The sequence below is a fragment of the Diabrotica undecimpunctata genome, chromosome 1 (genome assembly GCF_040954645.1).
Source record: "Diabrotica undecimpunctata isolate CICGRU chromosome 1, icDiaUnde3, whole genome shotgun sequence".
NCBI classification, from domain to species: Eukaryota; Metazoa; Arthropoda; class Insecta; order Coleoptera; family Chrysomelidae; genus Diabrotica; species Diabrotica undecimpunctata.
In genome coordinates this window covers 133406972-133479060 of record NC_092803.1, presented here as the reverse complement: position 1 = coordinate 133479060, position 72089 = coordinate 133406972, and the positions used below count along the sequence as shown (strand labels likewise).

At 33.6% G+C, this 72089-nt stretch overlaps 1 long non-coding RNA gene across 1 annotated transcript; it reads right to left on the bottom strand.

Moving 5' to 3' along the window:
• Nucleotides 1–32110: 32110 nt before the first annotated feature.
• On the bottom strand, nucleotides 32111–61542 carry LOC140440289 (uncharacterized). The gene is made up of 2 exons (XR_011950806.1): nucleotides 61172–61542; nucleotides 32111–32321 (listed from the first exon to the last, which is right to left on the bottom strand). It is a non-coding gene; the product is annotated as an uncharacterized lncRNA (long non-coding RNA).
• Between the last annotated feature and the right edge of the window lie 10547 nt (nucleotides 61543–72089).

Sequence of the window (72089 nt, the reverse complement as noted above, 5' to 3'; positions counted from 1 at the left end):
TTTTTATTCCATAATAGTCCGTGTAGCTGTCTGGTGGCTGATCTTGCTTGGCCAATCCTGGAGTGTATTTCTTCGCTACTTCCTGATTTTGATGTTATTTGGACTCACAAGTATTTGAAATTGTCTGTTGGTTTTATAGTTCCGATTTCGATTTGTAGGCTTTCTGGTTTTTCTCCTACAACTAAGTACTCAGTTTTTTGTATTTTAATTGTGAGGCCCCATTTAGTATACTCATCTTCCAGTTTTCTAAGCATGTAGCCTACATCACTCTCGTCTTCAGCTAGAATGGCTTGGTCGTCAGCGAAGGGTATCGTGTACAATCTATCATGTCCGATTGGGATGCCCATATTGCAGCACTTTCTTCTCCACACTGAGAGTGCCTCATTTAGATATATTTTGAAGAGTGTAGGTGCTATGCAGCAGCCTTGCTTTAGGCCCTTACTAATAGGAATTTCTCCTAGTTAATCCATTTCCAGTTTTAATGTTTGCCGTCATATTTTTGTAGAGCTATTGTACTGCTTGTATATTTTTTTTGCTTATTCCTTGTTTTTCCATTGCTACCCAAAGCATTGAAAGTGGTACACTATCGTATGCCTTTGTCAGATCTAAAAAGACTATATGAGTTGAAAGGTTGTGGGCTAATCTTTTCTCGATAACTTGCTTTAGAGAGAATATACTGTCCATACAGGATCTGCCTGCACGAAAGCCATTCTGTTCTTCAACATCTGTCATCTCTTTTTCAATTTTGTTTTTTATTATTTTTCCATACAGTCTTGAGAGTGAATTTATGACACTTAGCCCCCTGTAGTTTGAACAATTCTTTCTATCTCCTTTTTTGTAGATGTTGTTAATATGTGCTTTTGTCCACTCCGGTGGTAAGTCGTGTCCATTATAGAATAAGGTGAAGACATACGCCAGTAATTCCCGTAATACTTGTGGGCTATGTTTTAATAATTAATTTGGTATACCTTGTGGTCCGCATGACTTCCGATTTTTTAGAGTTTGTATTGCATTCTCGACTTCCTTGTACTGTTATTTCATCGTCTTCACTGAATTCCAGTTCATATGTTGTTGAACTGATGTTCGTGAATTGAGGTCTTGTTTCAGTCAAAAGTTGTGAGTAATGTTCGATCCAAGATCTTTCTTCTATTAAATCTATTCTACTCGTTTCTTTTCTGTTTGTTCTCAGATTTTTTACCGTTTTCCATGCTTCTCTTGATCTTGTTGACCCTATGTATTTGTTGAGTTCTTCGCATTTACTTTCCCAGGAAATATTTTTTGCTTTAGTTACTAAATTTTTTACTTCTCTGTTTGATCTTGCATATGTTCGTCTATCATCTGGATCATTTGTTTGTAGCCACTTTTGATATGCTTGTTTCTTGTTGTGTACTGCATTGGCGATGTCATTTGTCCACCACAATGGAGTATTCTTTTTGTTCTTTTGGATTGTGCCGAGCGCTTCGTAAGCTGCTTCATTGATTTTATTGATTATCTCTTTATAGGTATTCTGAGCTGAGGAGTAAATCAGGTTTGCCAATTTTTGGCTGAGTCGCAGCTTATATAAGAATGATGTCGAGTCGTTTTGCAGTGCATCAATATTGTATTTAGGTAGATTCGATTCCAGGGGTTTTGATTGAGCTAGTTGGTTGTCATTTTGATGTAGTAGCCGAGGTCGATACTGTAGGTAACATTTTGATCTTACCATATAGTGGTCAGTTCCGCACTCCGGTCCTCTTAATACTCTTATGTCTTTAACTTGTATGTGTGTTTTTTGTTTTGTAATGACATAATCTATAATTGACTTTGTGTTTCTCGTTGGTTGAACCCAGGTGTACTTATGTATGTTTTTATGTTGGTAAAATCCGTTTAGGATTTTCAGAGAGTGCTGTTTAGAGAATTCGATTAAGTGTGTCCCATTTTTATTTGTTTTAGCGTCACCATATTTTCCTATGACTTTGTCATTTGTTTTTGTTCCTGTCCAAGTGTTAAAATCTCCCAACAACACAATTTCTTTGCGGCTATTCATATTTTCAATGAGTTCCGATAAGGTTTCGTAGAATATTTGTTTAGCTGCTTTTGATGCATTTTCTGACGGAGCATATATTCCAATAATCTCGAGGTCATGTCCTTTCCACGTAATAGATACTCTAATAATTCTCTCATTGATCTGCTCCCAGCTTTTCAGGTTTCCTTTTAAGTCTTTTTTTATCAATATTGATACTCCTGCTTGTGCTCTTTTGTCTTTCTCTACTCCACTATAAATATGTATAAAACCTCCTATGTCTTCACTACCTTGGCCTTTTTTCTTTGTTTCGGTAAGAACCGTGATATCTGATTTTATTTTCTTTACTTCTTTTTCTTTACTTCCTTTTCTTTACTTGTGAAAAAATTAATATCACAACTAAAAGATGACAAAGCTCCTGGACCTGACAATACATATGCTGAACTCATAAAGCTATTTAACACCGACGGTACTCAACGACTAACAAAAATATTCAATAACACATATTTAAACGGAGTAATACCAAGATCATGGCTGAAGTCAACGTTTATTGCTCTACCAAAGAAAACAAAATTCGTATCCTGCAATGATTTCCGGACCATCAGCTTAATGAGTCACATTTTAAAGGTATTTCTAATAATAATACATGAAAGGATATATAAACTATGCGAAGAAAAAATCAGCTGTACACAGTTTGGTTTTCGGAACGCAGTGGGTACGACAGATGCTCTCTTTAGCGTACAAGTGCTATTTCAACGATGTAAAGATGTGAATTGCGATATATATGCATGCATCATTTCATTGCTTTATTATCATTAAGCATTTGATACAGTAAAACACGACAAGCTAATGGGAATATTAACAAATATTGGAATAAACACCTGTGATCTAAGAATTATTAGCAATCTTTACTGGAATCAAACATCGTCTATCTGTACAGAGGCAGGAGAATCCGACGATATCAAAATCAAACGTATGGTCCGACAGATATGTATACTATCATCTTTGCTGTTCAACATATACTGAGGAAATCTTTCAAGAAGTAGCAGAGCATGTTAAAGCCGCAATTCGAATTAACGTAGAATGTATCAATAACATCAAATACGCGGATGGCACGGTGGTATTTGCTGAAAGTTATGAAGCCCGCCTGGAGTTAATGAATACAATCACAAAAGTGGGTCGGTGATGTGGACTTTTACTAAACATAAAGAAAACAAAATGTATGATGATCTCTAAGAAGAAACAGCAAATTAAAAGAATCAGTGTGAATGATTAACCAATAGAATGAGTAAAAACATACACCTACCTTGATACGAATATCAATGAAAATTGGGACCATTCCCCAGAAATAAAATCTAAGATAGAGAAACCAAGATCTGCATTTCAAAAAATGGCTAAGCCATTCAAATGCCACGATTTATCAGTACCCATAAAAATCTGGTTACTACGATGTTATATGTTTTCTAGACTGTGTTACGGAGTTGAGTCGTAGACTCTCACAGACGCTACCTGTAAGAAAATTAAGGCTTTCGAAATGTAGCTTTATCGTAGAATCCTAAATATATTCTATACCAACCACGTTACTAACCAATACGTTTTATTAAGAATGCAAAAATTAATGAGTTGTTAACCACAATGAAAACAGCCAAAATTGAATACCTTGGTCACATCATGAGGAACAGCGAAAGATATGGGTTGCTGCAATTAATTCTGCAAGGAAAAGTAAAAGAAAAACTAGGACCAAAAAGGCCAATAATTTCCTGGCTGAAAAATCTACGTACGTGGTTCAACACAACAACCATAAATCTTGTCAGAGCCGCAATTTGCAAAATACAGATTGCCATGATGTTCGTCATTATCTCAAACGGATAGGCACTACACGAAGAATAATTGCAGTAAACGATTGACGAATGAACTATTATATTTAATAATCTTACTAATCAACCAATCCAATTGACCCCAATTTCTCATTTTATATCGTATCAATCTGTGATGAATCGAATCGTTACTTCTTCTTCTTCCTCTTTATAAGCAATTCTGCTTGTTCATCGTTTCTAGGGCGAATATTATTGACATTAAAATGTTGAGCTTGCAAAGTTGTGCTTTGGTGTTACGAATGTGTTTTTTATAACCAAAACGCATGTTATATAATTTGTGCTCAAGTTTTAATCGTCCTAATAAGAACAACAAGTATTCATAAGCAGTTCTATCAATCTACTATATATTTATATATATATATATATATATAAGTTATCGACCCATAAATTACGAACTAAGCTTTAATGAGGTAATGACCCAAGTCCAGTGAACTGAAGAACGCTGATTAAGACAACATACGTTCCGAATGTTATACTTTTAATATTATATTTCTTTCTGTATAAAAAATCATATTGTTAGTTAGTCTAGTTTCTGCTTTTATCGTAGTTAAACCTATTGTTAGTATTTTGTGTTAAATAAATATTTTTTAAAAATATAGTTTTGGAAAACTCAAATATATTTGGCGCAGTCAGATTGGATGGTCAAACGGGCGTTAATGAATATAACTCTCGGTTCGTTTCTACGATTTTTTGACCATTTGAACCATATTCGCGAAGTGAATTCCAGTTGGGCGAATTGAGTAACCTGACGAGAAGATTCGTACTTCTATACCGGAGGGACTTTCAAGTGAATATTGTGAGTGTCTCTAGATCCAGTTCCAAAGCAAGGTATTCCATGGACAAGATCGCTACATTACTGTAAGTGAATTAATGTCATATAGAGAGCCTAATTTAACACTAGATACTGATTATTCAGAGAGTAGTAACTCAGATACAGATTCTGACTCAATTTTAACTAATTTACATTTTAATAGTAATAAGAAAATAATTTCAGAAATATTAAAATTAAATAATAAATTTAAAATGGCAGTTCCACAATTAAAGAAAGAATACTTAGATATGATTCCAGATTTTGATGGAAATCATACATTACTTCCTAGATTTTTAGAAATTTGCGAAAAACTTGTAAATAAATTTTATAATGCTGCGGATGTAAATGATTTTCAAAATGAATATTTGATGTCAAGTATAATAACAAAAATAAAAGGCGAAGCCGCAATTAATATTTCTTCTTGTATTCTTAGAACTTGGCAGGATTTAAAAGATGCTTTGATAAATTCGTATTCAGATAAAAGAGATATTTATACTTTAAGCATAGAAATTTCAGATTTAAAACAAGGCAATGAATCTCCATTCGATTTTTATAACCGAATTCAACACCTATTAAATCATCAAATATCTGTTTTGTCTACAAAAACTGAACATATGGTTGAGATTAATATTCTCGGTAGCTTTTTCCGAAATTTAGCATTAAGAGTACTGTTACGTGGGTTAAAAGAACCTCTTGGAACCCTAATGCGTACAAAGAATCCTCCAGATTTAAATTCTGCATTAGGCATTCTGACAAACGATTTTCAAATATATCTCGAACAAAATAATTCTTCTCACAGTAAAAATCCCAAACTTTATCAAAATAATAATTATTCATCCAGGCCAAAATCCAATTTCCGACAAAACCAACAAATTATACATCAACCCCAAATTCAATACACACAAAGGAATCAATTTTCAACACAGAAAAACCCTATACATCCTCCGAATTCTCAATATATGAGACAATCTTCTTTCCAAAATAATCCTAGCACAAGCAAAAATTCAAATTTAATGGAAACAATGATGCTTTCAAGCCAAATCCGAATAGAAAATTCCCAAACCCTACTCCAATGAGTACAACAACTAATAATACGTACAGACCAACACAAAACTTCCAAAATAGGACTCATTTCCGTAACCCCAATAATTTTGCAAGCCAAAATAAAAATATTATCGCGGAAGAACTTTATAATATAGATAATATAGATTGTCCTGAAAGTTCATCCCAAGACCATTTTTTAGAGGAGCTAGCCTCGGAAGAAAACCACAGCATGTAGAGTTATTAAACTTAACTAACAAAGAATGCGAATTGCCGTACATAATTTTCCCTGAACATAATTTAAAAGTTTTAATAGATACCGGGAGCACTAAATCTTTTATTACACCAAAAATAGGTGACAAATATTTTAAAAATTCAATATACAAAAAACCATTTCAAATTTCTACTGCTCTTGGAACTACCAAGGAAAATTTCTGTACCGTAATTCCTTCTTCGTCTATATTTAGGCATAAAAAGCCGCTAAAATTAAATTATCATATATTTAAGTTTCATGATTATTTCGATTGCTTATTAGGATTAGATAATTTAAAATTATTACAAGCAAATATTGATTTAGTAAATAATTTACTAAAAACACCTACTTGCTCAATTAAAATTTTCTATTATAGACCGGTCGCTGGCAGCACGAATTGTATAGTAGTGTCTCCACGTTCCGAACAAGTAATTAGGTTAAACATAAAAAATATAGAAAATGGTGACGTAATTGTACCTTATACAAAATTAGGAAAATTAGAAATTCCCCAATGTATTACAAGAGTTGTTAATAATGAAGCCCTATGCACTATTACGAACTCATCAGAGTCCCATTTTAAAGTTGATTTAAGTTCACCAATAGAAGTTGAAAAGTTCGATGAATACGAACAAATAAATCATCCCAATCTTAATTCTATATATACCGAAAAATTTAAATTTGATATTTCGAAAATCCGTACCGAACATATGAATACCGAAGAGCGGAATTCCATTTTAAAACTAATAAGAGAATATTCGGACATTTTTCATATTGAGGGCAACCAATTGTCTTTCACTAATAAAATAAAACATAATATAAAAACTTCTAACGAGATTCCAATATATTCTAAATCATACAGATATCCGGAAATATATCGTAAAGAAGTCCAAAATCAAATTCAAGGCATGTTAAACCAAAATATCATCAGACCGTCTAGTTCTCCATGGTCCTCACCGATTTGGGTGGTTCCTAAAAAACTCGATGCCTCCAACAAACCTAAATTTCGCGTTGTAGTTGACTACCGACGTTTAAATGCTATCACCTTAGGAGATAGATATCCACTTCCAAATATTACTGATCTCTTGGACAAATTAGGGCGTTGTCAGTACTTTACCACGCTAGACTTAGCATCTGGGTTTCACCAGATAGAAATGGCAGAAGAAGACATCCCAAAAACCGCTTTCAACACCGAAAACGGGCATTATGAATTTTTAAGGATGCCATTTGGCCTTAGAAATGCCCCAGCTACATTCCAGAGGGTAATGGATAACATATTGAGAGGCATACAAAACGAAAAATGCCTTGTCTACCTAGATGATATTATAATATTCAGCACTAGCCTCCAAGAACATCTCATAAATTTAAGAGAAGTATTTCAGAGACTACGTGAATCCAACTTTAAGATACAGTTGGACAAATCTGAATTTTTAAAAAAAGAAGTGGCCTACTTAGGTCATATTGTCACTCCAGACGGAGTAAAGCCAAACCCAGAAAAAATAAAGGCTATAAAACACTTCCCAATACCTGCTACAACGAAACAATTAAAAGGATTCCTAGGACTATTGGGATATTATCGGAAATTTATTAAAGATTTTTCAAAAATTACAAAACCCTTAACAATGCGACTGAAGAAGAATAACGAAATAAATATTAAAGACGCAGATTATGTTGAATGCTTTAATATTTGTAAAGATCTTCTTACAAATGAACCTATTTTACAGTACCCTGACTTTACGAAACCATTTAATCTGACAACAGATGCGAGTAACTTTGCAATAGGTGCAGTTTTAAGTCAAGGAAAAATAGGTTCTGATCTACCAATTGCTTATGCGAGTAGAACATTGAATGATTCAGAAATAAACTACTCTACGATCGAAAAGGAACTCCTCGCTATAGTTTGGGCTGTTAAATATTTCCGTCCACACATTTTTGGTCGTCGTGTGACTCTCGTGACAGATCACAAGCCTCTTCAATGGCTATTTTCGTTAAAAGATCCTAGCTCAAAATTAGTTCGCTGGAGACTAAAACTCGAAGAGTATGACTATGAGATTGTTTATAAAAAAGGTGCTCTAAACACAAATAGTGATTGTCTATCAAGAATACGATTAAATGCAAATGAAACTCAAGACATAGAACCCGAAACACCTCCAAATTTCTTCGACTATATCGAAAATTTTGATGAAACATTATTAGGAACCCCAAATAATGTAGATTCGGAGTCTTTGATTGTTGAACCCGATGAAATAATAAATGATCAAGATGCCAATGATGAAGATTCCCATGATAGCGACGGTGTTACAATCCATACAAACAAAGAAAATCCGATTACAGGTATACCTATATCAAAAAGCTCGGTAAACACTGGAATGAATCAAATTATCATTTCTCAAGTTAATTATGAACCAGCAGCACCATCTATTATAAAACTTTATGATAAAAAACAAAGAATTCTTGTACAATTTTCAAAAAATGACACTGAACGCGACATAGTTAAATTTGTAAAAGAATATATAGTACCTAAAGTTAAATATCATTTGTACTTCGAAGATCCTATATATGAAAAATTTAGTAACGTCATACAAAAATATTTCAAATCTTCGCAATTATCTCTTATTAAATGCACCAAGAAGCTAATTGATATTCCACCAAATGAAATTGAGGAAATAATAAAAAATTATCACGAAGGAAAACAAAACCACAGAGGATTAGATGAAACAGAAAGTAGAATAAAGGCCTTATATTATTGGCCGAATCAAAGAGCATCTATCCAAACCTTCATAAATGATTGTGAAATTTGCCAATTAACAAAGTACGACAGGAAACCTGTCAAACCCATGTTCAATATAACACCTACTGCAACTAAACCCTTCCAAATTGTACACCTAGATTCGATTACGTTGGAAAATACAAAATTTTTAACTATAATAGATTCTTTTTCTAAATATGGTCAACTATACAAAATAAATTCAGCTCAAGGCATTGAAGTAGCGAATGCATTAATCCGATATTTTACTCATCACTGCATACCAGAACAAATAATATCTGATAATGGAACCGAATTAAAAAATTCAGTTGTCAAAGAACTGTTAGAGTTACACAAGGTAAAAGTACATTTTATAAGCTCTCAACATCCAGAGTCTAATGGAATTGCCGAGAGATTTCATTCTACGATCATTGAACACGTTAGACTACTAAATAATCAAAAAGAATATAAAAATGACCATATTGAACATAAAATAAATTATGCCTTACTAGCCTATAATAATAGCATCCATTCAGTAACAAAAATGAAACCATACGAGCTGATTACGGGACATATAGATAATAATTCTCCTTTTGATATCAATATCGAGCAACAAATTTTAAATAATTATATTTCAAACAATAAAGAAAAGATGAAAATACTTTATTCTAATATCAATAAATCTTTACAAAACGTAAAAGAAAAAGTAATCTCAAAAGCTAACGAAAAACGAGAAGAATTGCCTGAAATAATCCCCACTAAAATATTTGTGCGTAACAGACAATTCCAAGGTAAAACAAAAAATAAATACAATGCTGAAGAAATAAGCAAAATTAATAAAAAAAGGAAAACCGCGAAAATAGTTACTCGACATAAAAATACTGCCGAAAATATCCACTTTTCTAACGTCAAACGACCTAAAAGAAAACCTTACAAATTTTCAGGTTCCTCGCAATCGGATGCGCAGCAATCCAAATAAAAGATGTTACCCATAATCTAGGCATACTACCAATCAAATTGGGACCTGCAAAACTTCAAAAATCTAGCCACACATTTGTCCATTATTACAATTTAAATCCGCTTTTAGAAGAATATGATAGCTTAAATATACAATATGATCACTTGAAAAATAATCTTTCTAATAATTGTAAATTTTTTAATAACGAAACAAAAAATTATGTTAATCTAGCACAGTACGTCAAAAATAACATTGAGGAACAATTTGAAAATCTAAACATACATACAAAATTGCAAAGAAATAAAAGAGGTATAATCAATGGGTTCGGTTCAATTATTAAAGCTGTAACAGGAAATTTAGATGCCGAAGATGGCGAAAAAATTAACTCAATACTAGAACACTTAAAGACGAATGAAGCAAACTTGTAAAGCCAAATCAATAACCAATATTCGCTAAGTCACGAAATTATCAATAATTTTAATGAAACAATTCAAAACATACAAGAAAATGAAATTAATTTAAAATCAAAAATTTTGGCAATAAAAAATATAGTAGACTTCCAAACAAATCTTGAAAACGTCAACTATTTAAAAGACATGTTTAACGAAATTATAATAACATACAACCTAATACTCAATACAATGGAAAATGTTCAAAATTCTATTACATTTTGTAAACTAAAAACATTACATCCTAGCATTATTAAGTCCAGTGAATTATATAATGAACTCCAAAAAATTTCATCACATTATAAAACACAACTACCCTTTGAAGTAAAATATGAAAACATTTTAGATTTCGAAGCTATTTTACAAATATCATGTAAAATAGAAAAGAACCAAATACAATATTTTCTTTCAATTCCTATTAATTATGAATCTAATTTCGACCTTTATAAATTATTACCAATCCCAACTAAAAGTAAGTCAGAATTTGTTATCATGTTACCAAACTCAAGATATTTATTAAAAAACGAAAAAATAACAATTCCTCTAAATGACATTTGTACTTATGGTAAGATCTTTCAATGTCCTGGTTATCTCCAAATCAACCACGAGCACTCATGTGAAGATGAAATTCTATTTCATGGCATCTCCACACACTGCCAACACTTAAAAGCGAAAATTCCATTAAACCATATCGAAATTATCCCAGAAATTAACCAATATTTAGCTGTCTTTCCTAAAGAAGAAAAAATACTCATTAAATGTGCAGAAGAGACGCAAATAAAAATCCTAAACGGAATTTATCTCATAGAGAACACACCATGTAAAATTATATTCCAGAATAAAGAGTTAACCTTTCAAGATGTCACATCAGGACAACCAATGATGATAAACGTACCACAATTAAATCTCGACATTCTTAAAATAGCACCAATGGAAATAACGTTAAATTCATTAAAACTTAAAGATATTCCAAATCATGAATTAAGACCCATATTACAAACTACGCCTGTGTATCACGTTCCAAGTATTTGGACAACACTATTGTACATTGGAATAATTATAACAATTATTGTTCTATTTAAAAAGAAAATAGCGAAAACAAAGAAAAACAATTCTACAAAGAAGGAAGAAGAAGGGCCAACAATCGAACTTCCACAACAGGCTTCGTTCTAGGAGAGGAGGAGTTATCGACCCATAAATTACGAACTAAGCTTTAATGAGGTAATGACCCAAGTCCAGTGAACTGAAGAACGCTGATTAAGACAACATACGTTCCGAATGTTATACTTTTAATATTATATTTCTTTCTGTATAAAAAATCATATTGTTAGTTAGTTTCTGCTTTTATCGTAGTTAAACCTATTGTTAGTATTTTGTGTTAAATAAATATTTTTTAAAAATATAGTTTTGGAAAACTCAAATATATTTTATATATATATATATATATATATATATATATATATATATATATATATATATATGTATATTAATTACAGTAACTAGGTGACTTTTTAATACCGATAAGTAGGTTTAGTCTAATAATGGTTTTATCTCAGAAACATTTGTCTGGGTGTACCTTTAATTTATTTTTTGATATTCTTGTTCTGCACACAAAGTGATACTTTCCAATAGAATGATCATAATCTGCCAATTGTACAGTCCAGAAGGTGTGCTCCCACTATTACTTATTGCTTTAACTTGCTATTGAATTTGTTATTTAATGTTGTTTACTTGGAGTATATCCGTCGTTGTGGCGTACAAAACCGAATCTATATAAAAAAATTACAGAATGTACCAAATATAAATCAGACGTACACCCGGAAAGAAAAGTACTATACGGTGACAGTCTGGGAATGGCTCGCGGCTAGACAAAACAGTGGAGATGGTCGTGCGGTCCACAAAACAAAAAAAATCCGAAGTTATATCAGGGGCGCCAGGTAAATTGGCCCACAGCCTTCCCTACGTTGCTATTCAATAAACCACCAACTTACCAATAGGTTTACTACTAAAATACTAAGTAACAGTATACAACCTGAATAAATAAAAAAATAAATGAAATTGTCAGATTAGAATTTAGTCAATTTTAATAAATAGATTCCCAAGATAGTTGAAAATAAATACATACATATTACATATTACAATATTATTTAACTTTACCATAGGCTTAATAAAAAAATAATATAAAAATGCGGCTTCTGCTTGCCTAACAAAAATTCATAAGTTATTTCTATTTAACAGAACAAAATGAAAGGTAGGACGTATCAAAAGTACCGGACGCTAAGGGGTGTGCGGTTCAATACCAACCAAAAAAAATAATTAACGCAAATAGGACACCACGTGAGCTCAAGTGCGTGCGCAGAAAATAATATAAAAAAAATAAATCTCAAATATATAACCCCCCCTTAGACGCAGTTTACAAAATTAAAATAGGTATGTGTAAATATTGAATTAATAAAATAAACCGCAAATTATCTTTAAAAAAAATCTGTAAAGTATTTGTAAATATGAAAATAAAAACTAACAGCAAATAATCTTTAAAAAAACTATTGTATTCCGCAAACCAAATTAGACGGCGCTTAAATCTTCCGTTGAAAATTAATTATCGATCCATACCTCGAATTTTCATATACTTCACCGCGTGGAATTCCAGTTATAGTTCAGCGTGTCTTCAATCCAAAATCCCATACGCTTGTCGCTGTACATAGACTTGTGTGACAATGTTGAAAAGTTAAAAATTACAGCCAGACGGAAAAATACGAAGAAGAAGAAGCAGAAAAAAACAAACAAACCAACCAACCCTGAAGCAAGAAAACATTAATTACCATCTGTGTCTAAAATAATTATTTGGAAATAAATATATTGATTTTAACACTTTGTTTATCTGCCTTTTGGCGATAATGGAGCAATACAAAAAAAAACTTGTCTCCGAACTTGAATGTATGAAAACTGATAAAAATGTGAATAGCTTTTTAGAGATGGGATAAAAAAATAACTACAACTTTTTAATTAATTAAAAACGAAATGTTCTAACACTCACCCTTCTTAGCCAGATTAGGGGTTTGAAATATCCCAAATTGGACCGAAGCGTAGCCGGCTATTTGGACTCGTGATTAAGGCTAATTTCTTGATCTAAATACGACTCCCGGTATTCACGTGTACTGTAGATCCGCTTTTTTTAGCGAAATTGTGGATATTCCAAAAAAACCCTTCCACGAAGGCAGCAAATCCCCTTGAATATCCACACGGTTCGGACTAGTCCAGATCCCACATGGAACAGCAGCAAAAGCAAAAAAACAAAATGCCGTTTTTAATCTAGCCCAACCTTTCAGTAACACCGTCAAATCTGGAATCACTTTCTTTCCGTCGTCTTTCCGAACACTTGACAACTTGACACACGGAGGTCACCGAATAATACCGAGATTCAAAAATTTCAATTTTATGATCCCAATTCTTCCAAGATAACTCTAGAAAGAACGATCTAAATTAGTTTCTTCACAAAAAAGAGGACGTGTTCCCTTAACTTCAGCACAATTTGCCAGACATTACCCCTATTTAAAAATTACTAATTTTATTTTCGCCACCTTGCTTATAATATATTATAGGCAACCGCTCTTACACGTCCTGAATTATTTAAATTTTGATAAAATAGAGGTGGGACTTTCTACTTTAAATTTGGAACGTAACAACACCTCCCTTTCCCAGAGGAAAATTTACGAGGAAAAACTAGACGAAGAAAATTTTCCCTCGCGCTAGCGACGCACTACCTAAACTCCGAGCGAAGTCCACAACACAATCATCATCCACACCGTCTTCACCGTGCGCAAGTACTTGGACAACGAAAGACATACCAATCTCAAACCACACGCACAAAGCAACAACTTACTTACAACACTTACTCCACTTCCACACAACAGTCATCTCTCATCGTATGAGATCAAGTAGAATAGTTTCAAATTCCAACGTCAATCTGACAACACTGATTAGGTCGGTTACTGGATGTTGCCCTTATTCGCGACCTCCCAGCTCTGGGGCATCTCTAGTACTTCACTATACCTCGCATAACATGAGTCCATAAGAAACTCTCCACTATTCCACTCTTACTGATACTGCGAGAAACATCTACCGAAACAGTAGTGTAATTCCAATTGTTCATTAAAATAAAAATGAGATAGGTCTTTCAGAATTTAAATCCGTATACAACGAAATTTAGTGAATCATCCAAAACTAAGCTATTATCCAACAAGATTCACCAAAACATAATTATGTGGCTTCGAAAAAATCCCAATTAAATAGAATGGCTTACTAACATCAAAACAAATCCCAACGCCATATCATCGAAGACAACATATTTCTGACCAAACCTAAGTGACATTCAATTCCATAAATCAAAAGAAATTAAGGCTACCGCAACCCTACGACTTCGTATTGGCTACCTAACACAAAAAAAAACGAATCGGTTGACCATCCAAATACATCCTAAGAACCGATCATAGCCAACACTCAGTCATCCTTCACGGACACAACAAAAAAAAATAAATACAACCAACTTCAGAAGACTAACTAAATTTACTTAGACTAGACAAAACTTTTGCTAGTCCGTTCTACTCCGACCTAAATCCTATCGGGATCACCAGTCGGGTTACTAATCCTTAAATCCTTAATATTCCAAATACCTTGATCCTTGCCATTTTCATCCTCTAAACTATATGTCCAGGGGGAAACTTTCTTCTTCACGAAGTAGGGTCCTATCCATCTAGGAGCTAACTTTTTCGTGAAATATTTAGCGGCATCTGACAACACAAAATTTCTCCGCCATACTGACTGATGGGGCTGAAATTCCTCTGGACGTCTCCGTAGATTATAGGTCTTCTCACACTTAGCCGAAGCTTTATCTAAACGTTTTCTAACATCAACAAATAATTCCTGGAGTCCACGCGATCGATTATATCCCATTTTAGCTACTTCGTCCTCCGGGTCTCCGAGTTTGTCCTTTCGGGAAAAATCTCGTCCATCCACTACCATCTTCCGACCGAAATTTATGAAGTAGGGATCTTGACCAGTCGACTCGTGGTATGCAGTGCGCGTAGCACATGCTAGTTTGGCCAAATTTTCATCCCACTTCCTATGGTTGTCAGCTATATAAGTTGCCATCATTGTTTTAAGGGTTCGGTTATAGCGTTCAGATGGATTGCACTGTGGATGATACAACGCATTATAACGAACTGAGACACCATAGGTTTCCATCATTTTCTTGAAAATACCCGAAGTATACTGGACACCATTATCACATAGTAACAGACGTGGAACTCCAAATACGAGGAAAACTTCTTCTTCTATTTTCTTAACGACATGCACGGCTTTTGAGGATCGCAACGGAAATACCAAAGAAAATTTACTAAACACATCCATTACCACTAAGATAAACTTATAGCCTTGAGTTGATCTTGGGAAAGGTCCCATAAGATCGGTTGCTACTATCTCCCATGGTTGAGTAGCTTTAGGTTGAGGAGTCATAAAGCCTTTGGGCTTACCTTGTTCCACCTTATGCATGGCACACAGTGAGCAACGTCCAACGTAACGAGATACATCACTCCGCAGTTTCGGCCAAAAATACTTCTCGTTAATACGCTTATAAGTTTTCAGGATCCCCATATGACCTGCTAAAGGACTATCATGACACAACTTCAGCACTTCCAATCGTTGACCCTTAGGAACGACTTCCTTCCAATTGTCCACTTCCTCGACCAAAAATCCATGACTGGGACGGATGTATTTATAAAGTTTGCCACCAGACATTCTCCACTGAGGATACTTCAAGGGATTAGACTCGATTTTTCTACAAAGTTTATCATACCAACTATCACCACTAGGAAGCGGTACAACCTCTTCAACCATATCAAGCACGGGAACTGACCGAGATAACAAATCGGGGACAACATGTTCTTTTCCTTTCCGATGCACAATCTTAAAGTCATATTGTTGCAATCTTACCGCCCATCGAGCTAATCTTCCAGTAGGATCCTTCAAATTTTGAAGCCATACGAGGGATGCGTGATCAGTCACGACCGTAAACGGAACACCCTCCAAATAAGGACGCAGTTTTTCGACTGCCCATAACACAGCTAAACATTCCCGTTCCGTCGTGGAAAAATTCCTTTCTTGACGCGTTAGTGATCTGCTCAGGAAACTAATTACTTCGTCACCATCCGGGCCTGGCTGCAATAACACGGCGCCCACTCCATATCCTGAGGCATCACATTGGACAACAAAAGGCAAATTGTAGTCAGGACAATTAAGTATCGGAGCAGAAACTAGACATTCTTTTATTTTCTGAAAAGATTCTTCACAACTCGGGGTCCAATTGAATTTTCTTCCTTTCTTCAATATCGCTGTAATTGGAGCTAGTAGTGTCGCAAAGGAAGGAATAAATCTTCGATACCAGGAAAATGTGCCTATGATGCTACGAACTTCCTTGACGGATGTGGGTGTTGGGATACGTAGCATAGCCTTGACCTTATCACCATCAACATGTAGTCCATTCCTATCAACCACATGACCCAAATACTTTAGTTCCGGTCTACAAAATTGACATTTATCCCAGCTAACGGTTAACTTAGCTTCTCTCAAGCGTCTAAAGACTTCCTCTAAGATCCTTACATGTTCTTCAATAGACTTTGTCACGATGACCACGTCATCCAAGTAAGTAAAAACATAGGGTTCCAACTCCGGACCGAGGACACGATCTATCAACCTCTGCCATGTAGCCGGGGCATTATGTAATCCAAAAGGCATTCTGCAAAACTGAAAAAGACCTCGACCAGGAACCGTAAAAGCAGTATAAGGCCTGGAAGCCTTAGCAACAGGTACCTGCCAATACGCCGACTTAATGTCTATGGTGGAAAGATAATGCGCGTTCTTTAATTTATTTAAAATATTAGAGATGTACGGTAATGGGTAGCCATCCCTCTCTGTTACGGCATTAAGCTTTCGATAGTCTACGCAGAACCTCCATTTTGGTTCTTCACCTTCTGGAACCTTTTTTTTCACCAAGAGAATCGGGGACGACCAAGCACTATTCGATCGCTCCACTACTCCTTTCGCCAACATATCTTCTAGCTCTTTATCAATATGGCTTTGGATTACTGGGGATACAGGATAGTAACGTTGTTTTATGGGTGCAGATTTACAAACAATCACATGCTCAGTGACATCAGTACAACCAAGAGAAGTGCCCATTAGTTCACGACTTCTATTAATAACTTCCTCCAATTGCGACTTCTCTGCATCGGTCAAAATAGTTTGACCTCGGAGATGATCCACTGAACCTACCATTGCTGGAGCGTCCGAAAAATACCATTCGTTATGCCTCAAATCTGGAACGATACCCATAACACGCCAAAAATCAGATCCTAAAATCAGAATGTGCGGTACGTCCAAAATAACTAATACTGGCAAGACACGCAAGCGATCCCTAACCATGAAAGGTACTAAACATTCCCCCAACGATTCACACATCTGACCATTCGCCACTCTACAAACGGTCTTCTTCGAAGTATCCAACTCTAAACCCAAGTTTTGTAAAAATTTCCAACCAGTTCTTCCTACAATGGTCTTTGAAGCACCAGAATCCAATAATCCCAAAATTTCCTTTCCTAAGACTTTAACTTTCAAATATGGACGTTCATCTCCTTCGGAATGATGTAAAATAAAGTCTAAAATAGGACGTAGGTTGGTCGAGTCAACGTCGGCAACACCTCTTCGACCAGTTAGGTGCGCTTCCTTCCGTTTCCCGAATTACACGAAGGACAAGTTCTGACTGTAAACCCTTCTTTCTTACACTTAAAACAGTGAACAGCCTCCTTCTTCATTAAACACCCTACTGCCTTATGGCCTGACTGATTACAACGATAACAGACTAAAGTCCTAAACTTTCCTCTAGCGGACTCCGATTCGGATGAAGCAACAGGACCCTCACCAACACTACTACAACTTTCAGCATCCACACTGATATAAGCTAGGTCCTTTTCCAAAGTATTCATTTTCCTACTATTCGGTTCAACATAGTTCCTAATACAATCACGTCTTTCCTCCATACTGCGACATAGAACACGAAGTTCCTCCAAGGTAGCTGGCAAAGGATCACGTAATCTATCTTGATAGAACGGATGCAAATTCCTAATAACTATAGACAATTTAACTTCCTCTGGAACATGACAACGCAAGCGATTAAAGTAACTATTCATTATTGCCAAGTAAACTCCAATAGTCTCAGACGAATGCTGAGTTCTCCTCCGAAGCTCTTCAAAAAGCGCTTCCCCATGGTGAGCTGACAGGTACTCCCTACGAAACTCTTCAACTAATTCAGCCCAACTCCCTACACGTAGACGAACATCTTTATAAAACTGATAGGCTTTATCCGAAAATAAATCTATACCTGATTCCAAAAGTATACTATCTGGTACATGACGAGCGAGACTCAATTCATTCACCATCTCAAAAAATGCAGAAATAGACATACCCCTAGCAGAACCTGAAAACTTTTCTATTCCCCATTTATGAGGAAGTATCATCCCAGAAGAAAAACTAGAGACAGACCCTGAAAAAACATTATTACCAGCTTGTGACATCGCTCCAGGAGAAGAAGCATGAACTTGTCCTACCCCTGCCTGAAAAGACTGATTTAAAACCGAAATCACATCGAGCGCTACTGGTACCGAACCAGATCCGATTGGATGCTGCTTATCATGTAAATCCTGTGACAACTTCAAAATCTCAGCAAGAAAGTCTGACTTAACAACCTGGGCTGCGTCTGCATCATCACCTGTTGGCATTACCATAAGATCAATTCTCCCCAAGACATGGTTAATCTGTGTCCGCAATCTCAAGGACTCAGCACAAGTAGGAGTTCCGGCAAACTTTCCAACAGCCGTATTCAGCTCCGCAAGTTTAGTCTCGATTGCAGTTTTATCCTGTGAAAAGGTGAATGGGTGCTCAGGATATCTAAAGCTTTCATTTGCTGCCTCACGACTAAGTGCATCAGACAGACTAGACCTCATAGACTCAACAGTGCCAGTAGACACTCCACGAATTTTGAGTTCATATTCCAGTTCCTCTTTCCTTAAGTAGTTGGGTACAAGTTTTCGCACCATCTTGCCAAAGTTCAAAATTTAAAAAAAAATGTATCAACCGAAAGGAGCAAATATTCAAACAAAATCAAGATATAAGTAAAAATATTAACACACAGGTACAGTTTACTTTATTAATGGGAGCAAACCAAAAGCAAAATAAAAGTAATAGTCGCTTTATTCAATCTATAAAATTTCACAAAAGATTTTCAAAATTTCATTGTTTCAGAACAAATTACAAGTCACAACATAATCTCAAAAAAAGATTTTACATTCCCTAACATAACTAAGTTAAACCACAATGTAGAATTTCGAAGTCCAACTTCTCAAAAAAATAAATTTGAACTCCAACTGAAATAGAAATATTTCAAAGTCCTAATATATCCATAATTCTTCTAAGTTCCACAACACCACTTCAAAGTATCTTCTTTTAAGTTCCATTTTTGGCTTCTTCCAACTTCACGTCACACAAAAAAAAAACTAGTAAGCACTTCTTGGCATACACTTCCACTAAACACGAAGTTCTAAGACTACTACTAAGTGCAAAACCAGTGGTAAAGTAAATAAATCAAAGTTAGTCAATTAAAGCCCAAACACGTTAGGTTAACTAATTAAAAGGAATCTACACAAGGGGTTGACAAAAAAACGGTTAATTAATTAAGGGCCCCACGTTGGGCGCCAAAATATGTGGCGTACAAAACCGAATCTATATAAAAAAATTACAGAATGTACCAAATATAAATCAGACGTACACCCGGAAAGAAAAGTACTATACGGTGACAGTCTGGGAATGGCTCGCGGCTAGACAAAACAGTGGAGATGGTCGTGCGGTCCACAAAACAAAAAAAATCCGAAGTTATATCAGGGGCGCCAGGTAAATTGGCCCACAGCCTTCCCTACGTTGCTATTCAATAAACCACCAACTTACCAATAGGTTTACTACTAAAATACTAAGTAACAGTATACAACCTGAATAAATAAAAAAATAAATGAAATTGTCAGATTAGAATTTAGTCAATTTTAATAAATAGATTCCCAAGATAGTTGAAAATAAATACATACATATTACATATTACAATATTATTTAACTTTACCATAGGCTTAATAAAAAAATAATATAAAAATGCGGCTTCTGCTTGCCTAACAAAAATTCATAAGTTATTTCTATTTAACAGAACAAAATGAAAGGTAGGACGTATCAAAAGTACCGGACGCTAAGGGGTGTGCGGTTCAATACCAACCAAAAAAAATAATTAACGCAAATAGGACACCACGTGAGCTCAAGTGCGTGCGCAGAAAATAATATAAAAAAAATAAATCTCAAATATATAACCCCCCCTTAGACGCAGTTTACAAAATTAAAATAGGTATGTGTAAATATTGAATTAATAAAATAAACCGCAAATTATCTTTAAAAAAAATCTGTAAAGTATTTGTAAATATGAAAATAAAAACTAACAGCAAATAATCTTTAAAAAAACTATTGTATTCCGCAAACCAAATTAGACGGCGCTTAAATCTTCCGTTGAAAATTAATTATCGATCCATACCTCGAATTTTCATATACTTCACCGCGTGGAATTCCAGTTATAGTTCAGCGTGTCTTCAATCCAAAATCCCATACGCTTGTCGCTGTACATAGACTTGTGTGACAATGTTGAAAAGTTAAAAATTACAGCCAGACGGAAAAATACGAAGAAGAAGAAGCAGAAAAAAACAAACAAACCAACCAACCCTGAAGCAAGAAAACATTAATTACCATCTGTGTCTAAAATAATTATTTGGAAATAAATATATTGATTTTAACACTTTGTTTATCTGCCTTTTGGCGATAATGGAGCAATACAAAAAAAAACTTGTCTCCGAACTTGAATGTATGAAAACTGATAAAAATGTGAATAGCTTTTTAGAGATGGGATAAAAAAATAACTACAACTTTTTAATTAATTAAAAACGAAATGTTCTAACACTCACCCTTCTTAGCCAGATTAGGGGTTTGAAATATCCCAAATTGGACCGAAGCGTAGCCGGCTATTTGGACTCGTGATTAAGGCTAATTTCTTGATCTAAATACGACTCCCGGTATTCACGTGTACTGTAGATCCGCTTTTTTTAGCGAAATTGTGGATATTCCAAAAAAACCCTTCCACGAAGGCAGCAAATCCCCTTGAATATCCACACGGTTCGGACTAGTCCAGATCCCACATGGAACAGCAGCAAAAGCAAAAAAACAAAATGCCGTTTTTAATCTAGCCCAACCTTTCAGTAACACCGTCAAATCTGGAATCACTTTCTTTCCGTCGTCTTTCCGAACACTTGACAACTTGACACACGGAGGTCACCGAATAATACCGAGATTCAAAAATTTCAATTTTATGATCCCAATTCTTCCAAGATAACTCTAGAAAGAACGATCTAAATTAGTTTCTTCACAAAAAAGAGGACGTGTTCCCTTAACTTCAGCACAATTTGCCAGACATTACCCCTATTTAAAAATTACTAATTTTATTTTCGCCACCTTGCTTATAATATATTATAGGCAACCGCTCTTACACGTCCTGAATTATTTAAATTTTGATAAAATAGAGGTGGGACTTTCTACTTTAAATTTGGAACGTAACATCGTGCCTCAATGCTATTTCTGAATGTTTCAGTTATTCGTTTAAATTTTTGGGTTTACTTACTCAGACATCATTTTTCGTTAAGGTTTTAATATGAGTATATTTTTATCTAGTCTAGGGATTTAAGTTAGTTCTTAAGTAACGGTCATTATGAGTAGGTTTTCGATGTACTATGTTCCATGTTTTCAGTTGACTGTTTTTCGACTAAGAAATCCAAAATTACAATGTGTTTGTTTTCTTTTATGGTCATATAAATATGTATAATATATATGATATCTATATTTAAAAAAGGAGATAAAAAACGATGCGAAAACTACAGAGGAATAAGCGTACTATCATCAATGGGAAGATTATATTGGAAGATACTGCGAGAAAAGATAGAGCAGGCGATAAAAGGCAAAATAAAGGAGGATCATACAGGCTTTACGACAGGCAGATCATGCATAGGTCACATACACACTGGAACAACTGTTGGAAAAGAAAAAAGCAAAAAATAGAGATATCCTGCAGGGTTGTTCCACATCTCCAACCCTATCCAAATTATACTTAGAGAAAGCCTTGACTACATGGAAAAGAAAATGCGAAGGTATGGGAGTACCGGTACGGAACGAATACCTATATACGTTAAATTTTGCAGACGATCAAGTAGTGATTGCACAAGATCAAGACGACCTCAGCTACATGATGAAGAAACTAAAAGAAGAATATACCAAGCCTGGCCTAGATATTAATCTCGCGAAAACAGAGTACCTATCTACAAGTGAAAAAGATATAGAAGATCTATAGATTGATGACAACGTAACAATCAAAGGAAAAAATAAATTCAAATACTTGGGGTTTATAATCACGAAAAAGGCAACAACAGAGGAAGAAATTACACAAAGATTAGGAAAAACAAGAACAGCAATCCGACAACTTACCTTAGTATGGTGTAATAGACACCTAAATATGAAGACAAAAACACATATTTATAAAACATTAGTGCAAAGTATTATGATATATGGGGCTGAAAATTGGATCATAAACAAGAAAAACAGCAGTAAGATAGTAGCAACAGAGATGGAATGCCTGCGAAGATGCTGCAGAGTTACAAGAATGGATAGGAGAAGTAATGACGAAATAAAGGAAAGAACATCAATAGAAACAGATATCCTAACATATATGTCAGTATCAAATATGGACTACAAATGAACGTTAAGAAAACCAAGTTCATGATTATTTGTAAGCAACATAAAGTAGGAAGGCTAGATATCGGGGGAAAACAAGTAGAAAAAGTGAATAACTACAAATATCTGGGGACCTGGGTAAATGAAAACAATGACCAAGGTAGAGAAATAAGGACACGCATTGAAATTGCAAGACAAGCATTTATAAAAATGAAAACAATGTTTTTTCAATCGAGACATTCCTCTGGATCTGAGGATAAGAGCCTTAAGATGCTACGTGTTCTCGACTTTGTTGTATGGAATGTAAAGCTGGACACTAAAAGTGCATAATATAAAGAAGTTGGAATCATTTGAGATGTGGTGCTATAGAAGGATTTTGAAAATACCATGGACCCAACGAGTTACAAACGCAGAAGTGTTAAGAAGGCTACAAAAGCATTGCGAGGTCATAAAGCACAGCAAAACAAGAAAGCTGGAATACTTAGGCCACATTACCAGAGGTGCGAAATATGAGATATTAAGGCTCATAATGCAAGGTAAAATCAAGGGTAAAAGATCCATAGGAAGACGAAGAATTTCCTGACTGAGAAACCTAAGAGAGTGGTATAGTTGCAGCTCAGTAGATCTTTTTAGAGCAGCCGCATATATATATATATGCAACATACTAAACAATATATAATATGATAGATCTTAACCTTTAAACACATACTTATTATAGTAATTCTCTAGTAACTGTACCTATAATTTTATTACATTCCTAAATATCAGTATTGCAGTAACTGACTACATACCATCAATTACATTTTATAGATCAATTTATCGTGTTCCTAATTCTTTCTCAATTTTATTAATTCCATCTTTCTGAATGAATATATAATTCCATCTTTCTTTATAAAATGAATAATACTGTCATAGTAATTGTTTATTTTAACCTACTCGCTGAAAATTGTACAACGGGAATTCACTCTATAACATATTGCGGTTACCATAACTCCTTAATAAAATCAAACAAAAATATGTCATTTATTTAGATATGCCAGAAAATTTTAAATTTTCATTCTTATAGTTGTAAGTATTAAAATATTCATTTTGTTTACATATAATCATTAATTATTCTAATAAATTTACAGTTTTCTCCTGAAGAAGTCACAAAATCGTGACGAAATATTGAGAGACTGAACAAATAGAGTTTTATTTCCTGACCGATTGCTGATACTCTAAATCAATATATATATATATATATATATATATATATATATATATATATATATATATATATATATATATATATATATATATATGTATATATATATATATATTTTATGGTGTACTGGATTGAAGGGTCTACCAAATTAAAGAAAGATTGATCCAGAAGTTTTGGAACTAATTATTACCAAAAATTTTTAGTTTGGTTTTATTAACTTAGGAGCGCTTACTTCCTGTAAAAAATGTAATTATCAAGAGGAACAAAAATTGCAACGTCGGTAGAAGTTGTATCCAAGATATAAATTGTTTATTTTATAACCAACAAATGGTAAAAGTAAAAAATATTATCAAAATCTTCCACTTATATCAGTTATGATGGTAAAAATATTGAACTCTGACCTATAACAAAGAAAAGTAAATAATGAGATCATTCGTGCTTTTATATTAAATAGTTAAATAATAATCAAAAATGGTATTGATTAATCAATATATTTATTAATGGGTTAACCAACAAATTTATTGTTTTTCGGTACCAATACAAATATTAGAGGTATGCATTAGAGGCACATGGCTTGCAATTTTGTTACTGTTTCCTCCATTTTCTTCTGTCCACGAACGCAGTTCTGCAGGTCTTCCTTACACGCTTGTAGCCACTTATTTCATGTTCGTTCTCTTCTTTTTTGCTTCCCCTCTCAGCAGCGAGTCCTTTGCCTAACTTCCATTTGCCATTCTCACAAGATGGCCTAACCATCTAAGTTTCTTTGTCCCGACGATCTGGCTAATTTCTGGTTTCCCGTAACAAGTTTCCGATCTCCTCATTTGTTAGTCTTCTTCAAACGTCTTCATAATCTTTTACTTTCCCGAATATCCTTCGTAAAACACTCTGTTCCCTGATGTTAAGCATATTTTCTTGATTTTTGTTTTGTATTCCGTATAGGACAGTGGATTGGATAACTGTTCTGTATAGTCTTAATTTCGTGTGTGATCTGTCCCATTTTCATATATTGTTTTTGCTTATTAATAAATAGTCCATATTGTTTGGCCTTTGCTTTAGGAGTTTAAAAATACTCAACAGTTCCCCTTTAGTTCTTGCCATTAACACCACATCATCCACAAAGGCCAGGACCTGGCTTCTGTTCTCATAAATCATTTTCGTTCATATTTCATTCTCTCTCATTATTGTGGTAAGCGGATCTTCCTGCTTTCGTCCCCTTCTGACTTAAATTTTCCTGATAGACTCGTTCTATCCGTTCTCTATTTTCGGTCTTCATTAAGGTAATTTTTACTAGTGTGATCATCTTTTATGAAATTTCAAATACTCTTGATTTCTCTTTTTTATTCCACGGTGTGATTCTTCATATTAATTTCGCCATGTCGTTGATTTCCCCTACCATTTCCGCTTACTCCTTATTATTTTTATTCCAGTTTATCATTAAGTAACTCTCTGAAATGCTGTTGCCATCTATCTAGTTTCTCCTGCTTATCTTCTATTGGATGCCTTTCTTTACTTTTGTAGTAATTATGTTTTTTTACGCATTGGTTACTGTTCCTTCTTGCCTTCTGGTAGAATTTTCTCATATTTTTATTATTGTAACGTTCTTTAATCTCTTGGAGCTTTTTATCTACATGCTTCCTTTCCTTCTTTCTGCACAGTTTTCTCGCGTCTCCTCTCTCTGCTTTATATTCATATTTATATTTTCATCACTTGGTCTTTTTACGCATTTTAGTCGTGCCTTGTTTCGTTTGTTAAGTATTTTCTTGCAATCGGCATCAAACTATTCTTTGTAACTTTTCTTCTTTACTTGATCCAACCGTTTTTGAGCTGCTTTTTTAGAGCTTCTTCTATTATTCCCCCCTCCATTTCGACGTCACTTTGATTTTTGCTTTGAACTAATATTGCTGTCACGTCTGCCTGGAAGTTATCAGTGGTGCCTTTGTTCTTTAATTTGGCGACGTCATATTTTTTATACGATATTCTCTGTTCTTTGACCTTTGGGAGTTTCTCCTAATTTCGTGATGGGAATCCGCGTCTGCCCTCTATAACTTTTATCATCTGTTATTAATTTCACGTGCTTCTTTATACTAATACGTGGTTGATTTGGTTGGCTTTTCTACCATCGGAAGCGATCCATGTTTCTTTGTGGATTTTCTTGTGATCGAAGTAAGTACTCACAAGTTATTTTCTTGCGCAAAGCCTACCAACAATTTTTTGTTCTCTTTACTATTGTCATGCTTGCTTTTACCTCTCGTAGTTTTCGGTACATCTCTTTATTCCCCACCTTGGCATTTAAATCACCTATTACAATTTTATTATCATATTTTGGAATTTGATTATACATAAGTTTAATCTAACTATGGAATTCCTGTTTTGCATTCTGGTATTTATTCTCTGAAGGACCATGCACATTTATTTATCTTAATTTTCCTGTTTAATGTTTTAGTTTGAGCCTACAAATCCGTTCAGATATTGGCTCGAACTCCACTATCTATCTTTGTAACCGATCATTAATTATAAAACCCATTCCCAATTTGGTCTTTTCCATCGCTACTGAAAAAGTTGTAGTTGTCTATCATTGTTACACTATTTTCCTTTTGTTTCGTTTCTTATATATTTTAGAGCGCCTGCTTCATAAGAACTTTTTATCTTCTATGAACCTATCCGGATTGTACTTGGATGACAGTAATTTTTCCTTATTTTCCTTGTTTTCTCTATTAATAATTCCTCTATGTCCTTGTTCATTGCCATAGTTCTATTATCCTTTGATCCATCCCTGCTGATCAGCTCTAGTTTGCTGGTGCTGCTAGCTTCCCTTTTGTTCCGCTCCATCTGAATACTCTGCCATCTATTGTACCTTTCCGAAACCCTCTTTTAACTGTTTTACCTTCTCTTCAGGCCTCTTGTGGTTTTTTCTTTATTTTCTCTTGCATTCTTTTCTCAGTTATTGCCATGTTATGTTTTATGTAAACTTTTTCTTCTTTAAAGTCTTTTAAGTTTCTTTTATTTCTCATTAGCTTGTCCTTTTCTTCCTGGTTGTCTAGCTGCACAGACATGTTCTCTCTCCTATCTTAAGAGCTGATTTAACAGCATTGTAACATTATGATTAGCAACACATGATTAGCAACATTGTAAACAAATTTGAACATTTCAGATTAATTACGCTAATTATAGTTAATCATGCTTAAAATAATTAATAATTATCAAATATGTAGAAAATGTGAAATGTGAAAAGACGACGGACATTTTCATTTTTAAGAGGAGAATGGAGCTACGAAGCCTTATTTGGGTAACCTGTTTTATTACAAAAATATAGATATTAACAAAAAGATTGTTTATACCTATTTCGTTAATTATGATAAAGAATTAGTAGACTAGAACACACGGTGCACTGTCAATAAGAGAAGAGCCTAGCTAACAACGATATGTTTTAATAAAAAAACTTATATTGGAAACAGAGAGCATTCGTAAGGATAGAACAAGACAACAATAATGAAATACTAATACAACGATGTAGTTATGCGCATTGCATTCGACAGGGAAGCGTGCCGTTCACCTGACTATTTATTATATATTTAGGATATATTTTCGATGACTTTATAAAATACAAACAACGTAACAGTGTAAAATAAATGGAGTCTCAGTTATCACCTACGGTATATGGTAGGCACTAAGACAATTTTCTTTTTAAATAGAAAATTCAGAAATAAGATCCTTTAGGCCTTAAAATAAATAGTAACCAAATGAAAATAATGGTTATTAAGAAGATAAATAATACATTAATAGACGTAAGGCAACTCGTATAAATTAATAATAAGTTTAACTATGTACTTGGCTTGACTCTTAACATTGGATTTAGAGTCTGATTTGCATGTTTGATCTCAAAAAAAATAGGTAACATCAGCATTAACCGAATTAAGAAAGCTATTATATAACCACTTATTTAACTTCAATTTACATATGTATCGTTTACTTATTCCTCGTATACAGCTGTAAAAACTGCTTTCTCAAAATTAATACTTGCTCAAAAATAAGATGCTTGGAGATCTTTGAATTTTTGAAACATGGATTTATAGAAGAGCCTAATGTAAAAATACCCTATACAGTTCATATTCATCAAACTTAATTAAACTTGTTTTTATACTACTATAAATGATTTCAAAATGATTTTTCAAAGTTAGACATAGTAGAACGGTAGAACTACTGAAACATGCAAACATTGGCCAAAGCAAATTATTTCTAACTGATATTTACATCATACAAAATGCTTTTTTTAAATAGTACCATCAAGTTTCGATCGAAAATGATATAAGAAGAGGAGTCATACAGTGATGTATTATATTAGCGATCAAATTTCATTCATACTGAAAGAAACATTAGCGGTGACCCTATTGACCTGTCTTTAGAAATTCGTTGTCACATTTAATAAGCAAGAACAGTTTTTCTTAAAGTAGAAGAGTCTATTAGAAATACAGACGAAACTCATAGAAGCTACAAAAGCTCTGTATAAAGAAAATAAAGTGTGCATTAAAATGGGAACAAGAATCATAGGAGACATCACCACAACAAAAAGGCTCCTGCAGGGTGGCTTCACATCTCCAACCCTATTCAAAATATACTTAAAGAAAGCCTTGACTACATGGAAAAGAAAATGCCAAGGCATGGGAGTACCGGTACGAAACGAATACCTATATACGTTAAGCTTTGCAGACAATCAAATAGTCATTGCACAAGACCAAGACGACCTCAGCTACATGATGAAGAAACTACAAGAAGAATATACTACGACCGACCTAGATATTAAGCTCAAGTAGAGAAGACATAGAAGATCTACAGATTGATGAAAACGTAACAATTAAAGGACAGGATAAATTCAAATACTTGGGGTTTATAATCACGAAAAAGGCAACAACAGAGGAAGAAATTACACAAAGATTAGGACAAACAAGAACAGCAATCCGACAACTTAACTCAGTATGGTGGGATAGACACCTAAATATGAAGACAAAAACACAGATTTATAAAACATTAGTGCGAAGTATTATGACATATGGTCCGGAAAATTGGATCATAAACAAGAAAAACACCAGTTAGATAGTAGCAACAGAGATATAATGCCTGCGAAGATGCTGCAAAGTAACAAGAATGTATAGGAGAAGTAATGACCAAATGAAGCAAAGAGCATCAATAGAAACAGATATACTAACATATATAGAACAAATAAGACTAAAGTGGTATGGACATGTAAGAAGAACTAGCGACAGCAGATGGATAAAGAGAATAACCGAATGGAGCCCCATAGGAAGGAGGAAAAGACGACGATCAAGAAAATCCTGGAGTAACGTGGTAGTCGACGCCATGAACGATGAAGAATATGGGACAACAGAGAGAGATGGAAACGGTTGATCGAGGGCAGGCAGTGAATACTGTAGAATCCCTGAATATAATATATGTATATAATATATATATATATATATATATATATATATATATATATATATATATATATATATATATATATATATATATTATAGAACACATCTTTGAATCATATATATAATCATACATGATTATGATTTAGTGTGAATATACATCTTTGCCAAATTCATTTACGTTAATTCGGTTTGAATTTTTCTACTTATTACCCAGAGTTTAACGTCATATTGTAGCTTTACTTTTTATCGGTGTTTTAGCTTAATATGAGTCCCCTAGAAGGATTCTACTGATTTGATGTTTGCAATGAGGTCTGATGAAATTCAACAAAAAACATAAACAAGTATATTTTTTATGCGCTAGGTACCTTAAAGGCTATAAAATTATAAAAAAAGTCAGCACTGGATTAGGATAGTAGATCGTAGATTTCAAGAGAGTCAATTGACTTTTCCACACTGCAATCTATAAGATCTTTTGTGTATACCCAAAAGTTTAGGCTTCTCAAAAAGTATATAATCCGTTTAACAGATACATATATCATTTTGAAATGCTAAGGTTCTAAACGGACCTATTTTAGGTAGGTATGACCTTAGCTAACGATTACTCTGTAGTTGCAGACGTGAAGTTTTGCTTCTTCTTATAAAATTATAAAAAATTTACATGTTTTTGAGCCTATTTAACTTATTTTATAAAGATGATATATGAGAGCAATGTCGACCTAAAACATCTATGATTACTCTGTTTAGTCTTTTACGACTCAAAACCTACTTTTACGTATTGAGAAGAAAGTTGTAATAATAATACCAATAGCTTGTCTTTGGCCTAGAGTATTTTCCCAGCAGGCTGCATTAAGTCCACTATAGAAAATCTTTTACTACGCTATTTTTTTTTCTGCAAACTTCGGTACCTTTATGTAGCTTAATTGTACGAGGAAATAAAAGTTTACTGCCAATCGCGTCTTGGTACAACTGACGTATTCTTGGTAAAATCTTTTTTCTGCTATTGAATCTACTTTAGACTTATTCTGTTCTCTGTCAACCTGTGAAGCTTCTAGTAAGAATGTAAGAACACCTATAGGTTGGAAGTAGGTCCGACACATATTATTTACACTTAACAATAACACAATACACAATAATAATAATACCTTTCAATGTTTTTAGCTCCTAAAGTGTAAACATGGTTGTTGCCTCTAAAACCAGCGCAAAGTAAGTCTAATCGTCAAGATTTTATTTACTTCCAACTAATAATAACATATTTAGGTTATATAGATTATTCACAATTTTATTTTAAGAATCTTTTGAACAAAATTTCCTCATTGGAAAAAAATCGAAGCGCCAAACCCAAAAAAAAACAATTGATTTTTATTACAATTAATTATAGTTTATGCCCACGTATATCTGTTTTGCATTATTTGATGCCTTTTCGAATCATTTATTTTTACTAAGAATATCTAGATCCGCATAACTCAGCAGCGATCTGGTCAAATTTTTTTTATTACTGTTAATCTCAATGTGTCAATATCAAAATTCTCTATTGTTGCGAATCGTCATCACAGATTAATCTGTATTTTCACTTTGCTTGGGGTCATGTGTAACCGTAGACATCATGATACTATGACTAACAAGATAGGATCTTCCCGTAGCACAAAATCGGTCGTGTTCGCGCATGCCGTCATTGGAGAGTAGAATTTGAATTCTCGTTAAAGTTAAATGGGATTTTTATGCATTATGTGATGAAATTATTCAATTAGCAAAATAATAATATTAAATAAAGGTTTAATAATTACAATAATTGTATACAAAAGGATATCTCCAAACTATTTATTAAAGATTATTTATTGACACATACAAAAAACTGACATTACGAACGTGCAACTCTCCAATTACGTCACGACTTATGTGCAATATCTTATCTTCTTAATCATAGTATCATGATAGACATATAATAAAAAATAAACTGACTGCTGCCATACAGTCTCGTTTTCCCAGTGCGACAGACTGACAACTGACGCAAAGCAGTCTCTGCATCTCTGTCTAATAGGCCGGGTTTATCGACCACGTGACTTTCTTATTGGGCATTTACGTCACGTAGATAAATTATTTACAGGGAATTATTTACGTCAGTTTTCTCTGTCGCACTAAGGGAACGCGATTGTATTGTAAGGATCAGTCTATCTTATATTATATATCCATGTGTGTAACATATATACATATGCTAGACGAGCACATACCGATATTACAAATTGGTCATAATATTAATATCCCTAGATTTATCATAGGGATACAAATAAAAAAATTTTAATTTTTAATAAACTTTTACTCGAATCTATCGTAAGATAATTTAAAAAATGCTTTTACGGTATTATAAAGTATTTCAGAAGAACTTGCTCACTGTAGAAATGTCTTATCAGAAAGGAAAATTACCAAGCGATAAAATTTAATAATCTATTTCGCTACGAAATTAAAAGTTTACATCATTGTTTATAAATATAGCAAATCTTAACTAACATGATAGATAATTTTGAGGTTATAATGGTTAATCATTTCCTTACAACAAGGTTAATAAATTGGAAAAAAATTGCGTTGTCGCTGATGCTAGCCGTCGAACGTACTACTTGTAATTTTCTTAGGAAGTGGGTTATCTGAAAAAAAAACAAAGAAATTTCTTTTAATGGATTTATCAGATGGTTTTTTCAAATTTTTGTATTATCAATAAACTCATTGCAGATTTTAAAAATTTATACCAAACAGTACTTCAATCCTATTTAGGGAACATAAAAAATAAAAAAAGTCTAGGAGTTGATAAAAAAAACAAATTATAGTTACAATAAAAACAATGCAGATTAAAAAAATATGTCAACAAACTCGGCGGTATAAACACGGCGGAAAACTGTAAATAAAAACTAAAAAAAACTGTTAAAATATTTTATTGAGAGAACTGTCAATAATTTCAGCTCTGAATAAAACATTTCTTAATTAGTTTACGCCAATTGTTAAAAACAGGTTTGTTACTAACAGTCAAACTAAAGTGAAAAAAACTAGAGAAAATCTAGTTTTCTAACTAGAGAGAAAAAAAAATTGAAAGTACAGTTTTTATTCAGCCCATATAAAACCATTTTTATAAATCCATTTTTATTTTTTAAAAAGTCAAAAATTCATACTAAGTAATTGTCAATAATCAGTAGTAGCATTGACTCGAAAACTTGCAAATACAAAAAAATAGAGAATAAAAATGGATATTAAGTTAGAAATTATTATAGCAGTCACCAAATAATCATCAACTTCAACATCAACCTCGTTCACATCTCCAAAATTAACCTACTCCAATGCCGCAAGAAATTTCGATTTACCATCTAAATATATAGGAATATAATATAGAAATTTTTTTACAACCAAAAAATATCATTTCTACGTCCAGACTCTTCAACAATAGGTTATGTATTTACATTAGTAACACCAGAATCGTGGAAAACTTAATGCAGCGTCACAAATCTCTTTCAATACAAGGAAATAATATAAAAATTACAAGATTATTTACTTCGTTTAGTCTACTAATGATATCAAATGTGTGCCTTAGCATTATTTTAGACACTATAATCGAATGAAGAGCTCAAAAAATTTGAGCTTATTGCAGTTACCAAAATAAGTTTCTTGAAAGTTTGCGTGCCTAAATGTAATACCATAGGACATAAAGGTAAAAATTGTATTGCCTGATCAATCAATATAAAAAGTTAAAACCAACTATCACAATCTATCAACGTTAACATATCTGAAAGAGAAAGTAATAAAATAACTCAAAAATTTGTTAAAACAGAGACCCCAACTGCTAATGAATCCAGTACTTCTTCTAATAATTATCTGTTTCACCATCTAATATTTCTTCACTTCACTAAACCTAGCAGAATCACATACTAATAATACCAACACAAAAGTACACACAACTACAAAAAGATAAATTTTCATATTTCGTGAAATAACAGAGTCAAAAAAGAAAACACTCCAAGCATCATTAGAAACTAATACTGTAAGTGCCAAGCAGAACTTTTCAGATGCAGTTAAACCCCTGCTGAGGAAGTATTGTACCAACGTTTTCAGGAAGAGAATAACAAATGACACCAAAAACCTGCAATGAGGTAGAGAAATTATTACAATCAGCGAAAACTCTATGTAAAGAAGAAACACTAAAATTGAGTGTTTGAACAGATTGTCGACTTTTTCTAAAACGCATATAAATATAACACCTTATTAGCTTAGTTTAAACGTATACACAAGATGTTATATACTTAAAATATTGTTAAAAATGCATCCATAATATACCAGTAGCCACATAAAATATTACTAAAAGAAGACTATGACACCGAAATATGAAAGAAGACTTTAGAATCCTCATAAGAATGAGGAAAAGAAAGTACCATTAATAGAAATGGATTGTCTACTTCAATGTAATATTAACGTGTTTTATGATCACTTTGAAATGTTTAAACATCTATGTTCAGAAATCTCACCATCTAGGGCAGGACGGGGTAATGCCGTCATACGGGGCAATTCCGTCACCGAGTATTTTTCACAAAATATTAGTCCTGCACGCACCTGACTAACGCTGAGATATAGCTTCCGATTGAGCGTACTTTGATCAGTACAGCTATTGCCGCTTTTAAGGTTAGTTCGTGCGAATATTAGTAAAACCGTTATAGTTTCATATTTCTACTTACTTCTGCCATATTTATAACTCGAGGTAAGTGTGATAATAAGGTTCTTAACCGGTTTGTTGAATATGTCCTTTAATAATATGATACCTTAAATACTTTTCGGTGAGATTGCTTTTAAATATTTGGTTATTGTTTGTAGTATGTAGTGATATATCCACCATGTTGTTCTCGAGGGGTAATTCCGTCACTTTACTTCGGGGTAATGCCGCCATGAAAGTATTGCCCCGTATTTTCTTATTGAAATGAAAGGTTAACAACGCATTTTTTTGTGATTTTCAGATGGTACGATCAGGTAAAAGAGCAACATAAAAGGCTATGTGGAAGGGGGGAAACCTCAAAAATGCTATTGAAGCAGTTTGCCAAAATGGTGTCTCCCAAAAAAAGCAGCTACAATGTTTGGCATACCCCGAATAACATTAAGGGATAGGCTAAAGGCAAACGATGGTAGTAAGCCAAGATTTAGTCGGAAATGCGTTTTTTCTGTAGAGCAAGAACAAAACTTAGCAGAGCATATGGTTAGCCTATCAAAACTATTTTATGGCATCACTACAAATGAACTAAGGCGACTGGCTTTCGAATTGGCTGAAAAACATCAAATCAAACACAACTTAAGCAAAGGGACCAAGTTCGCTGGGATATATTGGTTAAATGGGTTTATCAGCAGGCATAAAATTAGTTTAAGAAAACCGGAAGCCACTAGCTTGAACAGGGTCAAAGAAAGTATTTAATAAAGACGAAGTTAATTTGTTTTTCAAAAATTTGGACACTAATGACTAAGTATAACTTTCCACCGAACCGTATCCATAATATAACGAAACTGGAATTTCCACAGTACAAAAACCGGTAAAGATTCATGCACCAAGAGGATAGAAGCAAGTGGGAGGAGTTACGAGTTGGGAGCATGGCAAGAATATCACTGTAGTGTGTGCCATGAGCGCTTTAAGAATATATACGCCCCCAATGTTTATTTATCCAAGGAAACGGATGTCACCTTTATTGCAGCGAGGAGGACCTCCTGGAGCCATTTATAGATGTTCACTCCAAAATTTGAAAAATTGGGATATTTGCACCATATGATAATGTTACAAACATGCTCTCGGCATGGCCCAGGTAACGGTTGCATTGCATCTCTAATACCCTTCCAGAAGCTTCTCCGTGTATCGAGTGCGATAGAGAATAACCGGTCACGTAGGCGAATTAGAGGTGGGACAACGCCAGAATATTCTCGAACCTAGTAACTCTAGTATATATAGGTAACAATGTTAGAAGTAGAGTTAGTCTTTAAGATACTACCGAACTGTAAAGTTATAAATAAATATATGTATATAAATTCGAACCGCTCGTTTTATTTAATCTCGCTACAGTTGGTGTTACGGTGTGAGTAAAAAGAAATAAATTCAGCAGTGACTTTTGAAAAAGACTTTTAAACTTTTGAAAAGTATTGTTCGTCGGGAACATCCGCGTAGTTCGGTAGTGTCCTTTGTACGAAAGAACATTTAAAAAGTACGTGTGTGCCTAACCAAAGATGCGACTAGTACAACTTTCAGTAAAACAGTTGCGTGAGCAACTGGAAGAACGCGATGAAGATTGCAGCGGGTCCAAGAAGATACTCCAAGAACGACTGAAGACTGTTCTCAACAAGAATGGAGAAGACCCAGAGACATTCCAGTTCCAGTCAGCAGAACAAGCAGTTTTAATGAAGATCGAAGAGAGTTCCAGAAAAAATGATAAGAAATTTGAAAACGTCTCTCAAATGATAGAAGAATCTTCTCGAAAGAATGATGAAAGATTTAATGAAACGTCTCAAATGATAGAAGAATCTTCTCGAAAGAATGACGAAAAATTCAATGAAACGTCTCAAATGATAGAAGAATCTTCTAAAAAAATTGATGATAAATTAGAGAACGTTTCCAAAAGATTCGATGAGAAATTCGAAAATGTATCTCGAAGATTCGACGAGAAATTTGAAAATGTTTCTCAAATAATGGAAGAAATTTCTAAAAAGAACAATGAAAAATTTGAAGAAGTTTCTAAAACATTTGATAAAGTAGAAGAAGAAAGATGGTTCAACACGTTTTTGTATTGACTACCGACAGCTCAATGCAGTAACTAAAAAAGATAGTTATCCTTTGCCCAGAATAGACGATACTTTGGATACACTTTCTGGTTCTCGTTGGTTCTCCACACTCGATCTGAAAAGTGGATATTGGGAAGTAGACATGGAGACAGCTGATCGTGAAAAAACCGCATTCTCGATAGGATCAGGGCTTTGGCAGTTTACAGTTATGCCCTTTGGTTTATGTAATGCCCCGGCCACATTTGAAAGATTAATGGAGGCAGTTTTAAGAGGTCTAACATGGAAAACATGCCTGGTTTATTTGGATGATGTAATTGTGGTTGGAAGATCCTTCGATGAACATGCCAATAATCTGACAGAAGTCTTTCAACGATTGAGGGCAGCGAATTTAAAGTTAAGTCCAAAGAAATGTCACTTGTTTCGACGAGAAGTGAAGTACTTGGGACATATTGTAGCAAGTAATGGTGTAACAGCTGATCCTGAAAAACTTTCAGCAATTAAGGATTGGCCTGTAACTAGAGATAAACACGAAATTAGAAGTTTTCTTGGCCTATGTACATATTACCGACGTTTTGTCAAAGGATTTGCCAACATCTCCAAGCCATTAACAAAGTTGACAGAAGAAGGCAAAGAATATACATGGAGCGAAGAGTGTCAAAGAGCTTTCGAAAACTTACAAATGGCTCTAACCAGCGCACCGATTTTAAGCTACCCTAGACAGGCAGCAAAATTTGTGTTGGACACCGATGCAAGCAACAGTGCAATAGGAGCTGTTCTCTCACAAATCCAAGATGGACAGGAGAAAGTCATCGCTTACTTTAGCAAAGTCTTGTCAAAACCAGAAAGAAACTATTGCGTTACTAGGAGAGAATTGCTAGGCGTAGTAAAGGCTTGCGAGCATTTCCATAAATACTTGTATGGCAGAAAGTTTCTTCTTCGCACGGATCACGCTGCTCTAAAATGGCTTCTACAATTCCGTAATCCAAAGGGCCAGATGGCAAGATGGTTAGAACGATTGCAAGAATATGATTACGAGATCGAACACAGGGCTGGCAGAGTTCATTCAAATGCTGATGCCCTTTCGAGACGGCCGTGCAGTGCAAACTGTAATCACTGTCTTAAATTAGAAGAACGACTTTGCCCCGTGAGACAAACCACCGTCATTAATGATCAATGGCAGCCTCAACAGCTACAAGACGCTCAAGCAGATGATCCATGTATAAAAAGAGTATTGGATTGGATGCGTCGAAGTGAAAGACCTTCTTGGCAAGACATTAGTGCATGTAGTCCAGAAGTCAAGTGTTACTGGTGCCAATGGAATTGTCTAGTGCTGAAAAATGATCTTCTGTATAGAACCTTTGAGAACGATGATGGTACAGAAACTAAGCTTCAGTTAATTGTACCTAAAAGTAAAGTGTCAGAAGTATTGCGTCAGTTGTATGACGGTGCATCAGGTGGACACTTTGGTATCACGAAGACTCTGCAAAAGGTTCGAGAACGGTTCTATTGGGTGAACTATAAAGATGATGTAAGAAGATGGTTGTGTGCAACCAGTAATGGGCCAGCTGGTAAAAAGAGGGCACCCATGAGACAGTACAATGTTGGTAGTCCTATGGAAAGAGTAACAATCGACATTGCAGGTCCACTTCCAGAGACAAATGATGGAAATAAATATATCCTGGTAGCCATGGATTATTTTACGAAATGGACTGAGGCCTATGCGATACCAAATCAAGAAGCTGCTACCGTTGCAGAGGTACTTGTTAAAGAATTTTTTAGCCGATTTGGTGTTCCTTTGGAGATCCACTCCGACCAAGGGCGAAACTTCGAGTCAACCCTTTTCCAAAACGTTTGTAAATTGATTGGTGTCAATAAGACCAGAACGACACCCCTGCATCCTCAATCAGATGGAATGGTCGAGAGAATGAACCGAACAATGGGTAAACACCTATCCAAAGTTGTATCAGAACATCAAAGAGATTGGGACCAGCACATTCATTTATTCCTAATGGCCTACCGCTCGGCCGTGAATGAAACTACAGGCCAGACTCCAACCTGTCTGATGTTAGGTCGTGAAGTTCGTTTACCCTGCGACCTAGAGTTTGGCTGCAGACCTTCCGAAGAACATGTTGCAAGCGAAGATTATGTCGACCGCCTGAAGTTAAGAATGAACAACATTCATGAACTTGCCCGACAACACATCCAGATAGCCAGTGACAGAATGAAAGATCAATATGATTCTCGATGCAAGAGTGAAAGCTATGAAGTAGGTGATCTTGTTTGGCTTTATAATCCACAACGTCGTCGAGGCTTGTCTCCCAAACTGCAAAGACAATGGGAAGGTCCATATGAAATTAAAAAGAAAATAAATGACGTAATATACCGAATTAAGAAGTTGCCGAAAGGTAAACCAAAAGTAGTTCACATAAATCGTCTTGCACCATATGCTGGCTCAAATGAAACAGAAGAAGCACGAACCCTTTAACATGAGAGCAAAGATGACCGGCGACCAAGCTTTAATGAATTTATGTCAAATTACGCAGAGAGAAAGAGTGCTAGATTCGGCGTGACCAAAGAAGTTCAGCAAGATCTTTTTAGTGTTCTGCATAACGTCTCTCTAGCCCACTGTGTTGCCCAAGATCTTGAGATGACGAAGAGTACTGAGATTAGAACATGGTTCTCGATCTTTGCTGTATATGGTGACCAGGAAGTCGTATACAGACAGGGCAAGCTACGAGGATATATGGCGTGCTCTAACTAATTTGAAGAAAATTGTGTGCAATTACGACATCCAGAATTTGGCCTTACCCAAGATAGGCCATGCACTAGATAATCTGGATTGGAAGATTGTCAGAAGCATGCTTGAAGTAATCTTTCGAGAAACCGGCGTACGAATTACTGTGTGTTGCATTAACCCGATGAGATCGTATCCTTCAAAGTCAGTAGACTGTTATTTCTTTCTAAAGGGTTCATGCAGAGCTGGAGAGTCCTGTAGATTCCGCCATCCTGTGCCTACATATAGAGTTGCGGATCGGGACGATCAGATTTAAGAGGGGAGCAGTGTTACAAACATGCTCTCGGCATGGCCCAGGTAACGGTTGCATTGCATCTCTAATACCCTTCCAGAAGCTTCTCCGTGTATCGAGTGCGATAGAGAATAACCGGTCACGTAGGCGAATTAGAGGTGGGACAACGCCAGAATATTCTCGAACCTAGTAACTCTAGTATATATAGGTAACAATGTTAGAAGTAGGGTTAGTCGTTAAGATACTACCGAACTGTAAAGTTATAAATAAATATATGTATATAAATTCGAACCGCTCGTTCGTTTTATTTAATCTCGCTACAATAATTATGATTTATATAACATATTCACATAGAGAAAAACCCGTATTTTACATTTCTAAATATTTAATGAAAGAAAATAGTTTCCCCGTAAACGCCAAAAATGACTATTATGTTTAGTATAAACCTGGCATTTAACGCTTCGTAGTAAAAACCAGGAATATGCTCAGCAGATACGGGTTTTTAACGTAGGATAAAACGATATGCAAGGTTTTTTCTAAGGAGTAGAGCAACGCCGCTAATAGTTTCAACCACCAAGTGGAACTATCGTTAAAGAAAAAGAAGAAAGTTTATGATTATCATGATTTCGCCAAGGCCGTTAAAACGTGTAATTTGAATTGTGTGGTGGTGAAAGAAATGGGAGTTTCCGATTTTCTAATCTGGAAAGACTTATCATAACAGTCAAGATTAAAGAAAACAGAGCCACGTATTTACCTATCACAAATTGTTAAAGTAATTGTGAAGAGAGAGAGCAAGATTTTACACGTAAGGATTGATGATAGCGAGGAGTTGATAGAGATGGACTTTTTGCAGACCAGAGTGTTAAAATCTGGGATAAAGGACCCCACACCTTTGATGAAACCTTCTGCGATTGCTAAGAGGAGAAAATAACAAATGACTAGGTCAAAAAACTTATGTCAAATTATACCGGCGAACTGCCATCAATTTTGGGAAGAATTGCCAACTTACGATTAATAATAATTTTCATTTTGTATTTTTAAATAAACGTTTTTTGTAAATACTTATGTTATATTCAACAAATGTTCATAAAAAATATTATTAAAATATTTAAATATTTTGCCTTTCGAGGCAGTTATATAAATTTTATAATAATTACATAGATAAAACCAAGCTTAAGACACATTTGGATAATACGTGGTTTTAGCTAAGTAAACTTGACATAATTCTTTGCTTTGTTAGCCCGTATGTCGCATAACTAATGTCCATATGGTAATTTTGCAATTTTTTTTTTTTGAAAAAAGTTAACTACGATGCTACACACTCTATCCTAAATGATTTTATGTTATTATTGTTCCAAAAGCACAAGGGATTTAACAACAATCTTTAATCGCGTTTTTCTCAAAACTCGCTATAGTGGAGATACGGGGTTCTTTCTTAATAGGGCAGTATAATGGGATGATAAATGCGATGTTCTTATTTTGTCTACTAGGCACACCGATAGTTGTCAACTTATTGAACGCCATACAGGACCCATAAGAAAACCAGATGCTATAATTGACTACGTTGCTGGAAAATCATCAATCGATTTGTCAGACCAAATGTCAAGCTATAATTTTGCTTTGCGTCAATCATTAAAATGGTATCGTACAATCGCAATCGAACTTCTGCTAGTTACAACTATTATAAATGCTTATATATTATTCAAGACACTTTCTTATTCAAACATGACGATTACTAAATTTAGAGAATTAAATGTATCTGACTTACTCAAAGATGGGCCCTTTTATGATCAATTCAAACAATCTGAATTTGAACCGTTTTTACAAAATTTGACCAGAAATATTTTACGAAATCATACATTGCTAAAAAAAGATGAAATTGCTACTTCTATGTGGAAATACTGCAGAGGTTGCTACGAGAAGAATACTACAGAAGAAATATCTAAAAACAAAGTAAAAAAAGTTACTACATATTGCACAAACTGCCAGGGGCATCCCCATTTTTGTCTGCCTTGTTTTAATTTCAAGATCTTACAATAAAGATTCTTACAATGTAGAAATTTTTTTTTAGTATGATATACACGTAATACTTAGCGCATATGTAAGTAAATTTATTTACTCACATATACATACAGGCCAGGCGGTTATGTTGCCTATGCATTTTTAACGAAATCGACGGTCATATACCCTTTACAGACACTTTTGCTTGACATGACCGCCATTGCTTGAGTTAGTAGGACTATGAGAGACCATAATGACCGCTGTGGCAGTTAACCTTTTGATTGTTAAATAAAATTAAAACTTGGAAAATGTTTGGTTTGATCTGCTTTATTCAATAGTGCCGAAACAATATTTCTCAAGATGAAACGCATGAGTAAGTTAAAATCATTCGAGTGGGACTACGAATTTTGATAATTTTCTTAAATCCTTGACTATTAAAAAGTCATAAACTTCCTAAATACGAAAAAAACTATAAGGAACAATAAAAATAACTTAAATTATTTCCTGTGTATATCCCAACATATTTGGGATATCCGCTACGTCAAAGATTTAGATTTCCCAATTAACTAGTAGGAGCAAAATACAGGAAACAGATGAACTGCTCCACAGCCTAGATACAGTGAGACAACAAAAATGGACGGACTCTGTAGAGAGTCTTAATTTTGAAACATCAAGTAGGCAAGCATGGACACTACTAAAAAAAATAGGAAGCGGAACTCCCATCACAAGGATCATAACGACAACTAACTCAAACACTATTGCCTCACATCTGGTATCTACATCCGATGCCCCGAAAGACAAGCCACATGCAATCAAGGTAAAACGAGAGCTCAAAACTTTAAAATTCCAATCCGCAGAAACTGAATACTTCCGCGCTTTCACTTGAAAAGAAGTCACTGTAGCTCTGAAGGATGTAAAATCAGGTAAAACCCAAGGTTTTGACAATATTCTTCCCGAATCTTTAATTAACAGCGGAAAATATGCCAGAGAATGGATGGCCCACTTTTTCACAGACATTATGAAGACCGGTACCATACCACAGGAGCTCAAACGCTCGAAGATCATTGCCATATTAAAACCAGGAAAACCAACTGATAACAACCCTAATAACTACAGACCAATAGCCCTACTATCGGCGACATTAAAGCTACTAGAACGACTTATCTACAACATAATTAGTCCAAAGCGGCTTGAATCAATAGCGGTTGATCAGGCAGGTTTCCGACCGAAAAGAAGTTACGCAGATCAGGTTCTTTCACTTACCATATTTATTGAGGCAGAGTTCCAAAGAAAACTAAAAACTGCAGCCGCATTCGTAGACCGATCAGCCGCCTACGATACAGTCTGGAAAGAAGGCATGGTATACAAGCTCTTCCGTACAATGTTCTATAAATCCACCGCTCGAATAATCAACAGTAGGCTAGACGACCGAACGATTAATGTAGTCATGGGAACATTAGCACCCCAAGGAAACTAAAGAATGGACTGCCTCAGGTATCTGTCCTAGCTCCTCTTCTCTTTAGCCTATACATCGCTGATATACCAGAAACCAAATCAAGGAAGTTTGGTTACGCTGACGACTGGGTCCCTTGCAATAAGGTGTAAGTCATTTGAACAAACAGAAGAAATCCTCACGGCGGACTTACATACAGTGGGAAAGTATTTTCGTAAATGGACGCTCCAACCAAACGCTACCAAAACAGAGGTTTCCAGTTTTCACCTAAACAACAAGCTTCCAGGAAAAACACTCAACATCCAGTTCAAAAACACCACACTCGCCTACAATAAAACACCAAAGTACCTTGGGGTGACTCTTGACAGAAGTCTCTCTTTTAAGGAACATCTGTCAAAAACTTCCAGAAACAACATCGTCTCGAAGCTGTGCGGCACAACATAGGGAGCATCGGCTACCACCTTACGATCATCTGCCCTGGGCCTTGTCTTCTCTACCGCGGAATACTGCTCTTTAGCCTGGCTTAGCAGTCTACATATACACAAAGAAGATTCCCAATTGAACAATACAATCAGAATGATTGCTGGTATTATCAAATCCACCCCTACGCAATGGCCCTCAGTACTGAGCCACATTCCACCACTCAAACTACGGCGCATAAACTCCCTCACTAGTGAGCACAGAAAGATAACTAGTAATGAGATCCTGCCAATCCATCAAGATGTAGATGCTGCCAACGGTAACCGTCTACGCTCCAGACGACCGCCAATGAAAAGAGCACAGACTGCTGTGAAAAATGAGTTCAATTTAACGACCACTTGGACTCAAGAATGGATGGAACAACAAAATATCAGCTTAACCTGCATCACACAAAATCCACCAGGTTTTGACTTACCACGTAACACATGGACTATGCTTAACCGAATCAGAACCGAACACGGTAGATGCTGTTACATGATACACAAATGGGGTAAACGACCATCCCCACTCTGTGACTGCGGACAACCACAAACCATTTGTCACATTACAGAACACGGTCCCACAAGATCCTATCAAGGCAGCTCAGAGGATTTCCTAATGGTGACTCCAGAGTCAATAGACTACATACATATGTAAGTTGTTCGTTTTAAACAAATGTAAGATGTTCGTTAGTAAACATACATGTATTACGTCTTATACAATATATATGTAAATTTAAATGTAAATGTGTCAAGTGCCATACGATAAATAAAGCAAATAAAACAGGAAAGAGAGCAAATAATTATCCTTGTTGCATAATATTAAAAACTAGCAAGAAATAGACTCTAAAAAAATCCGATCAAGGGAAGACAAAGAAAGGTTTGCTACCACAGCCGCTAGCTTTTAATGCTGGAGACGGTACAAGAAGTGAAAAAAGTAGATGATTTATTAAAATTTGATCTATAATAAAATGTTTAGTGAAATAGAAAATAAAGCTTATGTAACAGATTCATATACATTCAACTGTTGATTCTGGAGCCCTGCTGTCTGCAATTTTGCAATATCAGTTGAATATACCATCTACGGAGAATTTTATAGGGGTCAGTTAAATTCCGATAATATAAACCGGCACAAGTCATCAAAATATAGATTACACCACATTTCTAGATTGATACCATATGTTTGTTTAATACAAATATATTTTATTATGGTTACATGTTGGTATGCTATTGATAAAGAATCAATCCGCCTCCTTCTTTCAATGTTTCCACAGTGGATGATATAGATAATGTAATTGGTACTGGTGTATTATCTATCTAATAAAATAAACAAAACATAAAGAAATAGAAAAGTTTATAATAGATATAATTAGAAAAATAAAGTAAAGCTTAAAGTGAAAGATACATTAAAAAATATTACAATTTGTGTATACCAGACCATATAAAAATTCAAGAAAGCGTATCATTAAAATGTCACGTATCTATATGCTTATTCATTGAGAAAACAATGAAATAAACACAGTGACAACGCCACAATTTTTTGAGAATTCGGAAACGTATAAATAATTTAATTTATAACATTATACTGCCGTCCTAACATGAAAGGTCTTATCTGCAAAATTTGGTAAAATTACTTCATTGGCTCATGGCATGCGTAAACATATTATCTATGTATGTACAAAATGAAATTGTCCTATAAGCGTCTTAAGTGCCTTATTATATACCTAAATGGTTTGTCCTAACTGACAAATGCAATGATGATGATGACTAAAAAGCAATGTTTACTAACATAAATTGTCCTATCTCACATATGCTAAGAAAAATTGTCGGAATGTTGTAGAAATGCAGTTAGGACTATTTAAGGTAGCATTTTATACTGAACGGCATCAGTTAGGAGAATTTTGCGTAGTATGACAAGCATATTTGTAACATAACTTTAAATAATTAATTATAAAAGGTATTTGTTATTGTCAGACATTGGGTGTACGCTCATGTTTTTTGTATTTTAAGTAAATATATGTATATTGTGAGAAATGGATGAAGGGTAAGTTTAATAATGTTACCTTGGGTATAAGCAATAACTGATTGGAATTATTGTTTGTAGTAGTAGCAAAAAATATAGACGCATATGCGTCTAAATTCATTGGTAGTAGCAATGTAGCGTCACAGCCGTCCAATGAATTCGACAATAATATCCGATATAGAACCAGAAGAAAACGAATTTAACTTCTTTCAGGATTTCATTCGAGATATTAATTTTACAGCTCCCAAACAAAACAGTTGATAAAGTTAAGAGTAAACTGTATGCAAAAACTGGAAAAATAAGAAAAAAAAAACAAATTGAAGAGCCATTTGTCGAAAGAAAGAAACAAAAAAGGGAGAGTTACATAAGAGCTTAAAAAGTTAAAAAGTCAGGTAAATTAAAATTCAATTGCGCTGAAAAAATTTCGTATACTAGGCAAAAAGACATTAATACACAATACTGGCTATTGGAAAAGAACACCAAAAACAGTTTGTTTTGAGCTGCGTGAAATAAAGTGAGAAAAAAAGAAGTACATCTCAGAATCTAACATTACCAAGAGTGTATTCCTACAAATACTATCTAACATCAAAGAAAGCCGAAGAGGTGTGTATTTGTACAATAAAAAAAGTGAAAAGATATTTTTTTGGCGACATTGGGCTATGAAAAAGACAATGATAGAATCATTGCTGTAGAAAATATAATAATCAAATTTTTTGAGCCAGGTCATACTTTTATGGCAGCAGATTCATTTCATCGCCAAGTTGAGCTTGCCCCCAAAAGAAAAAAAAAAGTACGATTTTGACGATTTTTTGGAAACGGTAAAACAAGCCAATTCATCAAAAGTTAATTTATTAAAATTGCTTTTTTTTAACTTTACTGACTGTACCTCCAGATATAAGTTACAAAAGCTGATTTCTCGCGTTTACTGGACTTGTTTTTGTGTGAATCGGCATATGATGCACACGGCTGTAATAAACGATATCAGCCAACAAGGCCGTGTAAATCATATGGTGATTCTCAGCTCTAACAAACGCAAATTAACGTAAGAGAAAAGTAAAATTTTGTAAAATAAATATTTATTAAATGGTTTGAACAAATTACTCAGTTAATTAAATAATTCACAAATTAACTAATTTACCTTTTACAATTTATGCAAAGGGGTACCCCAAATTTAAATATATATATATATATATATATATATATATATATATATATATATATATATATATATATATATATATATATATATTTATATATATATATATATATATATATATATATATTTATATATATATATATATATATATATATATATATATATATATATATATATATATCAATTTTTGATGATTAGGACCGGAGATATTGCGACTTTTAAAATTTCAATTTATGAATGTGTTCGGTAAGCGGTACTGTAGACAAGCGCGAAGCTTCATACTATTGTCAGTATTTTTAAATGTTAATTAATAGTTTTAAAATTGAATAAAGTATTTATATTATTTATTATCGCTCGGTAAGCTGTTTTTACGCTGGCTCCAAAATAATATTTAGTTGTCGTGAAATATCGAGACGCCAGTAGTAACCTTACGGTATACAGTAATAAACACAATATACAGACATATTACACTTATTATAAAAATAAAATATCGTTTACCATTTTATAAGTTTTTTATATTTCCAGAACAACTGCGTTTGGCTAATTTTGATTTTGAAATATTTGTAAGTCCAAGAAAGGTTTAATTGGTAAGAAAATATTATGAAATTGTAAGAAAAATTTTTGATATTTTGTATAACGGGCACCTCCTCGTTAGGTACATAAATGGACTCTTCGTCTGTGACTGTGTAAATAAGAAAAAAATATTATGTTTGCTACTAACGCCATCTGTTACATATTAGCTAAGCATACCTACGTTGTTCACTTAGACGCACCTGTCAAATTCTAATGAATTTTTAAATTAATAATAAAATAGAAATAAATATCATTTGATAGTAAATTTAATCATTTAGTCCAGTCATCAGGGATTTGACCCCTAAAAATCATACGAACACGCTGAATTTTGCCAAGAATATAAATTTTGTTACCCCAAAAACGCTGCAAAAAAGTTTACCACTTTTACCCCAGGGAGTCCTTCTAAAACCCCCCTCGTAAAAAACAGCTCAGATAATTTTTAACAAAAATGTTTATTAGCACCTTTTGCGTAGAATAAATCGTTCTCTCAGAAACAACGCTTCAAGCGACCGGCGAATTTAAAGGTCGTACATTGATATCAACTCGACGGTAACAAATCGATATCTTTTGATCAGAGTGTCCTCTAGTTAAAAAACAAAATGCATTTTAAATGTCAGAAGTGCAGCTTTCGTATGCAATTTTTGTATTTTGCTGAAAATGAAGTCAGTTTCTATAAAGCTGTTTAATAAATAAAATTTGTGCGATTTTTGCTATTTTAAACGATTCTCTTTAGGTCAGTAAAATGTATTACTTTTATTGACCGGTCGTAGTGAAATTTTCATTGCGAGATCCCAGTCTTTAAAACCTATAACATGAAAATTCGATTTTTATTTTGGCAACAAATATGAGGCATTTGAAATATGACTAAAAACGCAGAATTTAAACTTTTACATTACAAATGATCACACGTCAGAGGAAATGCCTCCAAGAAGACGGTTTTTGATGTTGTTTATAGCAAAACTTAAGTACTGTTCAAAAACGTACTAATGTAATTAAAAAAGTGCCGTTTTAGATTGTTTGTAATGTGAAAGTTTAAATTCAGCGTTTTTTAAGCATATTTTAAATGCCTCACATTTATTGCCAAAACTCAAAACTAAAATTGCATGCTGTTAGTTTTGAAGATTAGGTTTTAGTTATGGAAAGTCCATAGTGGCCGGTCAGTGAAAGGGGTACATTGTATGGATCTTATGTGTAGCATTCCAAATCGCCTTGTATATGTTAAAACATCGAAGAATATTTTCAATGTATTTCTATTTCCTATCGTACATGTTAAAACAGCAAAATATTTTTTTAATCCTTTTGCATCGTTGGAATTGATAATATAAGCATTTTAAAGTTTGTTTATATATATATATGTATATATATATATATATATATATATATATATATATATATATATATATATATATATATATATATATCACGAACGCGTATTCCTTTGGTATTTCTTTGATCGTTTCCGCAATATTGCGTGTTAAATAAATATCCACTTAGGTTGATGGGAAAAGTATGCAGGGAGGCGAACAATTTTTAAATATTATAAGATCACTATCGGTGGAGCCGTGTAAAAGGCAGTTGGTTTCGGTGTTTAGTCCGAATTTCCATCAAATTCGTAATGTTTTTTTGTTTTTCACCTTTTGTCATGGAAAAATGTGTAGTATAGTAGCAGTGTGGAGTTTAAGTGCAGTTAATTAACCCGAAACCCTATAATCCAATGCCCAACTTTAACAGAGAATCGTCTATTTGTTTTTTCCCGCTCATTTCAGCGCAAATTGCAGCTTTTGGGACGCATTTGTGTCATTTTGCAGTGTTTTGGATCCAGTTCTAACCCCAAAAACTTTTAAAGAATATACATCAGCCAGTGATATCAAGGTACTTTTTTGTTAAAATTTTTCAAAATATTTCAAATTATTCAAAGTATATCAAGATTCGTTTTGTTTTAAAAAGTTAACTTCAATGTGAGCTCCATTGAAAGATCTAAATGATTTCAATTTATTAATAATTTAAATTCTTATAGTGTCCCCAACGTCTAGAGTTTGTTGTAAACCGATAGCACCATTGTAAGTTGGTTTTGCATTTTATTATTATTTGTATTTGTAACTGTTTATGGTAAAACAGTGATAAATATGTAATGTTTCTCCCAAACCAAGTGTAGTATTATTTCCTTTAAAAAGATTCTAACCCGTTTAATGTATTTTTTTAGGAAAGAAAGGCCTTTCTTTCATCCAGCTGGAAGATTCTTGTAAACGGCGTCCAAATTAAAATAGGTTAGGAACCTTCTCGTTTTGTGTTGTACAGGAAATCCATGTAAATACTTTTTGATTTCTCTTTTTCTAGTTACCCCTTTCCAGTCCCCTTTTTATTCACTTACCTACGATCCAGCTCTCCAATCACACCAAGAGTAGCCGTTCGCCAACGTTCCGGTTTGTTTTGCTTACCCTAAAAGTCTTGGCATATTATCATGCACGTTACACGTTGCACGTTGCACGTTCAGTATATTCGAAAACAATATTTTACGGATGACCGCGGCTACGTAACGAGTCGTAACCTGTTGGTATGAATAATGTGAATTAGAAGTCCGTCGTTTTCCCCTCGTTGTTTATTTAGGTATTTGTTTAATTTTGATAGAGAGTATTTAAAAAAAGATAATTTTCGAGGCTATTTTGTCATTTTTGCATGTGTTTTCATTGCTTTGTGACAATTAAACACGGAAGTAATAAACAATTAGGACTTTTGAACGAAAGTGATACTTCTTCTTTTTTTAAAAAATCTTTGTTTTGATATTTTCAATTTGATAATACAAGTTAAAATGGATTTTGAAAAATTAATTGAACTCGAACGCGATGAAAAAATTTTATATAACTACAATGATAAATGCTATTATGATGCAAATAAAAAAAATTTTTGGAGGGAAATAACACGCAAACTAGGACAAAATGGTAAGTAGGTATCAAATAATACCACAAATACTTATTCCATCTAAAATGTATTAATTACACGAAATAAATGGGAAGTATTGTTGCCACTTAAATTTTCCAGCAGCAGATTGAATGATGTTTTAAAGTTGTTCCTTACTCTGAATGCTAATAATGATTTTTTGTCGCGAAAAGCGAGAACACACATCTTTACCGCACCAAACTGAAACGTTCTATGTATGAAAATGTGAACGCGCAGTCCAATTGCTGGACTGGAAACACTACGTGCCGGAAACTATTATACGTGCATGATAATATGCCGTGACCTTATCTTTAGTCCAGTATTTTCTGTCCCCAATTTTCAACCCCCTATAAGTGATCCCAATGCGATAGGCAATATAACCGCTACCATGCGAATCATAAAACATGGCAAAAATCGCACCACGTTTATTTATTTAATGCCTTTATAAAAACTGAGTTGATTTGCGTCAAAACACAAAAATTGCATCGGAAAACTGCACTCTTTACCTTTAAAACGCATCTTGATTTTTGTCGATATGATACTGGGATCAAAAGATATTGAATTTTCACCGTCGAGCTAATACAAATTTTATTGATCATTGATTGATTTCACCCGCGTAACTGACATTTAAAATCGCCGATCGCTTTAATCGTTGGTTCTGAGAGAACGGTTCATTCTATATAAAAAATTCTTATAAACTTTTTTATTTAAAGTTGTCTTAGCTACATTTTTTATTTGTAACATTTTTTTTATGGCGTACAGATTCTTGGTAAATCGATTTTTTTCTGCTTCCCCCCTCTATGTTGGAGGTTTTAGAGGAAAGCCCGGGGGTAAAAGTGGTAAACTTTTTTGCATCTTTTTTAGCGTCTTAAAATTGATATTTTTGGCAAAATTCAGTTTGTTCGTATGATTTTTAGAGGTTCAGTGGTATTTTCGTCTCTGACGACTGAATTAATTGTTTAAATTAAATAAGATATTTAACAGGTTGAGTGCCACAAAAAATGATTAAAAAGCGGTCTAATACGACCGCCAGGGCGTAGGCGACATACTTATTCCCGTGGTGCCAAACGGTCGGTTGGGCGGTCGTTCTGTTCATGATAAGACTTGTCGAGTGTTATTCTGCTGAGTGGTTGTTTTGACCAATACTTTATCAGTAGAGGTTTGATTGTTACTAAGACAAGTAAGTTGATTGTTGCCGTGTTATTTTTAGAGTTAGATAATAGTAAAAACAATTACTAAGTATTTCTTGAAATAAAATGGGAAGTCGCGGTAAAATGATAGTTGGTATGGTTTTGGAATGCAATGAACGATTAGGTAAGATATAATTTTCATATTTTTATATCATATGTTCATATCATATTATGTTCAGATGTAAATAATTCTGAGTATGGAGTTACGCTTTGCATAAGTATGCAGTTAAGCTTTTTAGTGACAATGACTACACGTGGAATATAAGGATTTATGCAGGTAAGAAGAAAAATGAAGGTAACACTTCTGTACCAACAAATGTAGTGATTAACCTATCAGAACGCATTTTAAATTCAGGAGGAACGATAGTAGCTGATAACTACTATATTGGGACGCTAAGATCAAATCGTCGTGAAAACCCAAAAAAAGTAATAAATACCAAATTGAAAAAAGGGAAACGTTTGGGTTGGAAAACGAGAGAAGCATCTGCGTTTTAAAATGGAAGGACAAAAGAGACGTATCGTTACTATCTACTAAAGACACTACCGAAACTCGAACAATTCAGCGACGAAGTGGTGTTGTTCATAAACCTCAGGCTATAATGGAATACAATGAGGCAAAATCCTCAATTGACCAGTCCAGATTAGACCAGATGGCAAGTTATAATTCACCTCTACGAAAGTCACTGAAATGGTACAGGAAGCTCGCTGTGGAATTTCTTCTTCAGTCACTCGTGGCTGCACAGACGTATACTAAAAATTCCATGGACGGCTATGCTGACAAATGTGGCAGTCCTTAAGAGAGCAAATGCTGCTCGCGAGCTGCTTGATAACATCAAATGTAGAAAGATGGCCTATTTTTGACACGTAGTAAGGGGAGACCGATATAATATTCTTCAACTTATTATGATGGGTAAAATCGAAGGACGCAGAGGAATTGGTAGAAAGCAGGCCTCTTGGTTGAAGAATATCAGGGAGTGGACAGGAATGAGGAAAGCTGAGCAACTCTTTAGAATAGCTTAAGACAGAGACAGTTTCGCCATGTTAATCGCCAACGTCAAGGGGACTTGATAGGGCACGTTAAGAAGACATCACTCGTAAATTCTCACATTATTTTTAACCAATTAGCGAATAAAAATATGAAAATAACTGAATTTAGAGAGCATGTAATAAAGTCGCTCTTAACTTATGAAGACAACATTGAGTCACAGAATAATTCCAAAAGGAAACAATAACAAATACGAGCTACAAGGAGATCGATGCAAACTCATACTTTGGTGAAAAAATAAGGACCATATGATAAAATGAAGAAATACTCTAAAGGTTGTTATAAAGAAAAGATTCAATAAAACATAATAAAAAATCGGGGCAAAAAGTAGTAACCTACTGTGACACTTGTGAAGGTCAACCACACCTTTCTTTAGATTGTTTCAACAAAGACTCGAAGCGATTGAATACTGCAATAACTCTACTTCTCTACACGACCTCTGGCAAAATAGGAACCATATCAAACAGACCGTATCAAATCGGTTGTATTCGACCTCCGTGGCATGAAGTACTTATTTTACGACCGCCTGGCAGTCAACCTGTTAAAAATGATAGTTGTATTTATATGAAATTATTTTAAAATAAGAAATGTCATAAAAATTTAAACAGAATATTCAATATTGTTATTAATTCGATGACATTTATGACTTTTAAATGTAGACAACAAGACGCCATCTTGTGGCGCTAAGTCCTTCTAAGATCCTGTTTATCTCTTATGATTTCTCGACTTTTCCTGTATCTAAAATAATAAAAAGATTGCAAGGAGAGCGTCATATTTATAAAAAATCATATTCAAATTAATTTTGAACGGAAACTTTTCACGCCACCCTCGTAAAATTTATATTGCTTGTCCAAACATGTCATACAAAAATTAAAAAAAAAATAGTGTTACAAATGACATTGTCGGATACTAGCTTACATTTATCAATAAAATGGGTATACAAATGCATAGTATTAATTAAAAGAAGCCCTAATAAAAAATATATGTAGAGTTGGCGATGAAAACTGAAATACTCACCTACTCTTATATATACCTTATATATATACCTTAAGGCATTTATTTTTAATATGCATATAACCTTCCCGACATGGCATACTCACAATCATTTCATTAATTATTACGTCGCTTTCGTTAAATCCAAGTACGCAAGTAACCACGATTAAAAGAAAAATCATAATTGCCAGTCTGTTCAGCATTTTAGACGAATTAAACTGACTGTTGTGACCATTGGAAAAACTACATTAGATAAATTTCCTGACCTTATTATCAAAGTGCATAAAAAATCTGGAATTCCCGCATTTAAAATTTTATATTATAAGGTTTCTTTTATGTAAACATTATTTACATATAACAAATGAAGAGTAATTTAATCAATCCAAAATAACAAACGAATGTAAAATTTAGATAAATTCTTGCAATCTTGGACGTTTAATGAATAACAATGTGGAGTTAGGAATGAGTTTGGAAGAAAACTTCTCGTATTCAAAAGACTAAGTAAAAAATAACAGTAAGTTATAAGCAAGAAACAGCAACAAACAAATTTTTTATTCCAGATATTTGCTGTGAAAATGCCCGACAGTCATCCCAGAAAAAAACACAATACCGCTAAAACTAATTACAGATCAAGTTTGGATATAGGTCTTTGTGTTGAAATCTAAGATCTGGTTATTTCGTTGACTTTCGGGTGCATCAAAGCCAAAGAACAACAAAATGATTATAAAAAAGAATTTGGTTTACAAAGTGGTATAATCCTGCAATTTTTGGAGAATTTTCCAACATTTGAATGTGGAAGAGTAATGCCCCATGTTATTTATGCATATAATTATTTCACTTACCTCAAGTTGGTGAATCATATAAAAAAGGTGAAATCGGTTACGTGGTTACCATTAGATCAAATAGAGTTGAAAAATGCCAATTGAGCGAAATAAAAAAATTTCCATGTAGTCATCACGAGCCACATTATGACTTAACCAATTTTTTTTATATTATATATCATTTGAACAGTGTACAGTGTTTCAAATGTCTGAGATATGGCCACTCAGCTAGATAATGTAAATCAAAAAATGAGAGATGCCAAAAGTGTACAGATACAAGTCATAAAAAAAGAGGATTGTAAAGAAAATAATTTGTTCGTGTGTATTAAGGTTTTCAACTTCAAATTTAAACTACCTAACTTAAACTTTGCCTTACCCTGGTATACCAAATTTGTTTTACATCACAGTCACTCATTGTTTTATATTCTCCCACCTTTTTAAAATACCAAAAATTGCTATTGATCCTACTACACACAAAACACAATTCTTCACTAAAAACGGCCTATTCACAAACTTAAGCACAATGACTTTTGCTCCTACTACATCATTCCACTTGACATTGACGGGTACTAACTGATTTTTCATACCATCTTTCTATCAGTTAGCCCAAGACTCCAGCACAGATCAGAGGTAATGTAAGTCGATAAAACCTCACCAGCTACAGGGGGTCATGTAAAATGCCCCCATTTTCAGTTTTTATTAATCAACAAGTTAACAGTCTATTGCATGTATTGCACCTTTATAAATACCATGAGGATTGTTTTTTAATACGGATGTCCTTCCAATGTTTTTATGTGGCCATGCAATGTTTTTAACAACTTTTTATGTAAGTAGTAAAAAACCAACGTGTTCTTTCTATATTTTAACTTACTTGTTTTTTAATATTGGTATTTTTACTCTCTCTTTTAGTAAACTGATGATGGAATGATTCAATTCTAAAAAGATCTTCTTTAAAATAAAAATTTTAAGCTTTTAATAAGCATTTTTTATATCTCAATACACACGAACACCACGTGCTTTATATTCAACAGGTATACTAGCCACTCCTGGATATCTTCACTTCATGGTTTGTTCCAGTTTCACTTTTAAAATAATTTGTGTATTTATTGTAACAATAACGACCACCCCTTAATTTCTTGTATTTGTCCTGTGTATGCAAAGCAAAAGGGGATAAAACAAATTATGTCAGTTGAAAACATTTCTTTTAAAGAAGCCGAAAATACATATAATATTCCATCATATGCGAAGGTGGCTACGAATAACCGATTCTCTATTTTAAACAACGATAACAATTTTCCAACTTTACGGAATACTTCTGGCGACATTCCATCAACTAATATTACTTTTAAAAAACCAAAACCAGCTTGTAAAGTGAATACTATTAAAACAATTAAACGAACACACCCAACCTCTCCTACACCAGATACGATGCCTGTAAAAAAATCTTTTAAACCTAGTCAAACACCTAAATCCATTATACCTAACCCCTACAGAGAAGAATTTATGGACTATAAACCTTCTCATACCTCCTTCATAAATAAATTTCAAAAAAATTTTCAATTAAAACCAAATACTCTCATGGAATCTAATAAAATAATCAAACAAGGAAGCAAACAAAATCACCAGGGAGATAACAAAAACACAAGAGAGAAAAAAATTACACAATCCAACAGAGGACGAGACGTAGCTCTATGTGGCCTTGCTACAAAATATATTGTATAAATTGCTATATAGACATGCTACAAAAAAAATTAACAAAGAATATAAAAAACGGCCTAGGCCAACTAAAAAATTGAAAAAACTAACAAAACCTGGCAAAATCCAACTAAAAAATAAACGAAATACCAAAAACCTAGGCACGTAGGGCCCAAACACTTGAGCACCAAGTCTCCGAACCGGACGTAGTTCAGAGCGGAGACTTAAGGCCCAAGCAAGCAATTTTAGATTCGCGGATAAGTTACTAGAGGATTACAGGAACAACTTTGTCCTGAATTTGAATCGGTTAGGGAACCATGTTAGACTTCTATTACCCAGGACTCTCACATGAAGAGCATTTGGCTGATAGGTGTGCCGCTATCGCGCATCAGAGTGCTATAGAAACGAAAGGGATGGTTTTGAGTATTGCAGTAGGGTGGAGTGACTCCTGTTTTACTCGAGTTAATATACCTCACTCCAATGAATTGTTACACCAGAACGTAATTTCTAGAGATAAACATGTCTTACAGGCATTAGTGATTGGGAGAAAAAAAGACAATCTGCAGTGTATTGAATAACAAAACTTTGTCGTTGCGATTTAGGTTTCGAGTTAGTAATCGTATCTTTTGTATATGCTGAAGTAGATACATAGAAGAATACATGACGTTACAAACAGACTAGGAACCTGATAGTTAAATAAATTGGCGGTAATGGTTTTAACCATCATTTCTCAGAAAGTGCATTTGTTTGAAATTTTACAATTTTTTAATTTGTAAAAAATACACAGAAAATTTGAAACAGACAGGTGGAGATAAGTTTCGAAAAAATGGGTTTTTTGGCCAATTTAGAAAGAATAAAAAAGTCTGATAGGAAGAATATTAAAGAACTGGATTGACTAGGAATTGTTTTGGGAGGAGAGAAGAAAAAAGACAAAAATAAAAAAACCAGCAAAAGAAGATCATCTTAGAATGAATGTTTGAAGAACTCGGTTTTCATAGTTTAAAAGAAGTGAATTTTTGAAAGGAGTTTATTTAATTTGTTATAAAACAGTATAAGTGAAATTAATTGTTGTACAGGAGTCTTGAATAGATTGGAGACAGCTAAGCCCCGAGATACATTGTACCTACTTTCCTTTTGACTTGGCTCGAGAATTTTATGAACCTGAAATTGGTCTGAAGGATATAAACGATCGAGAGTTTTGTTACTACATATTTCAAATAAATTTTGGAAGCAGCTTTTTTGTCAGGTGCCAGAAATAGGCTGTTTTCATCAGGAAGTTTTTTTTTATTTTATATTGGAAGGAACTATTTCCTATTAAATTAAATTCCTGGAGTCTACGATTTGGTTAGAAAGTCAGTTTTCCGTGTAGAAATATATATATATTTTTTAAACAAGGTAAACATTACGAATATTTTATTGTGGACAATAGCAAATGTTTTATTAATATTTAAAGCATAGTCAATAATACTATCAGCAAGTAGCTTTTGATCTGATCAGAGAATTATTAGAAATTTTTTTTTTAATTTGGCAAAGCATTAGTTTATTTAGTGTGAATTTTTGCTTCATGTATTTTTCTTATTTGTCCTACGTCATACGTCAATAATTTTTTTTTTTTTTTTTTGATAGTTATTTGGGATTTGTATTACCAATTATTTCTTTCTTCTTAGAATGCCTGTCCGTTCCGTACGTTGGCGATCATTCTGGCTATGATGACTTTGTTGGTTGCTATACGGAAGAGCTGTGTTGAAGTCTTTCTATACTATGCTCTCAGGTTAGCAAGCCAGGATATTCTTCTTCGTCCTGTTACCCTTTTTTTTCCAATTGTACCGTACAAAATGCATTGGAGTAGCTCGTATCTGTCTTGATTTCTCATTATATGTCCCAAGTACTGCGGCTTACGGCCTTTCACGATGTTGACCAAATCCGCGGTTATGTTCATCCTCCGCAGTACTTCTTCATTGGTGAAGACCAATTATTATTGGTTTTTTTAAATCTAAATTTAATGCATAATTAAGATATGAAGTCCGAAGAACCCTGAGAGAATAATTTATAAAATTTATTATAATTGTTTTTGATTTACTATATTATATACTATATTATATAATAAATATATAAATAAAATAAATATATAGGTATATATATACGTATATATATATATATATATATATATATATATATATATATATATATATATGTATATATACTAAAAAAAATCCAAACACATTACCTTTATATGTATCCGGTCTCATATAAATATTGACGGAAACGAAGTAGCAGACAAGTGCTATTGTAAAGTGTCGGAAAGTATCAAAACAGATGTAACGGATTGTCGAAATCTCGCGGGTATTATAAAATCGTATAGTTATCAGAAATTTAATTACGTGTAAGGGGATTCAAGAGTAAAATTATTCACACGCAACACTAGGAAAAATTAATAGTTATTTATTGTACAAGACGATAAAATTGTACTTTATTTTCGAGAGCGTCTTTTATCGTCGAGACGTCAGTCGCGACGCTAATTATGCTCGAGAAGTTAATGCGATATTATCGTCGTGTGCAATACAACATTTTTTTCTATAGCAAGACTTCAAGTTCAGGTGAAAAATAGAATTTCAAAGAAAATTGTAATTTTTAGCACAAAAATCGCAATTGTGTTGCTCCGTTGCTACGGATATGAATTACTTTGTCAAAAAATGTAAAACAAATGTTACGTTATGGTTTTTGCGGAGAATATTGTTGCGTTTTGTGTACAAAGTGAATAAATACGAAATGGACGGAAAAGAATTGACACAAGAAAAGGAAAACCTGCCATCAGATGTAGAAAATGCAGCGTTGGAAGCAGAAAGTTTATTGTTGCCACAAAAATCTAGTATGATGTATGAGAAATAATACCAGTCTTTTAAAAAGTGGAAAAGCATTAAGAATATCAATGGCGTAAGAGAAAAAAATACTTCTGGCGTATTTTTCTGAAAAGTCGAAGAAAGCGATGCCATCCTCATTATGGTCGTATTATTCGATGCTGAAGCGTACGTTGTTGGTGAATGAAAATTGTGACATTGCTAAATTCAGCAAGTTAACCACCTTACTAAAAAACCTGAGTGGAGGATACAAAGCTAAAAACTCCAAAATCATGGAGTCAGATGACATTACTAAATTTCTGACAGAAGCTCCTGATGACGTCTATTTGTTGATGATGGTCATTGCAATCCAGTACCTCGACTCAAGTGTTTAAGCAAACGAGTACAAGTTGTGATGCTCCAAAAATAAATATTTCTAATAATGTTAATTGTAAAATTTCAGTTGTTTTTAATCCTTAATGTGTTTGAATTTGTAAATTTGTAAATTTGTAAATTTGTAAATTTGTAAATTTTATTGAATATTTTATTGAATAAAAAAAAGATAAATAATTTTATCTACTCTTGCTGTTAAAGTGTCACTTTATCTACCCTTGCGGTTAAAGTGATACTTTATCTACTCAAAACCGTTGTTATAGCAACACTTTAACATTAGCTATGGAAAAAAGATATTTATGCGTGGTTACCCAGAATTCGGAGCCAAAAACTTTAAATTGTTATTACTGTTCTACGTACAGTGGGTGATCAAATTATTAGAGCCACCCCATAAAATTTCACTTTTTGTTCAATAATGATAGGTAATTGAGCCGTAAAACATATTTTTGCAGATAATTCTATTTTATTGTGATTTAGAACCTAACTCAGTTTACAAATCTTAAAAAAGAAACGAGTTATTACATGAAAACACTTAAAATTATGCCTTAAGCCTAATAGGTAATTGGTACTGTCAATGTTTGCAGCACCTTCTTGGCATATTTTCTATGCATTTCTGGCAATTTTGTTGAATTGTTCCACTCCTGCGCCATATTGATATTAAACGCTTGATAAATTGATGCTTTATGGTAATATTTTCATTAAATTTTTTTTTCTTCATGAATTTCCAAAGATTTTCAATTGGATTCAGATCTGGCGAATTACCAGCTCAGCCACGCACCTTTATCTGGTTGTCAACAAGGAATTTTGTAATAAAAGTTTTTGCCTTGTGAAAAGGCGCCGAGTCATGCATAAACTTAAAACTCTTATTCGAAAACCACTCTTGGACCTGAGTAAGCATTTTTGTTTGCAGTATTCTCAAATACTGGTTTGACACATTATTCCTTCGACAATGTCGGGTCTACCAGTTCCTAGATTGCTTATGATAGACCACACCATAGTGCTCAAAGGGTGTTATACCGTCCTTACAATATAATTTGCTTTGTATTTTTCTCCAGCTCTTCTCCTCACAAATTTAGCTCAATGCTTGAGGATCTGCACGGTAGATTCGTTCGAAAAACAAACCTGAAATATTATTGTTATTTAACTGTAGACTACATAAAAAAAAACAATGTTAAGTAAGGTTATTTACCTGATTCCAATCATGAATGACCCAATCTTGAACCCGTTAAACCTTTTTTCCTTTATTATATAATATTATATAATAAAGGTCCTTTATTCGCCCACTAACTGATATTGATGAAACATTGTTGCCAGACTCTTGCATCATTTTCGTTAAAATCCTTCAAGGTTATTTTCTGTTTGCCAATACAATATCTCGAATTTTTCTTTCATCACATGGTGTTTTTTTTTTTATTTTTTTTTCGACCACATTTTTGTTTGTGCTGTGGTGGGGTCAAATCCAAGTTTTTGTCAAGATTTTTCTTTACACGGTTCACAGTTGCTCTTGAAACTTTAGAAAATGATGCTATTTTTCTCGTGGAGTAATAAGTGTTCAATAAAAAAGTTGTTATTTCCACGTATTGCCACGCCTGCTGTGCTGCCACTACTGTTAGACTATTTATTGTACTTTCATAAAGTTTTATAAGATAATAAAATGGAAACAAACGCATTTTTATATTATACAACTCAATTATATATCCGTTTTGTAAAAAAAATTGAATTTTACTAGGTGGCTCTAATAATTTGATCACCCACTGTATATACAAGATATACGCCCTCTTACTTGTTTACCAGATACAATCTCCCCAAATGAAATTTGTGACGAAATAAATAGTGAAAAATATTTTTTAATTGAATGTCGCCTTTTTGTAAGTGAACGCAACATGTTCAATATTCCAAACAATTTTAATAAACTTTCAGGTACAGACTTTAATTATGTTGACACCGCAAATTTTCTAAAATGTATAGGTAGATATTAAAAAATTTTAAATAATCGAATTGTATGCCTATATAATATATACTAAAGGAAACAATAATGAAATTATAAAAAATTACCGTTTTGTTTATAGTACTAATAACAATGCATATATTTGAATTCTGCTTACCTTAGATATTCGCATAACTTTAGTCAAATAGTTCAACACATTTTCCTCTAAGCTTAACATATCCCTCCTTACAAGGTACATCGATAATGTGCTGTAAGGTTTTATTTGCAATTATGTTAGCTTCATTGTTGTAAATAAAGCAAATTATTAGAATTAAAAGTAACATGAATAAAGCTAGTTTATGAACCATTTTAAATTTGATGCAGCAGTTCGGTAGTAGCTAAAAAACTGATTCATATATATTTCCAGGCATAAATACACCGAAATTACTGATAAGGGCTACCTACGAAAAATGAGATATTGGGAGGAATTTACAATGCCAATAAAGATAAACAGAATTCTGAGTAAACAGACACACCTTGGGTATCATTTCAAATGTTTCACTAGCAGAAAATAACAATCCAATTGACAATTTGTTGATTACATATGATTTATATTATATTTTGTATTAATTGTTTTGACGATAACTTGAGATATAAAGACTGGATGGAAAAATAACAAACAAAATATAGGTCGATACTATAGTTTTTTGTAATTAAAAAATAAAAAATAAACTTTTACAAATAACATATTGTAAATCAACTTGTCTGTAAAATATAAACCGATGATAAATATGCGATAGCGGATTTTAGTACTTATTATAAGTTCCTTTGTATACCTAAGACATATCCCGGTTTTTCTGCTGTTGGTTTTCATTCAATTCGTTTTGTTTCTGTAAATTTTTCGTACATTTTATTTATTATTAAAAATAATAATAATATATATATATATATATATATATATATATATATATATATATATATATATATATATATATAATATAAATTGCCCGTTCTTGAATCAGTATCAATAGAGTGTTATCACTTATTTCAGCATCCCTGCTTCATTAGATACTTGGGCTGATACAAATTCAAACTCAGAAAGTCCAGCTAATGTCTCCAACAACTTAACCACTGCAGTGGTTAGCGTACAGAGGTGCCACCTACTTTGGTGGCCATGAACGAAAACGATTTAATAATATCGTTTCATGTCCTCTGGGCTATTCGAAATGTGTAAAAGATTAAATCTTTTTAAGCTGCTATCGCTTTGTTGATTTGAATGGCAGAATATATGGCCTAGGAAGACAAATTCGTTACCGACAGCACCAGACAGCACAAACAGTCCAATGAATGCTATTATTTCAGCGTTTTTTTACAGGATTTATAAATTAACAGTTTAAGGCCCTATCACCGTAAGATATTATCAAACCAGTAATTTTTTCATTCGTATGTTGTATTATAACATCTAGTATATAATCGACAAATATCAAATTCCATGTTTGTACTGGTTTGGTTAGTTTATTTCTTTCTGCATCACCTATCAAGGCAGGTATGCGTGTTCTGATTGTATTTTCTGCTTGAGTTTTTCTGCTGGCTGGAGGTAGTTTTGAATAATTATATTTATTCTTTTTAAAAAATGCTGACCTCCTATGTTGAATTCTCCCTTTATCACTTTCAACTGTATCTGATTGTTCTTGAACAATTTCATTTTCAGCTTGCTCATTGTCTGATGCCTCCAACACTAAGTCATTTTTATGATTGCTTAACTCACTTTCACTAGACGAATAATCACTAATATAAGCGTTTAAAGCCTCTTGTTCCAGTTCATGTCTCGTAAGAGGTCTGTTGCGGTGGTACATTATTACCAGTAAAGCAAAAAATAATGTCACTAAAGGTATACTGGGTTAAATGTGATCCGAATTTTTTTCCTCTCCGAAGTTTTCAAAAAACAGTTGCCCGTATGCACAATGGTCGTATGTCAACTGAGAGTACTGTAGAAAATAAGAGAATTTATAGCTGGACAGTACCGTCCGCCGAGTACAATATTGGTTAAATTGTTAGTCTTGGGTCAATATTCACCCACCATACCAGTTGAGGTATATATATTATATATATATATATATATATATATATATATATATATTATATATATATATATATATATATATATATATATATATTTATAATAAAGGATCTCCAAGTGACAACTGTATCAGCTTCCTCCGGAGCATATACCTTATAAGCAATTATTCTCTCCTAAGTCTTCTCATTAATCACGTATGGAGTAAGTTATAGAAGTTATAGCTATATATTTATTAATAAAACTTGTCTAAAAATTTACCAAATAATAGTCTTCATTAATATAATAAGTATCTATAAAATTAATGTTAACTATGTGCTCGTTTTAACCGTAGGCAATAATTTCATTTTTTAAAATTAAATGTTAAAAACTTATACGTCTAAAATTTAATATGTAACATGAAAAATAAAATTTTGTTTAAATATCGACTTACCTCAATTGTTATTTTAAGAGAATAACTCTACACATTTGTTACCGAATCTTACAAATCCTTTCTTACATGGTATATAAACCAGACGCTGTTGGTTATAATGACTTCTATTGAAAACGTATGCTTCATTTTGGTGTATTATGCATATAAACACTATTATAATGAAAATTAAAACCGATATTTTAAATAACATTTTAAATTCTAGTAATGTAATCTAATAGAGGAAAATGTATACAAAAATCGATGGTGGTACAAATAGGAATGATAACAGATTTTTTTAAATAGTACGTTGGTATTTTATCATAACGTTAAGCTAACATTGATAAATCAGAAACGGGTATGAGTAATAATTTATAATGTGTGTATGTGTAGAGATTCTTGAATTGCAAGACAAACTGAGATCCTTAATAAATTTGCCTAAAAATATATTGCGAATTATTGTACATAAATATTTTGTCAATAAGTGGAATATCTGTGTTTTATAGACCTTTGGAACGCCTTTGACAGAAATCATTTGAAGAATATTATTGAGTTAATATGCAACAGAGTAATTCCTCAAAACTATGTTGAAACAACCAACGACATTATTGGAGAAGACACAGTTAAAGTTTTTTATTTCAATTTATCAATTTACTTACAGTTAAAGTTGTAGTAAGCCGTGAATTTACAAACACATTATAATATACAGTGGTAACAGAGAAACATAAAAAGCAGAAGTAAAAATTAGTTTTAGTAAACTAACTCACTCTCTTTAGTAAAGAATAGATATTAGTTTCACTTACTGACTTTACCTTTAGTCAGGGATAAATAGATAGATTCAACGATACGGCTTTGGGCCTATTCTACTGCGACCTTTACAGATTTATTCTCGTCCTCTAGCCCTAAAAAACAATCTTTAAGCTGACAATTTTTAAAATATATCTACTAATTTTGGGACTAAACTTTTCATGTAACGTTTTGCTGGTAGCATTTGTTCCCCTAATACAAAGAATCGCACATTTGCCAGGCTGTTCCAGTGACATAAAATGTGGTCTGCTATTTATTTTTCTAGATGGCAGAATCTGTATAGGTGATCATCTCTCTCTCTCTCTCTCTCTCTCTCTCTCTCTCTCTCTCTCTCTCTCTCTCTCTCTCTCTCTTTCCACTGGCGCTACAGCCCAAATCAGGCCTTAGCCTCCTCCAAACTATGCCTCCAACCTTGTCGGTCCCGCGTCGATCTTCTCCAGGTTCTCACTTCTAGCAAATTTTGCACGTCCGCTGCCACTTCATCCTCCCATTTTTTCCGTGGCCTTCCTTTTGGTCTTGCGCCCTGCATTTTACTATTAAGGGTTCTTTTCAGCAATCTAACTATCTTAGGTGATCATCTAACTATCTTATCAACTTTAACTGCCTTTTCAGCTTACAGTGCACTGTTAGAAGGCCAACTATGGCTTTGATTATTTTCCTGTCTTTTCTTATTAGATCTGCCGTAAATTTTGACGATTATCCTGTAATGAACTGTTTCTTCTCTGTCTCTGTCTTGATGAATTCCTCCTCCATTACAGAGATAACTACCCACTTTCTTATATCCATTCTCGTTTCTGCAAATCCTTTAAAGGATTCCGGTCCAACGAATGGCATTCATAAATTTTATTTGAATATTTCGTCTGCTTTTATTTGTCCTTATAACCCTTGTGTCCCGGTACCGGCTACTGTAACCCTGCTATGGTCTACTGGCTTATTTAGGGAACCCATATAACCTCGTACTAGCTTAGAATTGACAATCTACAGACTTGAGTTCCTTAATAGCTGTCTGTCTATCTGTGAAGATGACAATTGATCTGCCTTTCTATTTCTTCCTCGCAGTGATATATTGCAGTTATTTCTGCCTAAAAATTGTGAAATCCTTATATGGACTTACCGGAAAACGTATCCCTACTATACAGACTCCTGCGTCCTCCGATATTTTTGAGCTATTAGTGTACCAGGTAGCTTCCACTTCTATAAGTACACCTTCCTTCTAGTTTTTCTTACCTGGTATATTAATTTTGAATTTATTGTCAAAGCTATATCTCGTAGCTATTACTTTGTAGATTTTATGGATATTACCTCAATGTTCCATTACAATATCTGGATATATGGATATAACTAGAAAACTTGGTGCTGGTCATGCGGTCTACATAGACAACTTCTATAATAGTGTCAATCTCACTAAAACCTTATTTAATAACCAAATATATGCTATGGACACATTAATAGTTAATCGAAAAGGAAAACCGCCTGAAGTTTTAGCAAAAAAATTAAAGGATAAATGGATATTATCTCAATGTTCCATTACGATATCTGCGTTTAGCTCCACAATTTGCTTTTTATTGTCAGCACTATGCACCTGGCTTATGTGATGCGCTGACTATTATATTAATATGTGCATAAATTATCTGATACGAAGGAGTTGTAGATTCAGCAAGACTTAGCATGCTGCTGTAGGAGTTATTTTTATACCCCTTATACACAGACATACTAGCTAGTATTTGTCTATTATTTAGCAGCCGTATTGCTGCTACTTACTGCGTCTTCGTCCATCATGTAACAGACCCGTAGGTTATTATTGGTCTAATAACCGTTGTGAATAACAGTAGAGTCATTTTGGGGTGGAGCTCCCAATTCTTACAGAAAGAACATTCTTCTGTATCTGGCCACGGACATAGTAACATTCTGTGTTGTTTACAGTATGTGATTGTTTTATGTCAGCATATTATCAAAATACACCACTAGGTATGTTTTAACCAGCAGCAGTAGTTTTAGACGTTGTAATACTGTCTTCTTTGTCAAATTGACGATTTGCATTTTTTGAGCATTGACTGTCAGTCTCTCTGGTTTTCAGCAGTCATCAAGTATATTTTGGGATGTTTGCACTCTTTCAGACACTACCTGGGCAAATTTATATTTGACCCTGGCGATGATTGCAATATCGCTAGCATATCCTAGACAGTAATAATCTTTTGTGTCTAGAGTTTTGAGAAGGCCATCTACCAAAGCTGCCCAAAGTACAACATATGTGTCAGAACTCCTTATGGACAGCATCCACCTACTCTGGTTTTGATGGTTGCTTTACCCAGAATGGATATTACGATCCTATTCTCCAGGAATGCTCTTATCCATCTGCATATTACCGAAGATGTACTTTGTCTAGTTATTGCCTTTATCAAAAAGTTCGTAGAAATATTATTAAATACCTCTTTAATATCTAACAAAGCGGCCATTGGTATTTCGTGGTCCTTCACTTACTTGAAGATAAGCCAATTTATCATCCAATTATCATCCAATGCTGATTCCGTAGAACTACCAGTTGGTGGGTATATTGTAATACACTAAACAAAGTTTAGCAGATGAACAACAGGGTTTTCGTAGTGAAAGATCGTATACAGATGCAATATTGGTTATAAAGCAAATTACTGAGTATATTAGAATAGCGTTTCTGTATCTAATTGACTTAACCAAAGCGTTTGACAGAGTAAGTTTTAAAGATGTAATCCATCTTCTGTATAATAGAGAAGTTCCCCTAAATATTATAAAAGTGATCGAAAACATCTACCAAAACAACAAAATAGAAGTCAGAATAGATGGACAACTTACAAAACCTATAGAAATAGGCAGCGGAATAAGACAAGGGGATTCATTGATCCCCATGCTCTTCAATTTAATTATTGATGAAATCATCAAAAGCGTTAACAAAAGAAGAGGATACAGAATGGGAAACAAAGAAATCAAAATACTCTCTTACGCTGACGACGCAATATTAATAGCCAAAGATGAAGATAGTCTGCAAAGACTAGTCCACAGATTGAACATAAAAGCAAAAGAAATTAATAAGTCTATGAACAAAAGAATGACAAGTTCATCTCAGAAAAATAAAATAATAGAAGTCAGCAAAGAACCAACCAGATGTAAAATAGAAATTGATGGCATCAGTATTGAACAAGTAATTAAAATAAAATACCTGTAAATTACACTGTCTAGCTATGGAGACCAGGACAAAGTAATAAAAGATCAAGTTCAAAAAGCAAATAGACAGGCAGGATACCTTAATAACACTATATGGCGAAACAGACACATTAACACTGAAATGAAGTCAAGAAAATGTAACATACAGTGAATAAATTAATGGACACAAAATAAAAAAACGAATGGAAAAACGACATAAGCGTAATGGAGGAGACCCGTGTCGTCAAAACAGCAAGAGATAACTCACCAATCGGCAGAAGAAGTATAGGACGACCGCGCAAAATAGGAAGTGGCAACCTTCCATAGAGGTATTAATCCGCCAATGAACAAGCAGAATTGCTTATAAATACGAAGAAGAAAAATATTTGTATGTTTTGTTGATTATACAAAGGCCTCTAATAATGTTTGACGGGACAAACTATAAAACATACTGACAACAACGGGTGTATCTAAACACTTAACTCATCTTATTGGTAAACTCTATCAATATAACCTGGCGTATATTTGAATGGACAGATGCCTATCTGACGAATATACTTTGGAAAAGGGACTAAATCAAGGATGCGTTTTATCTACTTTATTATTTAACATTTATTTAGAATTTATACAATGCGTAGAATTTTGGATTGTTGGGAGGGAGGAGTAAACCTAAGCAGAGTCAAGATATGTAACTTGCATTTTGCAGACGGCGCTGCACTTCTAGCCTCTACTAGAAATTACTAAATTAAAAAAAAAATTGTGATTGTGAAAAAGTTTTAATGGTTATTTATCGCCAATAATAGTTTTCTGAAACCCGATATATTGCATGATGCGAGGTAGTCTCCTCGATAATATATCTTGGAGCTCTAGTTAACAACACAGGCAGTTGTGAACCTGAAATTCAAAGACGCATACAACCAAAAAGAGCAGAAATAACGGAACTAAAGAGGCGATGGCGTGGTGATCACATTACTATGACAAACAAGAAAAAACTCGTTTTAGCTCTGGTATTTTTGATATTTTACTATGCATGTAAGACATGAACAATTAAAGAATCAGATAGACGACGCATAGACGCTTTTAAAATATGGACATGGAGATGACTGCTTGGAATTTATTAGTCAACGTCTCTTTAGTACTATTTATTTTAAAATTTTAAAGTTAGGTTCTTTGGTGATCATTATCGAAGTGATCAAGAAGTAGAGTCGTTGTTGGTTCAAGTGAGAGTTTAGAGTCAACGTCAATGCTACAGATCTACACAGCGATGAATGTACATTACGAAAAAGCTTCTTAATATATTTCTTCAACCACTGAGGAAATATTAATCAAACTATCAGAGCTGTTGACGGTCAATGATCCACAACACATCTGCAATATATTAATTACTATCATAATAATGATGCATATTGACGATTGCTTAAGCGATTATCTTTTAGCACTTCATCTCTTATGTACCTATCCAGAAGCCTTTTTAGTATTTTTAATAAAAAGGACGACAAGCTTATTGGTCTATATGATTGATGTTAGGTCTGATACTTTACCTAGCTTAGGTAAGTATATGACTGTAACATTTTGCCATACCTCCAGTACGAACTCCCATGTTGAACATGCTCTATCCCCGGAGACTTATATGGGTGAAATTTATTTAGATCCCTTCTTATTCTGCTTGGTTTTGTAATTGTTGTGGCTATTTACCAATCTATAGAACTTAACCTAGTAGGCCCATAGTTTAAAAGTGTGTATTTAGTATAAGATTTTTTCCTTCAATTTTCTTAAATTTTTTATAAGCCTTCTTTAGGAACTATACTTCTTTAATGCAATTACTACTGTTAATGGTTATAAGCCACAATTTTAGTTTATTGATGTTTCAATTTCCATTTCAAAAATCGTTCTTAAAATACAAAACATTAATAAATTAAATGAATTTTGATTTTTGTTACTTGGGGAAACATTTTTCTAATAATTTAATTTAATCTGATCATTTGTTTTGACAATTGACACATATATTATACATTTTGAAGTGGACGATTTTAGCATTATATTGCCAATATTGCTAAGTTGTGTTCTTAAGACGACTTTATTGTAAGAGACTTTATTCAATTACATGAAATCAACTTTAACTTGAGAACATCAGAAAAATAATAGCATGTGATTCGTCGTTAAAAATACAACCACATGCCATGATGACAGGAAAATTCTCCTGTTGTGATTCCATAAAAAATCATGAGAAAAAAACCAGAAAAAATCTCGTATTACGATCCCGATATGGTAAGTATTTGGTATTATTGGTATATATACCAAATTATTGGTATTTTCTTTTTATTAACTTCCTCTTTTAATATAGGTAACCAGATCCTACTGCATTCTGCGGAGGAGTTTGCGAAACAATTGGTCTCATTTGGCATAATTAAAGCTGCTTATTTGATTTTTCTCTTTTTACCATGTTTCTTTTAGGACTATAATTAAATTGTTCCATTCAACCCCATGTTACTTTTCCCATGCGGAATTACATATTTGGGATCTATCAAAGTTCACTTATTCCAACATTTAATAGTCTTGATGTTTCACCTAAATAAAAATGATCGTTTTCACTAAGTATTTTATAAATACAATTCGTTGTTCTTCCTTGTTCATTGTTAGGTTTAGTTTTAGATAAAATAGATCTCAATGTGTCTGTTATTTTGAATGTTGTTAAAATGTTAAATTTATTTCCTATCTTTTTAAATTTTTCTGATAATCCTTGTTATTATGGGTTTTTTTCTGGTTTTTTCTTATAATTTACTATAGAATCACTGACAGGAGAATTTTACTGTTATCATGGCATATGGTCTTCTCAAGGATGAATCTCATACTTATGTTATGATTTTTCTGACGGATATTCTCAAGTTAAAGTTGATTTAATGTAATTAGGCTATTAATTATATACTTTAAAAAGGAACTACAACATTAACCTTCCGTCACTGGCGCCTGCTTTCTGTGCACCGATAGTGGCGGCGGATTATGGGTCCGCATACCTTCTTTGCACGTGAAAAGCTCAATATATAGTATATGTGACCTTTTTTTTTATAAACAAGCATTGTAAATTAATATTATAATTATTTTACTACAAATATACATAAAGAAATAAACAATATAAGTGAGGTATTACTGTAAACCATATTATTGGAATTGCACTCTGCACATACACAAAATAAATGTTTAAGACATATGAATTTAGCACCTTTTTTACAGGAGAAATGTGTTGGTCGATTTTTTTCTTCTGTCACAATAACTAACATATGAGTTATTGAGTTTAATTCCCTTGTTCGTGATATGGGAGAGGGTCGTTTTGACCACTTACTTTTTCATCTTTTACAACCAAGTAAAGTACTTACGAGGGACTGACTTTACGGATCTAATTAATATATCGTCTTCGCAGTCTTATTCATTCACTACCTCTTCATTATGTTCATCTTCACTGAGACAGCCTATCATTACCCGCTGTAGTCGTTTTTGCTCTTTTTCACATGATGCCATCTATAATTAGTCAATAAAAATAATTTTTAGAATACAATTTTAAACCTTTTATGAAATACGAAGAAAATATACCAAATCTTTCAGTAGGTGTATTCGTGAATTACTATGTAATTGTTACTGGAGCCGACTGCCGCTCCGCAACTTGCTACCAAAAACAAACCAATGTATTTGTGTAGATAATATATGATACACTAAATACATTTCAGACATCGTCAAGCAATACACAGCGCGGCTGTTCGGTTGGGTGGGGGAAATTGAAATAAATTTGAAAAATATTTCGCTGTCAGTTGTTCCATTGAGTCCGCGCACCAGTTAGTGGTTTAATGGTTTCATATGGTCAATTGACCCCCAAATATGAATAAACCGCGGAGTGCTACCATTTAAAGGTGTGCGTTTTTGAGCAAGGGGTGAATTTATCCCTATATACTAGGGTGCATTTGGGTAAATTCTATGCACTTTTCGTACCCGTAAATCTACAAAAATGTTAATTAATACTAAATTTTCCATCGAAATGTTACCTTCAGAGTTAAAAATATTTTCTTTATAACTATTTTTTACGAATATTTAGGTATATGTAATGGTATATTAAATAGAAGGAAAAATAATTAATGAAAATGCTATATGCGAAAATGTTGGAAATAGAAATACCTAAAACTGTAACATGGAATATCATTAATTTGTATATTAATCGATCAGTACACCTTATATTAAATGGAGATAAATTTAACACACGGTACACATCTTTGGGACTACCACAAGGTAGCATCTTGAGTTCTTTATTATATATTCTGTATACTGCTGATTTAGAAAATAAACTTTTTCAACATATAAAAATCTTACAATATGCTGATGATGCTGCAATCTGTGTAAAAAATAAGTCAATAGATAAATGTAATGAGTACCTTAAATCAGGATTAAATATTATAAAAAAAATGAGCGACGGATAAGAATTTAAAAATCATAGAGAGTAAATCAACCATTGTTACTTTCACCAGAAACCGATATTCTCTTCCAAACCACCTACAATTTGATAATTATAAAATTCATTATATAGCTTCAATAAAATTTCTTGGCGTATTCTTAGATTCAAAATTAAATTGGAAACAACAC